Here is a 72,089-nt window from a genome sequence, read left to right as displayed (position 1 = left end):
CCTGAGATTCAATTTATTGCTCGAAAAGGTGGTCACAAAAGTAAGCTGTTCCTGGACTGTCCTGGTCTTAGGGACATTGAGTTCTATTAGCTGTTTGTCCAATACCCTCAATGGATAACCTCTTTGCTGGAATATTTTATGCATCTCATCCATTTGTTAGAGAGATTTGTCTTCATTTGTGTTGTTTCTCTGTACCCTTTTACATTGGGATTTGGGTAGGGACCTTTTAAGTGAAGGTGGATGGCCACTGGTGAAGGAGAGCAAGGAGTTTCTATCTGTAGCTTTTCGGAAAAGGGTAGTTTTCAAGCGGCCTTCTTCTTTGTATAGTTGGAGGTCAAGGAAATGAATCTTCCCTATATAATCTACCATATAAACCATTCATCCAGTGCCTCTTTACTGCCACTCCAGATAATCACCAGATCATTGATGTATCATTTAAAGAATTTGACGTGTTGATCTTCAAACAAGTCAGTGCCACTGGTTTTGAATTCTGCCATAAAAAGGTTGGCATACTACGGGGCCACATTGGACCCCATCACCATCCCATTTTTCTGCAGATATAAAGGGTGTTCAAACCTAAAATAGTTCATCATCACACAGAATTCCTACAGGTGAATCAAGACATCTGAGGGGGGTCCTACATATGGATACTTCCCAAGTTGTCTTGTGATGGCTTGCAGTCCCTCGTTATGGGAAATAACAGTATAGAGGCTTGTCACGTCTAACGTCTAACGTGACAAGCAAGTCCTCATCCCCCAGTGGGGGTAATTAATCAAGCATTCTCAATAGAGATTGAGAGTCCAATAGAAATGATTCCATATTTCTGACTGCTGGTTGGAGTATTCCGTCAAGGTAGGTCGCAATGGGCTGTAGCACTGAACCTATGGCCGACACAATAGGTCTACCAGGTGGTGATATCAGGCTCTTATGGACCTTTGGCAAGGTATAAAAAAACGGTGTTCTGGGAAACGGAAAAGTGATTAGTGAAAAACAAGTTTAGAGTGAGTGCACCTGGTGAGTGTTAATGTTGGGAAAAATGGGTTAATATAACCACGCTCTAAACCCTACAAGTGTGACAGTTGTTCCTTCAAACAACTGTCGAAAAATGAAGCGCAATAACCAAGGTGAGGGGAGCTAAAGGTATAATTGGTGGTGATTGTATGTTACTGTGTAACCTAAATAAAAGTTTATGCTTAAGCGTTATGGTTGAAAAAATAATATATTTATTTTAAAACACTTTAAAACATGTGCATAATAAAAGTATAGAGCTCTATTACTTTAAGACATATAAAACAATATACAATATACAATTTGTAATAACAATAATTGAAGATTGAAAATAGTTGCTAAAGTATTGTACACTTATTTGCTTGCTTAAATATTGTACACTTTTTGCTTGCTTCTGTGGTCTATACGGTCTCTTTTGAGGCTTTAAAAGTTTAGTATTAATGTTCTTCTAGTACTCACGATTTTGTCTTGGGTGTAAAAGGCTTTTTAGCTTTATGGGGTTATAAAAAACCGTTGTGGAGGCAATATACGTTTGGAGTAAATACAGCCTTGAAGTTGACAATCTTGCTTTTTGTAGCTTTGGAGATTATTATGAACAAGCTGTTGATTTGTTTCTATTTCCTTTGTTAGGCTGATACAATGTATATCTCCAATTTGTTGTGCTAGATAAATCTTAGCCGTTTTAACGCTGTTAAGGTGTTTTAATTTAAATTGAATTATCCGTTGGTCTCTGAGACTGTATACCCTATTTTGGCGGGTGCCTTTTGATAAAGGCACCCGCCGAAACGCGTAGATCTGCCCACCTGAGTGTGCACCCTCTTTGACAGTCTATGCCCACACTGTGGGACAAGAACTATCTTCCCTTCAACGGATTCAGCTCTATCTAGCGCTTGAAATAATAAGCGCAAAAGAATAAAACCACCGGACAACAGACAGAACTGCCTCTTAGAGACTCCTGCAAACCCTGAACAACCTCAAGCAAAATCTTAAGGGTAAACAGTCTCAGAGACCAACGGTAATTCGCAAACAAACTCCTGCTAAAGATTGAGGAATTTTCAAACGCTACAAGCCTCTTAGAGACTCCTGCAAACCCTGAATAGCATACTAGCACAAAATAGGGTATACAGTCTCAGAGACCAATGGATAATTCAATTTAAATTAAAACACCTTAACAGCGTTAAAACGGCTAAGATTTATCTAGCACAACAAATTGGAGATATACATTGTATCAGCCTAACAAAGGAAATAGAAACAAATCAACAGCTTGTTCATAATAATCTCCAAAGCTACAAAAAGCAAGATTGTCAACTTCAAGGCTGTATTTACTCCAAACGTATATTGCCTCCACAACGGTTTTTTATAACCCCATAAAGCTAAAAAGCCTTTTACACCCAAGACAAAATCGTGAGTACTCGAAGAACATTAATACTAAACTTTTAAAGCCTCAAAAGAGACCGTATAGACCACAGAAGCAAGCAAAAAGTGTACAATATTTAAGCAAGCAAATAAGTGTACAATACTTTAGCAACTATTTTCAATCTTCAATTATTGTTATTACAAATTGTATATTGTATATTGTTTTATATGTCTTAAAGTAATAGAGCTCTATACTTTTATTATGCACATGGGAAACGGAAAAGTCAAATACTCCCATGTCATCTTGTCCATATATCTATCTTTGAAAACATCCAAAAGGTATGCATCTTTCCGTGCTTTGAAGACCACAAGTATGTCTCAGTGTCGTTCAATTGCTTTATAATTTCACATCTGTAGTCCTTATAATTTTGTAGGATGATGGCATCTCCTTTGTCTGCCTGGCGGATCACAATGCTTGTTTGTTCAGACAGTTTCTTTAGTGCCATCCTTTCAATGTGGTTCAGGTTATTGTGAGAAGTAATATTGTTCTTGTTGATGGATGTTTCTATTTCTGACTGTACCAGCCTAGAAAAGGTTTTTATACTTGCATTATTGCTAGTGGGGTTGAATTTGGAGGGAGTTCTCAATTGTTTGTCCATTTCTTATTGTTTAGGGAAATATTCTCTGAGTCTTATGTTTTGTTACGTGGGGAAAACAACAGATGACCTGAGGATTAGAATGGCCAACCATAGGTCGGCAATATGGTTGGCCATCCAGAAGGGGACCTCAGACAAACCTCCGGCCAGGCACTTAGCCCAGAAGGGTCACACAGTGATCGATTTAAAATACACCATCATTGATCATGTCCCACCCCTGCCCCGAGGTTGTAACATGGGGAAAGTTCTGCTCCAGAAAGAAGCCAGGTGGACCTACAGATTGGGAACTCTGACCCCAAATGGGCTGAATGCACAATTTGATTTGCACTGTTTTTTTGTAAAAATCTGTTTTTGTAAAAACCTAGTTTTAGGTCCAGATTTTTTGATACCTAGATTTTTTTGAAACCGTTTTTTGACAAATGATGTATGATGCGCCTCTGTATTTAGCCATGTGTTCAGGCTTCAGTTGGTGTTGGGCGCTCTCCTGTGTTTCAATTGGTTGTTGGATGCCATACCTTCTCTCCCCAGACTGTATATGTATTTTGGTTGCCATGTCAACCACCTGACAGCCGTTGCGGATTATGACCAATCAACCACTCGCAATGTTTTGTTTTCTTCCGGTTCTGATGGCAGCTGGTACATGTTTCCTCTTCTCGTATGATGTTGGGTTTTAGAGGTGTTAAGGTTTATTTATTTTGCGCTGGGGAGTACAGTTTGCGGGTCACCACCAGATGACGTCAGCCAGTGGGAGTGGCGCTTCAGGTTGTGGCCTGCAACTGTAGCACTTGAGATAGCTTAAAAGGCACGGTGGTAAGTAGGTGTGTCATTGTTATTTTGTATGTTTGACGAAAGGGGCTAATAACCTAAAACTTTACATTAAGGATCCACTACAGCATTTCCAAAGTGGAATGATATAATGTAGCCACATCTTGGTGAAGGTGGTGCTGGGGCAGACCTTCCCTATATTGTTCCTCCCTCAACATCTAGCTAGCATCCACACTGTGATGGATGTGTCCAGAATCTTACGACACCGCTCAATAATGTTGGCTAGCCTGCCATGATCCTTGGTTGGGTGAGAGGATATCACAACAAGATATAGGATGTTGTAGCCCAGTTCCTGTTGCAGCTCCACTGCAAGCCCTCCTCTCTGAAGAACTGCCCCCAGTGCACTATGGAGGATAGGAAGGCATGCTGAGCTCTGTATGTATTCCATAGGTCTGAAGTGAAGTGCAAGCTCTGCACAGAAGTCTTTGACAGCTTTACTTTTAGTCGCATTTGGTGATGAATTGGTGGCATGAAATATACCAAAATGGTCCCAGATAAATACCTAGGGTCCTCTACTTAAATAAATATATAGTTTTGATTGGTAAATAAAAAAAAACAAGGCTCTTTTTCTGTTTAAATTGTGTGATAGCACAAATGCTAAAAATTCTCTGGTATTTTGAAGAGATTTCTCAGAAATTCCTGGTAGTGAAGGGGTTAAATTCACTGAAGTAAAAGCACTGAGTGTACTGTAACACTTTTTAGAAACAAAAAAATGGGCCTGTTAACTTAATAAAGTACTTTGTTAAAATAAAATTAACTACAACACATTTAATTCTTATACGTATTAAAGTATTATAAGCTTACTAACTTTACTTAATTAAATAAAAAGAGAGAAGCGCTCAACCTGGGAATGAACAATAGCATAATAGCTTGTTCTATGGCTAGTTACCACCCAAGAAGCAGCCTTTTTTTGCTCAACATGTGCCTTTCACAGAGAAGAAGTCTCCTGAAGCATATCAGTCTGATCCTGACTTCACAGTGCAGTCCAGCGCCGAAATACAAGGCAATCCCTCTCTGAACGAGAGAAACAGCAAAACCCCAGATGTACATTTGGGCCTATTGTGGGCCCAGTCAGTGAGATGCAGCCATATCCCTCTATGCACACTGAGCAACGGGTCCACGTCTGGATTCCCACATCAGACTTAGGGAGACTTCCCTAAGTGTCATAATTTGCATAAATAAAAAGAGAGAAGCGCTCAACCTGGGAACGAACAATAACAAAATAGCTTGTTCTATGGCTAGTTACCACCCAAGAAGCAACCTCTTTTTGCTCAACATGTGCCTTTCACAGAGAAGAACTTTCCTGAAGCATATCAGTTTGATGCTGACTTCACAGTACAGTCCAGCCCCAAAATACCAGGCAATCCCTCTCTGAACTAGAGAAACAGCAAAACCCCAGACGTACGTTTCGTAATTCTTTTATTAGAAAAATAATCATATATGCATATACAAAATAAAATCATAATAACAAATGCAAACAAAATATCTCTTGTTACAAAACTGAAATATTGACCCAAATTTTGTCATCAGAAAAAAATAAAAATGCAAACATTAAACTTAAATAATCACACAAAATAAAATTAAACATATTTCAAATACAGACAAAAACAAACTGGAGGAAAAAAAAAAAAAACACCTAAATAATCCAATCTTTCCACTTCTTTGTCTTCCAGATGCCTTCAGAATCTAATTCCCCATATCGCCTCCTATCAAAAGAAAAATACAAAAACAACTTCCCACGGATCATACCCACACAATTACCTACAGTAACTACCTCTTTCTTAAAAATCAAAATATTACGCACATCCCACAACACCTCCTTCACACAACATGCCAACAACCATATCAATCTTGCTTTCTCCTTTTCCACAACACTTCCACACAAACCATACATCATCATATTAAAAGTAAAAAACTGCACTCCAGTCAAACCCTTAATCATCCTTTTCAAACTTCTCCAAACATCCCTAGCATACTCACAATTCCAAAACAAATGAATAACACTCTCGCTTTGAAAACAACCATCTCTAGGACACACTTCTGAAGCCACTAAACGAAGCATTCTCTGAAAATCCCTTGTTGGCAAACACTTATGCACACTCATCCAACTAATGTTTTTCTGCCTATTCATCAAATACTTATTACACACATTTTTCCATACCAACACACATTCATTTTCATTCAAACCCCCAATCAACTCAAGACCTTCCTTCTTCTCCAACATTTTCAACACCATTCTGTTTGCACACCACATCTCCCTACTAACATTCTCCAAACCATATTTTTTAATCCAACATTCCACCCTTACATAAAACCATGGAACAGCAAAACATACCGGTTTCTTTCTATCAATCTCAAATAAACCATATCGTCTTAAAACATTTCCACAAGCATACTTTACCATACAACCAGCCATGCTATCCTTACCACTCAAAACCACACACCTACTAACATATTTCACAGCCAAAAATCTCTCCACATTTGGAAAACCCTTACCACCAACATTCTTACTCTTAACAACAACATCTCTTTTCAAACGCTCCATACCAGAACTCCAGAAAAAAGAAAACAACACTCTCAAAATTCTCCGAAAAATCCTCTCAGGTGGCGGAAAAACTAACGCCAAATATAACATAATAAGGATCAAAACCAATTTAATAACTAACATTTTTCCTTCCAAAGATAAAGTCCTTAAAGACCAAAACTGAAGTTTTCTACTCACTTTATCAAAAACATTCTCCCAACTTTCCAAGCCTTTCAAATCCACATCAAATTTCACACCCAACACCTCAATTGCACCTTCAGTCACAGGCCATCCACAGGAATCAATCTCCCTATCATTACCAAAAACTTTAACTTTACACTTATTCCAATTAACTCTGAAACCACTTGCCATACAAAAACATTCAACTAAAGTTTTCACCCTCCTCAAACCAGCCTGAGTCTCACATACCACACTCACATCATCCATATACCCAATCACTTTTAAACACCTTCCATTACTACCAGGAACACTCACACCTCTAACTAATTTATCCTTCCTCAAACTAGTTAATAATGGCTCAATGACACATACAAATAACACAGGAGACAAAGGACATCCTTGACGCACTCCAGATTTTACACAAAATTCCTCAGTCAAAAAACCATTAACCTGGACTTGACTCACAATATCACTATACAAACATTTAAACCATCCAATAATCTTACCAGAAAAACCTAAACGTTCTAAAACATGAAACATAAAATCATGCACTACCCTATCATACGCTTTTTCAAAATCCACAATAGCAACAGCAACAGACCTCATCCTCTCCCTCACATACCACAGTACATCACATAGTAACAACAAACTTTCAGAAATCTGACGCCCAGGAACAGCACACACTTGCTCTTCACCCACAACCTTACCAATCACTCCACGCATTCTATTTGCCAACACCTTTGCAATAACCTTATAGTCAACATTCAACAACGTAATCGGCCTCCAATTCCTCAAATCTCTCTTATCACCCTTTTTAAATAACAAAACGATCAAACCTTTCCTCATTGAAACAGGCAAAACATTAATTCTAAAAACAAACTTACAAACATCCAACATATCAACCCCAATCAAATTCCAAAAACAAGTATAAAATTCAACAGGCAAACCATCACAACCAGGTACCTTCCCATTCTTAAAACTCCTAACAACCTCTGCAATCTCATCCAAACTTAGATCCCTTTCTAACAAATCATTATCATATTTTTCCAACTTAACCTCAATATTTTCCAACAACTCATTTTCCAATAAAACATCTCTTGTTTTTTCTTTATACAGCTCACTGTAAAACTCATGAACTTCACGCAAAACACCATCCGTACCATTAACTTCACACTCAACCTTATCAAAAACACTAACAAAACCAGTCTTTCCTTCAAAAGCTTTCTTAAAAAAATATTTACTACAAGACTCATCCTTTTCCATTTTCTCCAATCTTGCCATAAAAACAATTTTCTTTCCTTTTTCATGCATACACTTTTTAATTATCTTTCTTGCTTCAGCAATTTCCTCATGCACATCAATACCACAATTTCTCAATTCATACAAATACAACAACCTCAGATACCATTTATCATAAACAAAAATCAATTCGAGATTTTATCCCACCACTATCACTAAAGAAAATAAAACCCTCCCCTGAAAAAGAAACAGACCCAAAGGCATCCTTCAAACCGAAAGATTTAAGCAAATCAAGTAAAAACTTCCCTGAGCTATCCACCCTACAATCACTCCCACCCTCTCTGTCCCCATTCTTAATAATACAATTAAAATCCCCAATCAAAAAAGTTGGCTCTCGACCTCGCAGAAAAAACTTTAAAGTTTCAAAATTAAGCAAACGTTCTACCCTATTTGGAGAAGCATATACATTAAACAAACGAAAAACAGTCCCACAAAAACTAAAACTAACCAAAAGTACCCGACCTGGGACAATATGAACTACATTAAGGATAGAAAAACTAGACCCCTTAAACAAAACTCCCACCCCCCCATTCCTATCAGAAGAACAAGACCATACTTTAGGACCATATTCCCAGTCAGCACATTTAGGATGTTCAGAGAGACCACATTCCTGCAAACAAAAAATATTAGCAGAACATACAGATAATAATTTAAAAATTGCAGCTCTCCTTGCTATAGTTGTCATACACTTGACATTAAGGGAAGAAATGGTCAGAAACATCACAAAAAAAAATTAAAGAAAAACAAAAAAAGAAATAACATCAGGACTTCTTCTTTCCTTTCTTTTTCTTAAGACTTAAAGGAGATCCTTTAAATCTGCCTCTGTGACGTTCCGACCTCCTAGGCTCCCCCTTGCCAGCCTCATAACCAGTAACTTCAGCAAGTTGGTTCACATCTCTTTTATCTAGATAACCAACAAAAGGGGCATCAGAAAAGTCACCTATACACTGGCTTGAGTCAGAAGGAACATCTTTAGTAGAGACAGAAGGAAACTCTGAAATTAAAGAGTCAGCATCACTTGTAGTATCTTGATCTGCACCCTTAACTACTGGAAGATTCAAATCAGGACTCTCCCATCCATCAGAATCTGCATCTATTTTTCGCTTGGAGGCAGATTTTTTCCCTTCAATGTCCATATCCTCCTCAGAACTAGAGGACACAACAGCAGACCAATCAATGTTCTCCCCTTCACCAAGAACAGCATCAGGAGCAGCATCACAAGATGACTCAGTGAAGGAAAAATTCTCTGTCCCAGGAACAGCAACAGTGTCATCCACAGAATTGGGCAACAGGGTTTCAAGAACATCTGAAGCAGCTATCATATTAGATGTAGCAAGATCCAACTCCTGAAGATGAGATTGGGCTTCCTCTACCTTCTCAGCTACAGGAACCACCACAGGAGCATCAGACACATCTCCGACAGGGACCCCAACTGCAGATTTCTTACGCAAAAGAGGTAATATAGAGTTCAATGCCTCCTCAGAGACCTCCTCCTCATTCACAGATGGCTCAACTGCAACTGAAGATGTTTTTTTTGCAACATCAGCATAGGAAGGCTTCACTCTATCAAGCCCCTGAAACATCATCAAAGGACACATCCTGCACAGATGACTTGAAGAACCACACAGGTCACAGGTCCGGCGTTTACTACAGTGGGCAACAAGATGATCCTCCTCACTGCAATTTCGACATCTGGCACCTGGGCAATTTTCAGCAATGTGACCAAACAGGTTGCAACTACGGCAAAAAAGAGGCATGTCATCATAGTATAGGAAACCTCTATTTCCACCAATGGCGAAAGTCTGTGGAGGGTGTTTCTTTCCACCAATACCTAATTCATCTGGCTCAAACCGCACCCAGAACCTGCGCTTTCCATTGAAAGTCCCAAACTGATTCTTCAGCTTACTACCTCCTTGAACATCATCAAAGTAGCGACAAAGAAACAGACGAATTTCCACATCAGTGACCCAAGGGTTGTACATATGTACTGTCACCGGGATTCTTCTCTCCCTCTGCATACAGGCAACAAATTTCATGCCAACCAACTCTGGAGCAGCAGCCATATCAATAGTCCGTTGATAGCAGGTCTGTAAATAATGCTCATCGGTGAAAGCCACATCAAAAATCCCTCTTGAAGGGAATGACTGAACACAATGCAAACTTGCTCTTGGCATCTTAAAAACACCCTCCAAAACCACCTGCTGGACATGAGCCAAACCAATCTTCTCTCGAAAGTCCACAGAAATCAACACCCAAAGTGTATGGGGAACATTTGGCACATTGGTAGCCATATTTGCCCTATTGCCTCTTTAGGCTGGATTTCAGAGCGCCCCCCCAAAAGCAGCATGTGGTTGAAGTCCAAAGACGATGCCACAAGGCCAAGGGGACGGCCCTACTACCCAGTTGCTCTACTCCTAAGGAGTACCCACCCCCCCCAATAGCAGCAGGAGCCCAAACCCCAAAGGGAAAGGACCCCAGGCCGAAGGAGCAGGTCTCCAGGCAGCAAACCAAGACCAAGCACAGAAAACTGCACTTGACCCAAGCCAAAGGCCCGAGAAGCAACCTCAGCTGATCATTTTGGCCTATTGTGGGCCTCGTCATTGAGGTGCAGCCATATCCCTCTAGGCACACTGAGCAACGGGTCCACGTCTGTATTCCCGCATCACATTTAGGGAGACTTCCCTAAATGTCATAATTTGCATAAATAAAAAGAGAGAAGCGTTCAACCTGGAAACGAACAATAGCATAATAGCTTGCTCTATGGCTAGTTACCAGCCAAGAAGCAGCCTCTTTTTGCTCAACATGTGCCCCAGGGAGAAGTGAGCACCAATTGGCTAAAATGCAAGTCTGTCAAAAGAACTGAAATAAGGGGACAGTCTGCAGAGGCTTTGATATAAGGTAATCACAGAGGTAAAATGTGTATTATTATAACTGTGTTAGTTATGCAAAACTGGGGAATGGGCAATTACGGGATAATCTATCTTTTAAAACAACAACAAATCTGGTGTTGACTGTCCCTTTAAATAAGTCTAGCTAGCTACAACCAGTTTTATAGATTCTGAGTCTGATATGTTTCACTGTCAGAGTGTCAGCATCAGTTCTCACTCAGTTTTCAATTGTCTTCTATTAAATTAATGTGTATCTAGACGTGAAAACTGACAGTAATGACATGGCAAAAGGGCTTCCTTCCTAGAAGGAATTGTTAAAGGGATATGAAACCCAATTTGTTTCTTTAATGAATCTGTAATAGCAGCAATTTTAAACAACTTTCTATATTTACTTGTATTATTAGTTTCATTCTTTTTGTATCTTTATCTGAAAAGCAAAAATGTAAGCTTCCTGAAGCTCAGGTGTATATATACGTCTTGCAGTACAATAGGCAAAGTACTGCAATAAATATATATATATATATATATATATATATATATATATATATATATATATATATATATATATATATATATATATATATATATATACGTCTTATTAGGTGAAAGGGTTAAACTAAAAAAAAACTAACATTACTTTAAAAAAAAAAAAAAAAAAACCTATATCACAAAAAAAATAACATGACAAAAAATAAAAAATAATAACATTACAAAAATAAAAAACCTACAATACAAAAAATCTACCATTACAAAAAAACAACTAAATTATTAAAAAAAAAAATATTCCTATTCTAATACCCCCCCAAAAAACACCCCAAAATAAAATAAAAAAATCTACAAATAAACTACCAATAATCCTTAAACAGGCCTTTTGCATTGCCCTAAAGCTAAGAGCTCTTTTAGATAAAAAATACAATTAACCCTTAAAATTACAACCCCACCCCCAAACCCCCCCAAAATAAAAATCCTAATCTACCCATTGCCTTGAAAAGGGCATATGGATGGGCATTGCCTTTAAAAGGGCATTCAGCTCTTTTTGTGTCCATTAAAAAAAAAATAACTCCAAAATTGGTACTCACCGTTGATGAAGGACGGCGCTCCATCTTCATCCTGGCGGGGCTCCATCTTAATCCATCACGGGACCATCTTCATCAATCTTGATCCAGTCCACGGTCCATTTTCTATCTTCAATCAGCCAATAGAATGCAAGCTCAATCCTATTGGCTGATTGGATCAGCCAATAGGATTGAACTTCAATCCTATTGGCTGATTGCATCAGCCAATAGGATTTTTTCTACCTTAATTCCGATTGGCTGATAGAATTCTATCAGCCAATCGGAATCTACGGGACGCCATCTTGGATGACGTCACTTAAAGGAACCGTCATTTAGTAAGAAGACTTCGTTTGAAGAGAAAGCTCCGCGTTGGATGTCTTGAAGATGGACCCGCTCTGCGTCGGATGGATGAAGATAGAAGATGCCGTCTGCATGAAGACTTCTGCCCGTCTGGAGGACCACGTCGCCCGGCTTGGATGAAGACTTCTCCGGCTTCGTTGAGGACTTCGGCCCGGTTGGATGAAGACCTGCTGCTTCCTTGAGGATGGATGTCCGGTCTTCAGAACAGTAAGTCGATCTTCAGGGATTTTTTTTAAGGGTGTATTGGGTGGGTTTTATTTTTTAGATTAGGGTTTGGGCCGCAAAAGAGCTAACTGCCCTTTTAGGGCAATGCCCATCTAAATGCCCTTTTCAGGGCAATGGGGAGCTTAGGTTTTTTTAGATAGTATTTTATTTTGGGGGTTGGTTGTGTGGGTGGTGGGTTTTACTGTTGGGGGTTTGTTTGTATTTTTTTTTACAGGTAAAAGAGCTGATTACTTTGGGGCAATGCCCCGCAAAAGGTCCTTTTAAGGGCTATTGATAGTTTAATTTAGGCTAGGGTTTTGTTTTATTTTGGGGGGGCTTTTTTTATTTTGATAGGGCTATTAGATTGGGTGTAATTAGTTTAAATATCTTGTAATTTGTTTCTAATTATTATTTTCTGTAATTTAGTGGTTTTTTTTGTAATTTAGCTAATTTAATTTATTTAATTGTTGTTAATTTAGTTAATTTATTTAATTATAGTGTAGTGATAGGTGTTATTGTAACTTAGGTTAGTTTTTTTTTACAGGTACTTTTGTATTTATTTTAGCTAGGTAGTTATTAAATAGTTAATAACTATTTAATAACTATTCTACCTTGTTAAAATAAATACAAATTTGCCTGTAAAATAAAAATAAACCCTAAGATAGCTACAATGTAACTATTAGTTATATTGTAGCTAGCTTAGGGTTTATTTTATAGGTAAGTATTTAGTTTTAAATAGGAATTATTTAGGTAATGATAGTAATTTTTATTTAGATTTATTTAAATTACATTTAAGTTAGAGGTGTTAGGTTTAGGGGTTAATACATTTAGTATAGTGGCGGTGCCGTTAGGAGTGGAAGATTAGGGGTTAATACATGTAGGTAGGTGGCGGAGATGTTAGGGACAGCAGATTAGAGGTTAATAATATTTAACTAATGTTTGCAAGGCAGCAGTGTGGCGGTTTAGGGGTTAATATGTTTTTTATAGTGGAGGCGACGTTGGGGGCGGCAGATTAGGGGTCAATAAGTGTAGGTAGGTTGCGGCGACACTGGGGGCGGCAGATTAGGGGTTAATAAATATAATGTAGGTGTCGGCTATGTTGGGGGCAGCAGATTAGGGGTTCATAAGTATAATGTAGGTGGCGGCGGTGTCCAGAGCGGCAGATTAGGGGTTAATAAATATAATGCAGGTGTCGTCGATGTCGGGTGCGGCAGATTAGGGGTTATTAAGTGTAAGATTAGGAGTGTTTAGAATCAGGGTTGATGTTAGGGTGTTAGGTGTAAACATAACTTTTATTTCCCCATAGGAATCAATGGGGCTGCATTACTGAGTTTTACCCTGCTTTTTTGCAGGTGTTAGACTCTCCCCGTTGATTCTTATGGGGAAATCCTGTGCGAGCACGTACGTCCAGCTCACCGCGGACTTAAGCAGCGCTGGTATTGGAGTGCGGTAAGGAGCAAAATTTTGCTCAACGCTCACTTTTGTCTTTTAACGCCGAGTTTGTAAAAACCCGTAATACCAGCGCTGCATGTAAGTGATCGTGAGAGAAAACTGCTCGTTAGCACCGCATAGCCTCTAACGCAAAACTCGTAATCTAGCCGTTTGTGTTTACGATGTGGGATGGCGGTTTAGGGGTTAATACGTTTATTTAGTGTTTTCGATGTGGGGGGATGGCGGTTTAGGGGTTAGTAGGTTTATTTAGTGGCTGTGATGCGGGGGGGTTGCGGTTTAGGGGTTAATACATTTATTTAGTGTTTGCGATGTGAGGATATGGCAGTTTAGGGGTTAATAGGTTTATTTTGTGGTTGCGATGCGGGGATGGCGGTTTAGGGGTTAATAGGTTCATTTAGTGGTTGCGATGTGGGGAGATGGTGGTTTCGGGGTTAATAGCTTTATTTAGTGTTTGCGATGTAGGAGTATGACGGTTTAGGGGTTTTTCGACTATTGGCTTATGGCAGGATGTTTTTTTTTTTGGCCACTTTTTTTCTCTATAGACTTCAATGGGGAATGTGAAAATGCAATGGCAATTTCGCAATCACAGCTGTTTTTTTTCTAAACATTTTTTTTCCATTAAGCTCTATGGGGGAATATGTTCACGTACACGGCAAGTTGGAACTTGGTTTGTGTGCAGTATGCGGGTTAACGCAACATAACGCGTGCAAAAAGTAAGTTATTTTTAAACTTGTAATGGCAGTGCAATGCTAACTGCGAAAAAGCCATAATGCGTGTGGTTTGTTCACAAAGGATTTGCTGCGTGACGTAATCTAGGTCTATGTTATCAGAAAAAGTCCTTTTTGGAAACTGCAAAACCTGGGTGTTACAGGTGTCTAGGGTGTACAACATGTAATGGTTTGCAAACTGGTCAATACTTTATTCACCCTACTAATTTTTTCACAAATATCGACTTACCTGTTCAACTACATATATAGTGAATTTATTACACTGTACGTGTGACCTATTCTGTGTAGGAAAAACTGATGACGATCTTCGGATAAGCATGGCGAACCATAGGTCGGCCATACGTATGGAGTTCATCTGAACAACCTGTTGCATGACACTTTGCACTTAAAGGACATACCGTAGTGGACTTAAAAGACACTATAATCTATTATGTACCCTTGCTTATATGAGTTGGCAACAGAGGCTAAATTCTTCTTCAGAAAGAAGCAAGATGGACCATTGTATTGGGGACTATGACCCCAAAGGAGTTAAATTCCCATTTAGATTGGCATTGCTTTCTTTGACCTCTCAAAGTCTATTCCATTGATATTTTAACATACATTTGTCTTCTAACATGTTTTCCATACAGGTTCATATAGGTTAACCTTACCTGTTTGAATGTTGGATAGTGTTAATGCACTTAGGGACCTTGGATAGCTTATTTTGTTACAAAGCAGAAGCCATAGTGTTATATTGTCTTTCTAAAAAAAGCAGAAGCCATTGTGCTCTCTCTCTCTCTCTCTCTCTCTCTCTCTCTCTCTCTATATATATATATATATATATATATATATATATATATATAAAATAAAGCAAGAAAGGCACTCTCCGTGTTCATCACCAAAACTTTTACTTAGGTGAACCGTTCACCTAAGTAAAAGTTTTGGTGATGAACACGGAGAGTGCCTTTCTTGCTTTATTTTCTACATTACATATTTAAAGTGCACCCCGGAGGTTGCATGTTAATAGTGAGTGTGGGATCCTCTCTGAGTATTATATATATATATATATATATATATATATATATATATATATATATATATATATATATATATATATATATATATATATATATATATATATATATAAAATGTAAAGTTGAAATAAGCACTCACTGGACTTCAGCCAACTGTGACGAAAATATTCTTTAATGTATGACATTTCGGGACAAAAAGACAGACTGTCTTTTTGTCCCGAAACGTCACACATTAAAGAATATTTTTGTTACAGTTGGCTGAAGTCCAGTGAGTGCTTATTTTAACTTAACATTACAACTTTCTATAGCACCCTGGCGGATGGTGAGAGTGCACACACCTGGACTACATATATATATATTTCTTAATCGTGAACTAAATCTGTTTTGTAGTATATAGATATTTTTATTGAGGTATTGATGGGGACCAGTATTAATTTGGTCGACTAAACTAGACTAAAATTAGTATAAAACTAAAGAAATTCTGATGACTAAAATACGACTAAAACTAAAATGGCATTTTAGTCAAAAGACTATGGCCTCTATTTATCAAAGGTCTTGTGGACCTGATCCGACCTCGCTAAATGTGGAGAGCAATACGCTCTCCACATTTAACATTGCACCAGCAGCTCACAAGAGCTGCTGGTGCAACTCCGCCCCCTGCTGACTCCCGGCCAATCGGCCGCCAGCAGGGAGGTGTCAATCAATCCGATCGTACTCGATTGGGTTGATTTCCGGTGATTCCTGTCCGCCTGCTCAGAGCAGGCGGACAGGGTTATGGAGCAGCGGTCTTTAGACCGCTGTTTCATAACTTGTGTTTCTGGCGAGTCTGAAGACTCGCCAGAAACACGGCCCTTCAAGCTCTGTATAGAGCTTGATAAATATGGGCCTATGACTAAAACTAAATCTAAATTTGCTGACAAAAAAATTTTATGCAAAGTGCTATAATCAATCTATATCTAATTACTGCTATTTTGTCAAATTTACGTAATTTTATTAAATTATAAGATAAATAAAGACATGTTATATACCACAACAGTTAAATCTGTATTGCATGTTTAAACCTTAATACCATGAATAAAAACAGGTTAATAAACCTTTTCTCCAGGAGTATATAATGAGTTTGGAAGGTTTAGAGCAGTGCTAATATCATTGCCGAATTTTTTTAGAATCTGTGAACAATCAATTGATTCTTCCTATAGAAATAAGCATAACCCACAAGTATGGGTTTAAGTTATGCTGTGCCTGTGCTGGCTGCAGAAATGTTGTTGTTGTGTTGAGTTACTTGATACTTGTTTTAATTATTAACAGAGAACTGTTAAAGATTTTATATTGGGTAATATGTGCAATACAGCCAATACAGTTTACAGTTTTGATTTTTTTTTATATTTTAAAGTTGCACTTCTGTTTGTTTATGAAACTTGGTTTTATTTTATTTTAAGTTTAATAAAGATGTTATATATCACAATGGCTTAATCTGTGTCTGTATTGCATATTTAAACCTTAATACCATATATAATAACAGATGTTATGTTTACTCCTGGAGTATGTAATCAGTTTGCAAATGATAGAGAAATGCTTAAATAATGCATTACACCTTAACTAAACCCCTTAGATTTTAGTCGACTAAAATCTACTAGAGATTCAGTCGACTAAAACTAGACTAAAACAATTCAGATGACTAAAATATGACTAAAACTAAAATGGCATTTTAGTCAAAAGACTAAAACTAAGACTAAATCGAAATTTGCAGTCAAAATTAACACTGATGGGGACACGAAGGCTCATAGATTGGATAGACTTTACTAATATATAATGTCTAGAGCAACTGCGGATTTGTTCTATGGTCCCTATGAATTATAGATATGTATAGGGATCCTTTAAATCATACCTACGCAGGGCATAGAAGTGCTTATGTATAGTCTTATTAATACCTTGTGTTAGTTGATTTAGAGACATACAGGGACCTGAAGGACAGAAGGGTGAGGAATACGTTCCCTAAATATCTGTCCTTGACTAACACTGAGCTAATAATTCATGATGAATAGCTGAGTTAACCTGACAGTTATTATTTTTATCTGGCAGCTGATGCCCCACATGACTGTTCTGTTGTGTTCTATATTAGATCACCAATTTCATTTGAAGATGATCGCTACTTTGTTTTGAGGTATGATCGCTACTTTGCATACATTCGCTGCTGGGTGTTTTTGTTTTGATTGGTTGCTATGGCAATGAATGTATACAAACCGGCGCTGAGCCCTTCACCACAAGTGATATTGTTCCAGAGGTGGTTATGTATATACGTGTTCATTTATGATGTATCCCTTTACTTAATCTGTATCACAAATTATTTGTGCATATGCAGTATTTTGTTATTGTTATGTTTTTGTTTAGATCACATAATTAGAAGACCGGCCGCCGGGTCGCTGGCTGATGACATCACTCTGGTGGGGAGTGGCCAATTGGAGTTGCAACTCAGCATCTTGCAAAAGATATATAAGATCATGGTGGGAGTGAGTATGTTTTCATTTTTTTGTATCTGAAGAACGGGTGAAACCCAAAACGTTACAATAAAGGTAGCGGCTATGGAAATCCTGGAGAGTGCATGCTTTTTTTGCATATATATAGAGATCACATGGGGGGGAGAAATAGGAGGACGCATGCAAATGAGACACAGCAAAAGGTAGAAGATAACTTAGTAATCAGCATTTCCTCAGTACCTTTGGATGAAGTTACAATTTCATTAATACAGAAAGGCTTATCATACATTCCCATGACCAGTCCAAATTTTTTAAGATTGAAAGTGACCTTCAAATGTTTTTCTGAAAAAAATGTTTCAAAGCCTTTTTTTGCGACTCATTCTTAAGCAGAAAAACAGGAGGAATATTTTGATGTTAGCAATGATTTTCATACACAGATACAGTCTCTCAAATTTAGGAGTACCACACATGCACCATTAACCAATAATAATAATACTGTAGAATCTTTTATCACATTGGTCAAGCGAGATTTTGAAAAAATTAAAAAGAAAGGGGTCAAATTGGGGAAACCAAATTTGAGAATGGCTGAAAGGAAGGCTCTTGATAATCTAAAAGCTCAAACAGACTTGATTATTAAGCCTGTCGACAAGGGTGGAGCCCTGGTGATCATGGACAAATCAAATATTTAATTGAAATATATAATCAACTAGGGGTAGCAGAAAATTTGTACAAAATGAAAATTCAATCCAACAGCAAAATTCCAAATACATATAAAAACTATTATTGACAGAGCTTTGAATAGTTGTATCATAACTAAAAAACAAGCTGATTTTTTAATACAAAACAACCCCAAAACACCAGTGATGTATTGTCTACCTAAGAAACACAAATGTCTACAAAATCCCCCTGGTAAGCCAATAGTACAAATTCAATTTTTCAACCAATTCCCCCCCCCCCCCCCCCCACTTATGCAACATTGTATGTACATGAATTTAAGCAAACTTTTTTGTATTCACATTTAGAATTTCAGTCACATCGTAAAAAAGGTACATCAACTATGTCTTTATGATATGGACAGGAGATCTTGTATCTCTATCTGAACTCAATGAGTTTGATGTTAACATCCAGTTTACAATGGAACATAACTTTCATTCAAAAACAATTCTAGACACAAAGGTGACAGTATGTCACAATATATTGATGACAAATGTTTACAGAAAAAGTGACATATTGAAACAATCTGTTAGAATTCACCAATTTCCATCCTCCACAGACACTTAGGTGTCTTCCTTTCAGCCAGTTACTAAGGGCTAAAAGGATCATTAATAAAGAGTCAAAATTGAATCAGCAGTTTGATGATTTCTTTAAAAGATTTAAGGGCCAAGAATATCCTATGAGATTGCTAGAAGAGCATAGAACAAAAATAGATCATATACCATGGGAACAACTAATTCACACTAAAAATAAAAAGCAAAACCTTGGGGGCAGAATTTCTTTTGTGGTTCCATATGGTTACCATATAGGCCCTTTAAAAAAGTATTCAAAAAATATTGGTCATTACTAGCAGAGGACAGAATATTAGCAGATACATTCAAAGATTTCCCTCTATTCTCATTTAAGAGAAATCTCAACCTTAGTGTGGGCAGATATTGGTTCCAAGATACAGGATAAGAGACAAGGGACAGATGATACACAATTTGGAACATTTCCATGTAACAATTGTGCCTAATGTAACTCCATTCAATCAGGAAACACAGTGACACACCATAGGTTAAGGAAATGTTTTCCTATCAGGGGACACTTTACATGCGACTCACAGTTTGTGGTCTATTTTACTAAGTGTCCACGTGGCCTAGCTTATGTAGGGGAAACCACAAAATGCATAAAAGATAGGATAAAGCAACATAAAATAGCAATTGGAAAATTAGTTCCCAATGCCCCTGTTGCACATCATTTCATGTTGTATGGACATAATAAAAGTCAGTTAAATGTTCAGGTGGTAGATAGTGTAGGCATCCCGAGGAAGGGAGGGAATAGGCAAAGGTTATTGTTCGAGAAAGAAGCACAGTGGATCCAAAAATTGAATACTATGATCTCCTATGGCTTAAATAGGGAGATCACTTGGGGTACATACCTGTAAATGTTTACAACATGATGACATGATCGTAGGTTGTAAAATACTATTAGGATTATCTGAGGTCATTGACCAATAGGGCATATAGGTAGGGACTGTAGATGTAATATATGGTTACGGAATAAACTGATATGAATAGCTGATGAGACCCTTGTGACAAATCAGATTATTGTTTATTTGATTGAAATTGCTAATTGTATTTTATGATAAGTATCAGTTGGTGTCAGTAAACATATAGTAAATGATTCTAATAAGTTACTTTGAATAATACTTAACTGTTATGTACATAGAATAACATGAACGTTTACTCATTAGTTCTGAATGCCCAGGCCGGCATGCCAAATGACCAATAGACAACATCTGCTATGAAGAAGGCTGAGAGAAGGCTGAGCATAAATTGTAGTAGGGCTATCATGGTAATCAGGCCGAGTTGAAGGGTGGAGACCTGAAACGTGCGTCACCTGTTGATGACGTCAGGCGCTGGATCAAGTTGGAAGCAGTGGAGACCCTGATGCACTTTCCCCTTGAGCTCTATGCACAGTGTATTAGCTGGTGTGGCAGTTGGGATCAGACAGAGTGAGGATGATCGTGCTTCTATTACAGCGCATCCCAGTGGAACTTGGCTGAGACCGCTCTAATAGCGGAGTCTGCTTACAACATACAGCTGTACATAGTAACCGGCGGATGTGTTTCTTGAGTGCCATATGCTATATGCTATATATATGTTGCTATATGCTGCACATTATACTGCTTTTTGCAAGTTGATTGCCATCATCACAAACTCTAACAGCCACTTTGAGTATTGCATTCTGCACTTAACTTGCTACTAATGATAAAGAAGTGCATATGAGCATGGGGAGCTTCATTTTGCTGTTTTAACAAAGGACTGCATCCACTTTACTTTTAAAGGCTTGCATACATTGAAGTTGCTTTCTTTGGGCATTATACTTGCTTATTCATTTACTAAGATAAGCCTATTGAACTAAGGACTGACGTCATGATTTTAATATGACAGGGGACACCCAATCTAGAAGTTTTTAACATACTGCATATTTTTTGTTAATGTTTTCACTATTATGTGCATTAAAATGTTGCACCACAGCATATCACTTGGTATGTGATTCATTGTTTTAACATCTTTATTATACCTTTTTGAGTGTGTGGATTATATTATATATATATATATATATATATATATATATATATATATATATATATATATATATATATATATATATATATATATATATATTTATTTATTTATATATGTTTATATATTTATATCTATACACATCACACAGAAAGTCTGGCACTCTCCTACACGCACACAGTAATATTTAAAAGTAAAAAAATTAGTTGGATTTGGCTCCAAACGGTCCTCCCATCAGGGTCCTTAACATACAGCCACACCATGCAGAAATGATAAGAATAGAAAGGGTGCCTCCTAGTGTAGCCAATATGCAATAGGACAAATGTGATCAAGAAAGAATAATACTCACAAATTTCAAAGGCAAAGATAATGCCAAGGTAAACGGTCTGGGATTTCAACAGTGTCCCAGTTAACTGTGCACCAAAGCTAGGGCAGCTCCTCCTGAAAAAAAAAATGTTGTATGTAATCTGGAAAGTGGAAAAAATACAGAGGGCTACTCCTAGTGCAGATGAGTTAGTAATATGCAACTCACTAACTGTTCCCAACAGATGGATACTCACAAAGTGTAAAGCACACTATAGTGCAATTGTAGCATGCTGGGTATATTATAGTGGCCCAGCACACATAATAACCAGGATTGCTTGCTGTTCCAAATTCTTGTAGTGATTAATGAAGGAGTGGAGACTTCAGTTTACAAAAAAAGGTTTTATATTAAAAATATAAAAACAATTTAACAAACAAATAGATAAAATCTATCAGTAAAACACGCTACGCGTTTCTCAGCGCTAACCATGCTGTTTCCTCAGGCAGGTAATACTGATATGTGACTGAAGTCTCCTATTTATGTAACGATTAGCCAGTAAAGTTGCAGGCTGCACCCAGGTAACACCCTTTCCAACAGGTGTTGCAGTAATTAATTCTACAATGCATCAATATAGCAACATGTTTTATCCTATCAAACACACAATAACATTGCACAAATGACATCATTGTTTGCATATAAATCTGTGACACAAGGTTCTTCACCCAAAAAATACATACATAGTAAAATAAAGCTTAAAATAATAAGCTGTAATAAAATTGAAAAACAATCTGTATATCAGTAACACACTTAATCAAATGTACCTTATAATGATTGTTCCCTTTGTAACTAGAGGTTCTTATTATACATATTCGAACTAGCCTTTTAATAGCCTATATACTATCTTCAAGATGCAGTTTGTTATGTTTGGTAATCCAACTCGTTATTTTAAAATACTGACCAATCAAATTGTGTGAGGTGTGAGACTGACAACCAGTAGCTGTGTATTATTTAGAGCATGTTCCGGTGTCAGCATAGTAACCAGTATGTTAACCCTTCAACCTACGTATATTGACAACTTTTGTAATTTATATGTGTATGTATTGGGCGCATTTGTCCTAACATTCTATAGGAAAAATTAATATAAACCCAGTGTATTATGTTCTGCAATTGATTCGTAATAATAGAATGCATATTTTTGTGTGGGGAAGTTTCACGAGTGATCAGCCAATCAGAGTGTGACCTAAAAGTAGGTGTGTGAATTCCAACCAATGGCTGTAAGTGATTGAACTTGAATACAACTCGCATAGCTGAATGTTCGTAACACTCCCAGCTCTCAACCCTCTCATTGCTTACGGCTCAGTTGCCTTTCAACAGCTGCAACTACAACTGTCACAGCACAAAGACACACCAACCTCCTACAATGGCGTATCAACAATGCATAAAATTTATAAGTCCAAACTCTCCACGGACCGAACAAGTATATGGTGTCTTATATATAACCCTAGTGATAAATTTACATATTCTATGCTATGATGCCGCTCCTCTAACTCCCAGCCCACAATGACCAAATCTGTATAGGGGTTTGTCCAATCCAGCCATTAGCTGTAAATGGTTCCAATGAGCGCAACAAATTTGCTTAAAATGTTCACCGCTGTCATAGCTCTTATCCTTGCTATGGTTGTACTGACGCTCAAAAATTACAATACTATGACTGTACCTAATGTCTATGAAATAAATAAATAGAAGCAAATTATGTGTAAAAAAAAATATATATATATATATATATATATATATATATATATATATATCCATATAGCTGATATCTATTTGGTGAGGAATAGGTGCGAGTATGTATCTAAATCTAACTAAATGTGGATATTAGTAATTATGAAAACCATATTATTAGTCTGATATATTATAAAATAATAAAAATTAATATATGAATGAAAAACTCATAATATAGTGTGAAATATATATGTGTTTTTTTTTTATATATGAATGTTGAAAATTAGTATATGAGTGAATTTACTCCTAGTATAGTATATGTACTTCTCTATGTGCTTTCTAGGGCATCTAAAACAAAATGTGAATGAGTTTGAAAAGTATACCTATATTTAAAAAGCTGCTGTGTCTATTACTTCATTGAGACCCTCTGGATACAAAGACGCAAATTTGTATATCCAGAAGGACTCTCTTTGACGAAGTTTTACCATTCTATTTTGTGAGTTACTTGTTGTAACAATTTCCAATGGAGTAATGTTCATAAAGCATTTGTTTGTGCCATGAAACAATAAGTGATGTCTGGAAGTGCTATATTTTTCAGATCCTCTTAGAATACATCTAAGATGTTCTGACCATCTTTGTCTAATTTTTCTACAAGTGCGGCCTATGTATTGTAGTCCACATATGCAGGTTAAACAATGTATGTAGAATTACAGGTTATTTTTATGTTAGTGTGAAGGATTCTCCTGTACTGTGTGATTTGATAGTTTTTAGCCCGTTGGTAATATATTTGCACATACTGCATCTACTCTTGTTACATCTATAAGCACCAATCTGAGATGTCTGGTTATGAGTTAATTGTTTTGAACCTCTATTATAGAGAACACTGGATACTTGTTTACACATCACTACTTTACTTGGTGCTAATTTTTCTTTTATTGTCGGTGCTCGTCTGAAGGTACACTGAGGTTTATCACCTAAGATAGATTTAAAGATCGGATCTCTTTTTAATAGAGTCCAATGTTTAGATAAAACATTTTTAATTTCCATATGGTTGTCATTATATCTTGTAATAAAAGTGGATTCATATCTTGAATCAAATGTAGGTTCTATTTTATTTTTGCTTGTTAGTAACACTTTCCTATTGAGGCAACGTGCCCTCTGATAGCTTTGTTCTATAAGTTCTTCAGGGTAATGTTTTTCCTTAAACCTATCTTTAAGAATTAGACTTTGTGTATCGTATGTGGTAGTGTCTGTACAGTTTCTTCGTATTCTTCTGAACTGACTATAAGGTATATTCAATTTCCAACTAGAATAATGGTTGCTATAATAATCTAACAGATTATTACTATCCACAGTTTTGAAGAAGGTGCAATATTTAACATGATTATCTACATCCCACATGAGGGAAACATCTAGAAAATCTATCTTATCTTCTTGTATGTTCCATGTGAACTGAATGCCCATGTTGTTCATATTTAATTCATTTTGGAAAGCAGTAAGTGAGTGTAGGGGACCTTTCCAAAGGAATAACACGTCATCTATGTAACGGCCATAGAAGAACAGATTTTGCTCACATCTTGTGTTATAAATGTAACTGGATTCAAAATAACCCATGAAAAGATTCGCAAAGCTGGGAGCAAATCTGGTCCCCATGGCCGTTCCCTTGATCTGAATAAAGAAGTTGTCTAAAAACTAAAAATAGTGCATGCTTTCAAACAAACACATTGAGAATCAACAGAGGTGGCACAGAACTTTGTAGCATAAACCCGACAGGAGTACATTAGTTCTTCACGTGAGCGGAAACATTCAGAAAATTCTACAAAAAACTTTACAATTTAAAAAACGACAGCAAACAGGCAGACATAGACAACTTTTTATCCGACATTTATCTCCCCACACTTGTTGCAGATGACTCTGAACACCTAGACTCTCCCATTAAAATGGAGAAACCCAAACTAGCCATAAAAAGTATGCCCAACGGGAAAAGCCCAGGTCCAGACAGGTTAAGCATAAGATATTATAAAACCTACATGCATCATATCCTAAAACCACTGACATCTCTGTTCAATGCACTGTTGAAAGAAGGCGGTTTTATAGATCAGAAGTTAGAAGCACACATCACGGTACTTCCCAAACAGGGGAAGAACCCTGACAAACCAGAAAACTTTTGTCTCATCTCTCTGTTAAATTGAGACATCAAAATTTACAATAAGATCCTGGCCATCAGAATTAACAAATACCTTCCCAAACTGATTCACTCTAATCAAGTGGACTTTGTCCCAGGCAGGGAGGCCCACGATAATACACTAAAGACACTACAATTTATATCACATGCCCAGATAAACAACATACTCATGGTCATCGGCTCCACGGACACGGAAAAGGTCTTTGACAGGGTCCATTGGCAATTGTTAAAAGCTATCCCACATAAGATGAATTTCGGGAACAAAATCATAGACCTAATCTTCAACCTATACCGTAAACCCACAGCTTGAGTAAAAGTAAATGGCCTCCTATATAATAGACTCCTTATCCAAAATGGAACCCGACAGGGCTGCCCACTTTTGTCTATCCTATTTGCCATATCTATCAAGATATTTGCACAAAAGATTCGGGAAGACGATCTAATAGCAGGGATCACACTAAGACCCGCGAACATAAATTAGCTCTATATGCGGATGACATATTACTTACATTTACTGAAATAGGCACCTCCCTACCCAAAGCATTGACAACCTTCAGGGAATATGGCAGGATCTCAAATTTTTACCTCAACCTAACTAAATCGGAAATTCTAAACATAACCTATGACACTGCTTTATTACCACAGCTGCTCCAGAAATGCCCTCTAAAATGTCAACTTATTCAAATGAAGTATCTGGGAATATACCTCTCCCCAGATCCCCAAGTAATCTTCCAAGCAAATTACAAAGCATTGGAATGCAGTTTGATTGCAGATTTATCTAGCTGGAGAAATAAATCGATCTCCTGGCTAGGCCTCATCAATATCGTAAAAATGAACATCCTGCCTAGGATGTTAAACCTACTTCAGACCACTCCCATACTGCTACCAACTGACTATCTAAACAGAATCCAGCCAAATATAGAGTAATACATATGGGGGGATGTCAAGCCTAGAGTAGCCAAACAGACATTATACTTCCCAAGGGATAGAGGCGGATTGGGAGTACCAAATATCAATGTGTACAAACAAGCAATCACACTACACTGACTCCTAGACTGGTGCCAAAATGACTCCAACAAAGACTGGGTCCAGCTGGACTGCGATATACTAGACACTAACAATGCCGGTCTGGCTGCCTGGCTCATTGTGAAACACAGACTAAATGTAGTCACACAATACCCACTGTTCCTAGATTTCTACTATACCTGGGATAAGATACTCAACACCTCGACAAATATATCCACGGTATTCTCCCCACTAACACCCATTTGTAATAATCCCATACTACCGTGGGACTTTAAAGAGAACAGACAAGACAGACAGGTACCTCTCAGAGAAAAAATGCTTTCCACCCTAACGGAAGAAAACAAACTCAAAACCACGTCATCCGAGAGAATATGCCAAATATTGATATGACTTGGTTTTCACACACACAACTTAATCACTTTCTTTCTACACACCAACACAAACATCACTTCATGAGACAAACAGCGCCCTTTGAAATTATCTGCCTTCAAGAATCACCTACAAAACATGCTATATCAAAGTTGTATAAACTTCTCCTCTTAGACAACTCACATTTTCTTCTTTCATAGGTTAAAGTTTGGGAACAAGAATTAAAAACAGAAATCACACCTCAAGACTGGCAGGTAGCCTTTCAGATCATAAAAAAGGCAACTATATCTGCTAGAGTACAAGAATCAAGCTCACAACCAGTAGGTTACAACACATATACAAAACAGGTGCAGGAGGGATTGTGGGGGAGATGGGACACCCACAAACATACTGTATGGTGGGAATGCCCCAGACTTGTCGAATATTGGACTGGGATCTTGACACAGGTGAGGAGAATAATAGGGAAAACACTATCTAACGATCCCAAAACCCTCTTTTATCTGTCTTTACCCAAAATTTAGAATAAGGCACGCAAAGCTTTGCTATTGGTTATGCTAAATAGTTCTAAGCTGTTAATAACCAAACACTAGAAAACACAAACCACACTAACAATAGAGGAATGGAAATAACACGTAGACATGCTTATCCATCTGGAAAGGTATCACCACATGCAACATGGAACCTTAGATACTCACAAACTCATGTTAGCTGCATGGGATAACAGTAACACACAACCAGATGGATAATTGGTGTGCATAGTTAACAACTATTATAGAGAGAGGGCCATGGAGGCAGGAAGCTTGAGAACCCTTAGACATTATAGCAATAGAAGACACTTTAAAGAGCAGTTTAATACAGAACAGAGGCATTCACCTGACACGCAGCATTACAAATTCTACATTTCATGCTAAAACATGTTAGTAAGACCATGTTCAAGTAAAGAGTGCAAGCACACACAGATTACCACAAAGATGTTGAACAGTCTACAGTGTGAACTCATGGACTGTGAAGTGTCCCCTGACACCAGGAATCTCTCCTAGTAACAAGCAGGATATGTCGGATGAGTGTTACTGTACACTGCATTGATATGCCCATGCTTTCCTTCATCTTCATATCACTTTACTTAACTAACTCTTGATTACTTACAACCCACAACACTAGTTGTGGAAGTGGACTATCTTTAATAGCATTTTCGAAAGTATATATTAATGGACTTCCTACACTCACCCACATCCTGTTATGAGGCAACTATTGAATGTATCATATGCATTTTTCCTTTTTTTTGTTTTGTTTTCTTTTTGTTCTGTTGTTCTTTGCACTTGTAACATCATGAATTGCAATGTTTGACATGCCTTTTGAACTCAATAAAGCTTTAAAAATTAAAATAAATAAATAATAATAATAAAAAAAGTAATAAGGGCTAAAAGATATTAGGGGGTTGATTTAAACAAGGTCGAGCTGACATGATTAGCAGTAGCAAATCATGCCCACTCGACCTTGCTAAAAGCCGACAGCATACACTGTCGGCATTTAACATTGCACAAGCATTTCTAGTGAAATGCTTGAGCAATGCCCCCTGCCCTGCTCAGTGGCGGCCAATCGGCCACTAGCAGGGGCCGTCAATCATCCTGATTGTGGGTGACAGAGAAGTTAAGAAGCAGTGGTCTTACGACCGCTGCTTCTTAAAGGGACACTGAACCCAATTTTTTTCTTTTATGATTCAGATAGAGCATGACATTTTAAGCAACTTTCTAATTTGCCTATTATAAATTTTTCTTTGTTCTCTTGCTATCTTTATTTTAAAAGCAGGAATGTAAATCTTAGCAGCCAGTCCATTTTAGGTTCAGCACCATGAATAGCTCTTGCTTACTGGAGGCTTACATTTACCCACCAATAAGCAAGCATAACCCAGGTTCTCAAACAAAAATGGGCCGGCTCCGATGCATTACATTCCTGCTTTTTAAATAAAGATAGCAAGAGAATGACGAAAAATTAATAATAGGAGTAAATTAGAAAGATGCTAAACATTGCATGCTTTATCTGAATCATGACAGAAAGAAATTGGGTTCAGTGTCCCTTTAACTTCCGTCTCAGGCAGACCTGAAACGATGGGGCTCTGAAGTAGCATCCGCTGCTTAATAAATGGACCCGATGTCTCAGGTGTTAGAAAAAGGACTGCAAAGGGCTTTAACATAGAGATGCATAGATACATGTCTAAATAAGTATGTCTATATATGTATATATATTTATATGTATTTATATGTTATATATGTATTTACAGACTTATGTACACATATATATTTTATTTTATATATACACATATATATTTTATTTTATATATATATATATATATATATATATATATATATATTTATATTTTATATATGTGTATGTGTATGCATTAGAGCCCTTTGCAGTCAAGCAGAGGAAAAAATGAAAAAATGTATGCAATATTCATACACTGTGTATTTACTGTAAATATTTCACGTTCCAATTTTCTGCATATTGCAGAATATGCTCTATGTATTTATGAATAGATATTCCTATCTCTCTCTCCTTGGGTGCGATCCGATATACGGTGCAGGTTTTGGCGCAAGCGTGGAAACCTGCGCCGCTCGTAGTTTCAGCTTGCAACTCGAGCTATCCCATATACGGCGCCGTCAGATGCTAAAGTGCCGTAAGTCTGACAAACTAGCGATGTCCAGAAATCTGCGTAAGTACAAATTTCTGGAGTCGCCAGTGACTTACGGCACTTTAGAAACTGCCGCCGCATAAAAAAACTGACTAAGTTATAAAATCACCCGTAACTGTCTAACACGCCTCCCAAACATAGCCCGACACGTATACCCTTCTATCCACAATCCCCCCTCTCACTCCTAACAATAAATATGTTAACCCCTAAACCGCCGCTCCCGGACCCCGCCGCCAGCTACATTAACTATATTACCCCCTAATATGATCCCCTACACCGCCGCCACCTATTTTAACTATATTACCCCCTAATATGATCCCCCTACACCGCCGCCACCTATTTTAACTATATTACCCCCTAATATGGTCCCCCTACACCGCCGCCACCTATATTATATGTATTAACCCCTAATCTAATCCCCCTACACCGCCGCCACCTATATTATATGTATTAACCCCTAATCTAATCCCCCTACACCACTGCTACCTATATTAACTATATTAACCCCTAATATAATCCCCCTACACCCCCACCTATAATAAATGTATTCCCCCTAAAATGTCCCTACCCTAAACTAAATTACAAATAGCCCTGAAAAGGGCTTTTTTGCATGGCATTGCCCCAAAGTAACCAGCTCAATTACCAGCCCTTAAAAGGGCCTTTTGCGGGGCATTGCCCCAAAGTAACCAGCTCTATTACCAGCCCTTAAAAGGGCCTTTTGCGGGGCATTGTCACAAAGTAATCAGCTCTTTTACATGTAATCTAATACCCCTACACCGCCGCCACCTATAATAAATGTATTACCCCCTAATCTAATCCCCCTACACCGCCGCCACCTATATTAAATATATTAACCCCTAATCTAATCCCCGTACACCACCGCCACCTATAATAAATGTATTACCCCCTAATCTAATCCCCCTACACCGCCGCCACCTATATTAAATATATTAACCCCTAATCTAATCCCCCTATACCGTCGCCACCTATAATAAATGTATTACCCCCTAAAATGTCCCTACCCTAAACTAAATTACAAATAGCCCTGAAAAGGGCTTTTTTGCGTGGCATTGCCCCAAAGTAACCAGCTCTATTACCAGCCCTTAAAAGGGCCTTTTGCGGGGCATTGCACCAAAGTAACTAGCTCTATTACCAGCCATTAAAAGGGCCTTTTGCGGGGCATTGCCCCAAAGTAACCAGCTCTATTACCAGCCCTTAAAAGGGCCTTTTGCGGGGCATTGTCACAAAGTGATCAGCTCTTTTACATGTAATCTAATCCCCCTACACCACCGCCACCTATAATAAATGTATTACCCCCTAATCTAATCCACCTACACCGCCGCCACATATATTAACTATATTAACCCTAATTATATTAGGGTTAATATAGTTAAAATAGTTATTATATTATATATATTATTAATATAGTTAATAATTAATATAGTTATTATATTATATATATTAACTATATTAACCCTATCTAACCCTAACACCCCTAACTTAATTATTATTGCAATAAATCTATTAATCTTATTAACTAAAATATTCCTATTTAAAACTAAATACTTACCTATAAAATAAACCTTAAGATAGCTACAATATAATTAATAATTACATTGTAGCTATTTTAGGGTTTATATTTATTTTACAGGTAACTTGGTATTTATTTTAACTAGGTACAATAGCTATTATATAGTTAATAACTATTTAATAGCTACCTAGTTAAAATAATGACCAATTTACCTCTAAAATAAATCCTAACCTAAATTACAAATACACCTACACTATCAATAAATTAATTAAATAAACTACAATGATCTAAACTAAAATATAATTAAATACACTAAACTAAATTACAAAAAAAAAAAAAAACACTAAATTACAAAAAATAAAAAAAATTACAAGAATTTTAAGCTAATTACACCTAATCTAAGCCCCCTAATAAAATAACAAAGCCCTCCAAAATAAAAAAATGTCCCTACTCTAAACTAAACTATAAAAAGTAATCAGCTCTATTACCAGCCCTTAAAAGGGCCTTTTGTGGGGCATTGCCCCAAAGTAATCAGCACTTTTACCTGTAAAAAAAAAGAACAACCACCCCCCCATTACAACCCACCACCCACACACCCCTACTCTAAAACCCACCCTATCCCCCCTTAAAAAAAACTAAGTCTAACCCCCAAGTCTCCTTACCTGTCCTGAAGAGCGGCAGAGAAGGTCTTGTTCCAGGCGGAGAAGTCTTCTTCCAGGCGGCGACCTCTTCTTCTTCCAGGAACCAGCCGGCCCGGAGCAGAAGAGTTGAAGACCAATGACCACGGAGCGAAAACTGTCCTCCCTGGAACTGAAGACTGGCAATGCAGGAACTGAAGATCGGCGACGCTGGAACTGAAGACCGGAGCCATGGAGCGTGGAGGATCCTCTTCATACGATCGCCACAGTACACTGAATCGGAATTCAAGGTACACAATTAAAAATGGCGTCCCTTGAATTCCTATTGGCTGATTTGAGCCTTCAAATTCAAATCAGCCAATTGGATGAAAGCTACTTTAATTCTATTGGCTGATTTGATTAGCCAATAGAATAAGAGCTGCTGTAATTCTATTGGCTGATTAGTATAGCCAATAGAATTACAGTAGCTCTTATTCTATTGGCTAATCAAATCAGCCAATAGAATTAAAGTAGCTCTCATCCAATTGGCTGATTTGAATTTGAAGGCTCAAATCAGCCAATATTAATTCAAGGGACGCCATTTTTAATCGTGTACCTTGAATTCCGATTCAGTGACCGGCGGCGATCGTATGAAGAGGATCCTCCACGCTCCATGGCTCTGGTCTTCAGTTCCAGCATCGCCGATCTTCAGTTCCTGCATCGCCGGTCTTCCGTTCCTGAGAGGACGGTCTTCAGCTCCCCGGTCATTGGTCTTCAACTCCTCCGCTCCGCGCTGGCTGGTTCCTGGAAGAAGAAGAGGTTGCTGCCTGGAAGAAGACTTCTCCGCCTGGAACAGGACCTTCTCCGCCGGTCTTCAGGACAGGTAAGGAGCACTTGGGGGTTAGACTTAGGTTTTTTTAAGAGGGATAGGGTGGGTTTTAGAGTAGGGGTGTGTGGGTGGTGAGTTGTAATGGGGGGGTTGTTCTTTTTTTTTTTACAGGTAAAAGAGCTGATTACTTTGGGGCAATGCCCCACAAAGGCCCTTTTAAGGGCTGGTAATAGAGCTGATTACTTTTTGTAATTTAGTTTAGGGTAGGGACATTTTTTTATTTTGGGGGGCATTGTTATTTTATTAGGGGGCTTAGATTAGGTGTAATTAGCTTAAAATTCTTGTAATCTTTTTTTATTTTTTGTAATTTAGTGTTTGTATTTGTAATTTAGTTTAGTGTATTTAATTATATTTTAGTTTAGATAATTGTAGTTTATTTAATTTATTGATAGTGTAGGTGCATTTGTAACTTAGGTTAGGATTTATTTTACAGGTAAATTGGTCATTATTTTAACTAGGTAGCTATTAAATAGTTATTAACTATTTAATAGCTATTGTACCTAAAATAAATACCAAGTTACCTGTAAAATAAATATAAACCCTAAAATAGCTACAATGTTTTTATATATTATATTGTAGCTATCTTAAGGTTTATTTTATAGGTAAGTATTTAGTTTTAAATAGGAATATTTTAGTTAATAAGATTAATATTATTTAGATTTATTGCAATAATAATAAAGTTAGGGGTGTTAGACTTAGATAGGGTTAATGTAGTTAATATATATAATATAATAACTATATTAATTATTAACTATATTAATAATATATATAATATAATAACTAAATTAACTATATTAACCCTAATATAATTAGGGTTAATATAGTTAATATAGGTGGCAGCGGTGTAGGGGGGTCAGATTAGGGGTTAATATATTTAATATAGGTGGCAGCGGTGTAGGGGGGTCAGATTAGGGGTTAATATATTTAATATTGGTGGCGGCGGTGTAGGGGGGGTCAGATTAGGGGTTAATATATTTATTATAGGTGGCGGCGGTGGCGGGGGATTAGATTACAGGCAAAAGAGCTGATTACTTTGTGACAATGCCCCGCAAAAGGCCCTTTTAAGGGCTGGTAATAGAGCTGGTTACTTTGGGGCAATGCCCCACAAAAGGCCCTTTTAAGGGCTGGAAATAGAGCTGGTTACTTTGGGGCAATGCCACTCAAAAGGCCCTTTTCAGGGCTATTTGTAATTTAGTTTAGGGTAGGGACAGTTTAGTATTTTAAGGGGTAAAACGTTTATTGTAGGTGGCGGCGGTGTAGGGGGATTAGAATAGGGGGTAATACATTTATTATAGGTGGCAGCGGTGTAGGGGGATTAGATTACAGGTAAAAGAGCTGATTACTTTGTGACAATGCCCCGCAAAAGGCCCTTTTAAGGGCTGGTAATAGAGCTGGTTACTTTGGGGCAATGCCCCGCATAAGGCCCTATTAAGGGCTGGTAATAGAGCTGGTTACTTTGGGGCAATGCCACGCAAAAAGCCCTTTTCAGGGCTATTTGTTATTTAGTTTAGGATACGGACAGTTTAGTATTTTAGGGGGTAATACATTTAATATAGGTGGCGGCGGTGTAGGGGGATTAGATTAGGGGTTAATAGATTTAATATAGGTGGCGGCGGTGTAGGGGGATTAGATTAGGGGGTAATATAGTTAAAATAGGTGGTGGTGGGGTAGGGGGCTCACATTAGGGGGTAATAATTTTAATATAGATGGCGGCGGTGTAGGGGGATTACATTAGGGGTTAATAATTTTAATGTAGGTGGCAGTGGTGTAGGGGGATCACATTAGGGAGTTAGACATTTAATGCAGGTGGCGGCGGGGTCCGGGAGTGGCGGTTTAGGTTAAACACTTTATTAGGGATTGCAGCGGGGGATCGCGGTTGACAGGTAGATAGACATTGCGCATGCGTTAGGTGTTAGGTTTTATTTTGCAGGTAGTTTAGGGAGCTACGGGGCTCCAATACTCCGCGTAAGGCTTACTACGCCTGCATTTTGTGGCGAGGTGAAAATGGAGTAAGATTTCTCAATTTTCGCCACGTAATGGGCCAAAAAACTACGGCCGAAGGCAGAAATATACGAGCGTAACTAGGTTACGCCGTATATAGGATACCAAACCAGCGCAAAATTTGGCGTTGCCAGCTTTTGCTGGCGACGCTGCATAACGGATCGGGCCCCTTATATATATATATATATATATATAAAAGAATATATATAGGAATAAATATATATTTGCGAAAAAATCCATCAGATATGTATTTAAATATATCTTTAAAAATAAATACAGAACATATGATGCTATGTGCAGAACATTGGATTATGAAATATTCAATATTATCTTCTTATAATGTGCTTTTAAATAACATTCAGATTTATTTTATAAAGCATTTAAAATGACACTTTATACATGATTTGTAAAAAAACAAAACTTTAAAACCCTGTTTTTGTGTTTATTATATGCCTTTCAATTGTGACAAATTAGTGCTAGCTGAAATCAAGTTAGTCTATTGAAATTATAGCTGGTTTAGGTAATTTGCAGCATTTTAAAATACTTATCTTATACAATTTGCATTTTAGCTCTCTGGGGACTGCTGGTGAATCACTTAAAAAATATAAATGGTGTTTAATGGCCCTATAAGGTGTGTATTGTGCTGCTGTTGTTGTTTTTTTTTGTTTTTGTTGGGGGGGGGGGGGGGGCATTCGTGTATCTATCCCTGAAAGGTTTAAAGCATGTTTGCTTTGTATACTCAGAAATAACAGCTCCACCAGGGCTTAGAATTAGAGTTGTAATTGGGGCTTTTTAACAATATATACAACACATTTGAGATGGAATCTCATTCAATAAATCAAGTTAACCTTTTCAATGTTGCTGGTTGAAATTAATTACTCGAATCTGCTCACAAGACCTTTTCAGGCTGCACAGAATTAGTGGCATCAACAGACCCTGGGTGTCACGTTAAATGCTGTGCCTGAATTCTCACCATTAACTCTTTCACCTCTGAAGCAGCATTTCTTGAACATGGTCTGACTGATCAACTCTAAGGAAATGTATTGCCATTGTCTATGTTAGTTCTTTGTTTTTGTTTTTATTTGTTTTTTTAATACTCCTGGATATAAGCTAATAAAAGAAGAAGTCATAGCATATTGTAGCATGATAAACCAAACTTTCCCAAACCAGAATCTAAACAGAGGCCTAGATTTAGAGTTGGGCGGTAGCCATCAAAACCAGCGTTAGAGGGTCCTAACGCTGGTTTTTACTGCCCGCTGGTATTTGGAGTCAGTCAGGAAAGGGTCTAACGCTCACTTTGCAGCTGCAACTTTTCCATACCGCAGATCCCCCTATGCCATTTGCGTATCCTATCTTTTCAATGGGATCTTTCTAACGCCGGTATTTAGAGTCGTGGCTGAAGTGAGCGTTAGAAATCTAATGACAAAACTCCAGCCGCAGAAAAAAGTCAGTAGTTAAGAGATTTCTGGGCTAACGCCGGTTTATAAAGCTCTTAACTACTGTGCTCTAAAGTACACTAACACCCATAAACTACCTATACACCCCTAAACCGAGGTCCCCCACATCGCCGCCACTCTATTAAAATTTTTTAACCCCTAATCTGCCGCTCCGTACACCGCCGCCAGCTACGTTATCCCTATGTACCCCTAATCTGCTGCCCCTAACATCGCCGACCACTATGTTATATTTATTAACCCCTAATCTGCCGCCCCCGCTATCGCTGACACCTGCATATTATTATTAACCCCTAATCTGCCGCTCCGTACAATGACGCAACATACATTATCCCTATGTACCCCTAATATGCTGCCCCTAACACCGCCGACCCCTATATTATATTTATTAACCCCTAATCTGCCGCCCCCAATGTCGCCTCCACCTACCTACAATTATTAACCCCTAATCTGCCGACTGGATCTCACCGCTACTCTAATAAATGTATTAACCCCTAAAGCTAAGTCTAACCCTAACCCTAACACCCCCCTAAGTTAAATATAATTTAAATCTAACGAAATAAATTAACTCTTATTAAATAACTTATTCCTGTTTAAAGCTAAATACTTACCTGTAAAATAAACCCTAATATAGCTACAATATAAATTATAATTATATTGTAGCTATTTTAGGATTAATATTTATTTTACAGGCAACTTTGTAATTATTTTAACCAGGTACAATAGCTATTAAATAGTTAATAACTATTTAATAGCTACCTAGATAAAATAATTACAAAATTACCTGTAAAATAAATCCTAACCTAAGTTACAATTAAACCTAACACTACACTATCAATAAATTAATTAAATACAATACCTACTTATCTACAATTAAACCTAACACTACACTATCAATAAATTAATTAAATACAATACCTACAAATAAATACAATGAAATAAACTAACTAAAGTACAAAAAATAAAAAAGAACTAAGTTACAAAAAATAAAAAAATATTTACTAACATTAGAAAAATATTACAACAATTTTAAACTAATTACTTATACTCTAAGCCCCCTAATAAAATAACAAAGCCCCCCAAAATAAAAAAATGCCCTACCCTATTCTAAATTAAAAAAGTTCAAAGCTCTTTTACCTTACCAGCCCTGAAAAGGGCCCTTTGCGGGGCATGCCCCAAAGAATTCTGCTCTTTTGCCTGTAAAAAAAACACATACAATACCCCCCCCCAACATTACAACCCACCACCCACATACCCCTAATCTAACCCAAACCCCCCTTAAATAAACCTAACACTAAGCCCCTGAAGATCTTCCTACCTTATCTTCACCTCGCCGGGTATCACACCGATCCGTCCTGGCTCCGATGTCTTGATCCAAGCCCAAGCGGGGGGGCTGAAGATGTACATGATCCGGCTGAAGTCTTCATCCAAGCGGGAGCTGAAGAGGTCCATGATCCGACTGAAGTCTTCTATCAACGGCATCTTCAATCTTCTTTCTTCCGGATTCATGTTCATCCCGCCGACGCGGAACATCCATCTTCACCGACGACTTCCCGACGAATGACGGTTCCTTTAAGGGACGTCATCCAAGATGGCGTCCCTCGAATTCCGATTGGCTGATAGGATTCTATCAGCCAATCAGAATTAAGGTAGGAAAATTCTGATTGGCTGATGGAATCAGACGTTGTGGGGGGCAGATTAGGGGTTAATAAATATAATATAGGGGTCGGCGGTGTTAGGGGCAGCAGATTAGGGGTACATAACTATAATGTATGTTGCGGCGGTGTACGGAGCGGCAGATTAGGGGTTAATAATAATATGCAGGTGTCAGCGATAGCGGGGGCGTCAGATTAGGGGTTAATAAGTGTAAGGTTAGGAGTGTTTAGACTCGGGGTTCATGTTAGGGTGTTAGGTGCAGACTTAGGAAGTGTTTCCCCATAGGAAACAATGTAGCTGCGTTAGGAGCTGAACGCTGCTTTTTTGCAGATGTTAGTTTTTTTTTCAGCTCAAACAGCCCCATTGTTTCCTATGGGGGAATCGTGCACAAGCACGTTTTTTAAGCTGGCCGCGTCCGTAAGCACTGCTGGTATCGAGAGTTGCAGTGGCGGTAAATATGCTCTACGCTCCCTTTTTGGAGCCTAACGCAGCCCTTCTGTGAACTCTAAATACCAGCGGTATTTAAAAGGTGCGGGAGAAAAAAAGCACGCGTAGCTAACGCACCCCTTTGGCCGCAGAACTCTAAATCTAGCCGAGAATGAATAATTGATTAATAAAGGGACACTGAGTTTGATTAAATATTTATCAATCAACAGTGCCAATGAGCATACCTTTATTTAATCCCTTTCTCTATACATTTTACAGTAGTGTTCTCCCTAACTACTTAAAGGAACATGAAACTCATTTTTTTCTTGTATGATTCAGATAGAGCATGCCATTTTAAACAGCTTTCTAATTGAATTCTATTATCAAATTGTATTTGTTCCTTTTGTATCGTTTGTTGAAAAGCAGAGACATAACCTCACCTCAGGAGCGTGCATGTGTCCAGTGCACTATATGGCAGCAGTTTTGTAAGAATATTATCCATTTGCAAGAACACTAGATGGCAGCACTATTTCCTGCCATGCAGTTCTCTAGACACCTACCTAGGTATCATTTTTTTAAAAAAAAGCATGCTCTGTCTACATCACAAAAGAAAATATTTGTGTTTTATATCCATTTAACTGGGAAGGAAATCCCTACAACCAAACCAACTGTAGAATATCTGCAAACAGTTTCTAGCACTTAAAAACATGTGATCCTACAATATCTCATCTTATAAATATATTGTCCATATCAGTATAAAATACACTCTGCCAAAAAAAAAATAATACTTTAAAGTTATCTTTAATACTAATAAAACAATCCCACTACCTGCAGTAGTCTCTGTCTTTGGGAACAACACAATTCCTATTAATAACCATGGAAAGTGTTTATGCATGGTGTACTGGAAGGTGCAGGTATCCAGAAACAAAAGATCATGAAGGGTTAATGGTCAGCTTCAACAATAATCCAACAAAGAACATCTTTGAGTGACAGCAGCTTCCAGACACGAGATTTAAAAAGTTGTTACTAAAGATATCCCCAAGTGAAGTACAGTTATAAGCATCACATTTTTTGAGAAAATGGGGCATATAATCCAAGTCTTATTTTTCTAAAGATGCTGAATTAAGGTTCCTTATCCATGTTCAGGAGGCAATAAATGAAGAGAACACAACACATTGTTATAATGTGCTAAAAATCAAAATATATAAAAATATTAAGGACCGGATTATGAGTGCAGTGCTATTTAGTGCTTTCGCTAGAGTGCTAATTGGGCTTAAAGCAAACTTTTTGTGTGCGTCGAGTTACGCTCGTATTACGAGTTGAAAGTAAAAAGTTATTGCTCTTGCACTAACCCGAGGTGCGGAAATAGCTAAACTTACAATATTGCGAGCAAGATAACCTATTCCCCCATTGAAGTCAGAGGAAGTCAGAGGAGAAAAAAAAGTAGAAAAAAACCCCCTAACACCCTACTCGCTCGATAACCCGATTGCATTTTCTCATGTGCAGTAGCCAGACATGAAAATATGAATATTTCACATTCCAATGTTCTGCACATTACAGAATATATTCTATTATTATTATTATTCTTTATTTATAAAGCGCCAACAGATTCCACAGTGCTGTCCATGGCTACAAAGATATAAGTACAATGGTGAGACAACATTTTATAGACAAATACAGGGGGAATTGAGGGCCCTATTCCCGTACGAATTTACAATCTAAGGGTGAGATTACATATGCGGCACAGGTTTTAGCGTAACTGCTGAAACCCGCGCCCACCATAATAAACTGATGATGTCCAGAATGTGCGTAAATACAGATACAGCACTTTAGAAACTGTCGGCGCCTAAGAAAATAAAAATAAATATCAAATCTCCCGTAAAAGTATAACCCGTCTCCCAAAAATAAAGCCAAAATGTCAAAACCCCTATATCCGCCATTATCCCCATATCAGAACTAATAATAAATTTATTAACCCCTAAACAGACAACCTCACAATGTAATATGCCTAATTAAATTATTAACCCCTATTCCACCATTCACCCACATCCCAATCTACCTAATAAAAGTATTAACCCCAAAACCACCAAACCCCCACATCGCAATAAACCTAATTAATGTATTAACCCCTAAACCGCCAAACCCCCACATCGCAGTAAACCTAATTAATCAAGTAACCCCTAAACGGTCAACCCCCACATTGCAATAAACTTAATTTAATTACTAGGCCCCCTAACCTAACATCCCCTAAATTAACCCCAAATTACATAAAATAATAAAATACTACATTTAAATTAAAATAAAAAATCCTTAAAAAAAAAACTAAGATTAAATTAAAATATTCTAAAATTACAAAAAATAAAAATATTTAACATTACAGAAAATAATAAACCAAATTATCAAAAATAAAAAAATTAAACCTAATCCCTATGAAAATAAAAAAGCCCACCCCCCAAATAAAACACCCCCTAATCTACAGGGAGTGCAGAATTATTAGGCAAGTTGTATTTTTGAGGATTAATTGTATTATTGAACAACAACCATGTTCTCAATGAACCCAAAAAACTCATTAAATCAAAGCTGAATAGTTTTGGAAGTAGTTTTTAGTTTGTTTTTAGTTATAGCTATTTTAGGGGGATAACTGTGTGTGCAGGTGACTATTACTGTGCATAATTATTAGGCAACTTAACAAAAAACAAATATATACCCATTTCAATTATTTATTTTTACCAGTGAAACCAATATAACATCTCAACATTCACAAATATATATTTCTGACATTCAAAAACAAAACAAAACAGTGACCAATATAGCCACCTTTCTATGCAAGGACACTCAAAAGCCTGCCATCCATGGATTCTGTCAGTGTTTTGATCTGTTCACCATCAACATTGCGTGCAGCAGCAACCACAGCCTCCCAGACACTGTTCAGAGAGGTGTACTGTTTTCCCTCCTTGTAAATCTCACATTTGATGATGGACTACAGCTTCTCAATGGGGTTCAGATCAGGTGAACAAGGAGGCCATGTCATTAGATTTTCTTCTTTTATACCCTTTCTTGCCAGCCACGCTGTGGAGTACTTGGACGCGTGTGATGGAGCATTGTCCTGCATGAAAATCATGTTTTTCTTGAAGGATGCAGACTTCTTCCTGTACCACTGCTTGAAGAAGGTGTCTTCCAGAAACTGGCAGTAGGACTGGGAGTTGAGCTTGACTCCATCCTCAACCCGAAAAGGCCCCGCAAGCTCATCTTTGATGATACCAGCCCAAACCAGTACTCCACCTCCACCTTGCTGGCGTCTGAGTCAGACTGGAGCTCTCTGCCCTTTACCAATCCAGCCACGGGCCCATCCATCTGGCCCATCAAGACTCACTCTCATTTCATCAGTCCATAAAACCTTAGAAAAATCAGTCTTGAGATATTTCTTGGCCCAGTCTTGACATTTCAGCTTGTGTGTCTTGTTCAGTGGTGGTCGTCTTTCAGTCTTTCTTACCTTGGCCATGTCTCTGAGTATTGCACACCTTGTGCTTTTGGGCACTCCAGTGATGTTGCAGCTCTGAAATATGGCCAAACTGGTGGCAAGTGGCATCTTGGCAGCTGCACGCTTGACTTTTCTCAGTTCATGGGCAGTTATTTTGCGCCTTGGTTTTTCCACACGCTTCTTGCGACCCTGTTGACTATTTTGAATGTAACGCTTGATTGTTCGATGATCACGCTTCAGAAGCTTTGCAATTTTAAGAGTGCTGCATCCCTCTGCAAGATATCTCACTATTTTTGACTTTTCTGAGCCTGTCAAGTCCTTCTTTTGACCCATTTTGCCAAAGGAAAGGAAGTTGCCTAATAATTATGCACACCTGATATAGGGTGTTGATGTCATTAGACCACACCCCTTCTCATTACAGAGATGCACATCACCTAATATGCTTAATTGGTAGTAGGCTTTCGAGCCTATACAGCTTGGAGTAAGACATGCATAAAGAGGATGATGAAGTCAAAATACTCATTTGCCTAATAATTCTGCCTAATAATTGGCTGATCGGAACAGCCAATAGAAAGCGAGCTCAATCTGATTGGCTGATTGGATCAGCCAATCGGATTGAACTTGATTCTGATTGGCTGATTCCATCAGCCAATCAGAATATTCCTACCTTAATTCCGATTGGCTGATAGAATCCTATCAGCCAATCGGAATTCGAGGGACGCCATCTTGGATGACGTCCCTTAAAGGAACCGTCATTCGTCGGGAGACGCCGGAAGAAGAGGATGGATCCGCGTCGGCTGCTTCAAAATGGACCCGCTCCGCACCGGATGGAAGAAGATCGAAGATGCCGCTTGGATGAAGATGTTTGCCGGTCCGGATGTCCTCTTCTTGCCGGATAGGAGGAAGACTTTGGACCCTCTTCTGGACTTCTTCAGTGGATGTCTAGCCCCCGCTTGGGTTGGATGAAGATATCGGAGCCAGGACCGATCGGTGATACCCGGTGAGGTGAAGACAAGGTAGGAAGATCTTCAGGGGCTTAGTGTTAGGTTTATTTAAGGGGGGTTTGGGTTAGATTAGGGGTATGTGGGTGGTGGGTTGTAATGTTGGGGGGGGGGTATTGTATGTTTTTTTTTACAGGCAAAAGAGCTGAATTTCTTGGGGCATGCCCCGCAAAGGGCCCTGTTCAGGGCTGGTAAGGTAAAAGAGCTTTTAAATTTATTAATTTAGAATAGGGTAGGGCATTTTTTTATTTTGGGGGGCTTTGTTATTTTATTAGGGGGCTTAGAGTAGGTGTAATTAGTTTAAAATTGTTGTAATATTTGTCTTATGTTTGTAAATATTTTTTTATTTTTTGTAACTTAGTTCTTTTTTATTTTTTGTACTTTAGTTAGTTTATGTAATTGTAGTTATTTGTAGAAATTGTATATAATTTATTTATTGATAGTGTAGTGTTAGGTTTTATTGTAGGTAATTGTAGGTATTTTATTTAATTAATTTATTGATAGGGTAGTGTTAGGTTTAATTATAACTTAGGTTAGGACTTATTTTACAGGTAATTTTGTTATTATTTTAACTAGGTAACTATTAAATAGTTCTTAACTATTTAATAGCTATTGTACCTGGTTAAAATAATTACAAAGTTGCCTGTAAAATAAATATTAATCCTAAAATAGCTACAATGTAATTATAATTTATATTGTAGCTATATTAGGATTTATTTTACAGGTAAGTATTTAGCTTTAAATAGGAATAAGTTATTTAATAAGAGTTAATTAATTTCGTTAGATTTAAATTATATTTAACTTAGGGGGGTGTTAGTGTTAGGGTTAGACTTAGCTTTAGGGGTTAATCCATTTATTATAGTAGCAGTGAGCTCCGGTCGTCAGATTAGGGGTTAATAATTGAAGTTAGGTGTCGGCGATGTTAGGGAGGGCAGATTAGGGGTTAATACTATTTATGATAGGGTTAGTGAGGCGGATTAGGGGTTAATAACTTTATTATAGTAGCACTCAGGTCCGCTCGGCAGATTAGGGGTTAATAAGTGTAGGCAGGTGGAGGCGACGTTGAGGGGGCAGATTAGGGGTTAATAAATATAATATAGGGGTCGGCGGTGTTAGGGGCAGCAGATTAGGGGTACATAAGGATAACGTAGGTGGCGGCGCTTTGCGGTCGGCAGATTAGGGGTTAATTATTGTAGGTAGCTGGCGGCGACGTTGAGGGGGGCAGGTTAGGGGTTGATAAATATAATACAGGGGTTGGCAGTGTTAGGGGCAGCAGATTAGGGGTACATAAGTATAACGTAGGTGGCGGTCGGCAGATTAGGGGTTAAAAAAAATTAATCGAGTTGCGGTGATGTGGGGGGACCTCAGTTTAGGGGTACATAGGTAGTTTATGGGTGTTAGTGTACTTTAGGGTACAGTAGTTAAGAGCTTTATGAACCGGCGTTAGCCCAGAAAGCTCTTAACTCCTGCTTTTTTCCTGCGGCTGGAGTTTTGTCGTTAGAATTCTAACGCTCACTTCAGACACGACTCTAAATACTGGCGTTAGGAAGATCCCATTGAAAAGATAGGATACGCAATTGACGTAAGGGGATCTGCGGTATGGAAAAGTCGCGGCTGAAAAGTGAGCGTTAGACCCTTTAATCACTGACTCCAAATACCGGCGGTAGCCTAAAACCAGCGTTAGGAGCCTCTAACGCTGGTTTTCACGGCTAACGCCAAACTCCAAATCTAGGCCTATATATCTATATATGTGTACAATATATAATTATCTGTTTATATGTGTATATATGTCTCTATGATTACGGCAATCTGCCGAAATGCGTAAGCCCGTGTGCTGCGCTCTCTCCCCACATTCATGGCAGTTGTCATTGTTCTTTGCTAACAGCATTTTAAGCATTTCGAATAAAGATTATATTTTTTATATTGGAGTGTGGTAATGTACCTTTTTTTCTGTAAATACATATATACACAAATAAATACATAAATACAAATGTACACACACAAACACAAATATATAAATATATAATTTTATATATATATATATATATATATATATATACACAAGACTATTGCACTCGCTGGAAAATAACAAAACACTGTTTGCTGTGTCATCTTTAGAGATGTATGTATCTCAATGTTAAAGCCTTTTGCCTGAGACCTCACATCTTTGAGCCCTTATAACATTTGTGTGCAATATTTTTTTTTAAAAATAATTTTTATTAGATGGTGTTATTATGGGTGTAAATGTGTACTTTATAATGTATTTTTGATGTGTTTTGTGAAACTTTTATGTTTCACAAAACAGTTAACCAGAGCTCGCAAGTCACGGTAATCATTCAACTTGTAATACTAGTGCAATTTAACCTGCGTGTAAACTATAGCAAAAACCCAATATTGCTTGCTCGCAAACGTTTGCGCTCCACTCATAATCTGGCCCTAAATATATGAATTAAACTTATTTCAGTTGAATCTTTGTATTCCCTCTTTAGCCTGTAAAAGTAAAAAGTAAAATAAAAAAAAGTGCAATCCTGTTCAGGTAATTTTCACTTTCAACTTTCATTACTCACACAGGTCTGAGCCCAAATTCAGCTTAGTACCTCAGATAAATTACAATATACTGAAACTTCAGTATATAAATAAAATATTTATGTAAACAATTAAAAAAATAAATACAATTCAAACCACAACATCAAGATAAAGGTACAGGAACATTGCATCTTAGAAAGTATATCATGTATAACTTCACAATACGTAGGATGGCAATGAATTGAACGTTCAGTCTTTTGGGAAACTGATACGACAGTAAAATGTATTTGGCATGTTGGCCTAGATTCAATTAAACCCATTCATGAAACTTTTATTTCATGGGAAAAAAAAAATTGTCACCACATCATAGCTTGAAAGTTAATTCAAAAATGAATTTAAAGAGATTTATACCTGTCCCTTCATCACATATGCACATAGCACAAGTTCAATTTTAAGGGAAACCGGCATTATAAAAATGCCTTCACAATGTTAAAAAACTAAATAATTAAAATGAGGGGGAAACATTCCACTCTTACGTAGTCAAAAAAGAAAACAAACAAAAAAAGGAAAAAAATTATTGGGACAACCTCATTAACTATGAAATAACAAGACACATCTGCTATTCTTTACAGAGGCAATAGAGTCTTTATGAATCACCCATGTTTGGTGTAGATGAAAAATCTCAAGCACCTGGAATATCCTGGAACGCTCATGGTTAACCCCCTAATTGTGTCTTTGAAGTCTCTGGAATACCTCTTATTCTATTTCCATTTCTATAACGAAATGGTCATGCAAAGTGTGTTTCTGAAGTTGCCACAGTCATTAATTTAACCACTTAGCAAAAGGTTCTCGCTTCATGTGTGAGATTTCCTGTACTGAGCATTTAACACCTTTGCTGCTAAGTAATTTCGCCCCACTGTGCAATAGCTTTTTTTTAATTGAAAATGTGTTTGGAATGAAACCACTGTGTATTATTTTAATAGATTTCACATTAATATATTTATTGTAACTCTATTAGGGTTTGGTCAGGAGGTGGCTAACCATGGGTCCAAACTGTAGAATTATACAAAAGGTCTGAAGATGCACTGGTGTTTTTACCAACCAGCCCCAATAGAGAGATTCAGTCCCAGTGGGCCTATAATTCAAGTTGACTTTTTAAGAACAAGTCAATTAGTGGATTAATGAATGTTAATAGCATTTTCAGTTAGGCTAGTATTTTATTTTATGTCCCAGTCTTCAAACAATAACTTTGTGTTCTCTTTCCTTTATGCTTGTCTTTTCCCTGGAACTTAGAAAAGAATTATAGGTCAGTTGTGGAGAAAAGTCCTCTAACAAGTGTAGTAATATATGATATGAAATAATCAAAATAATTTGGACTACAAGCAAGTTATTTCTCACACTTATGTGCCACAACATAACTCAACACAAACACAAAAAAGATTTACTTAAAAAGTGATTAATATATGTATATATATATATATATATATATATATATATATATATATATATATATATATATATATATGTGTGTGTGTGTGTGTGTGTAGTACAAAAATATGTGTATTATAAACTAATAAGGATATGTGTAACAGTTGATCCACATTTTCACATTTTCACTTGTAAGTCAACCCTCAATGGGTACAAATAGATTATTCTTGCCTCAAGAAACAAAAATACATATAATAGTGAAGTACAATTAAAACTCAATAAGCACACCCGACAATCTGCCAAGGGGTTACTCACGTGTTGCAGAGCCTGAAACCGGCTCTGGAGATGACACACACCCAATTTATAATGTTGGGCAACCAGTATACATTCAATCCAACTCTTGGATTGGTTTATAAAATGTATTAAAAACAATGCATAAAAAGTCAAAATATAATACCCAACTTGTAGTCACTATGGTATATTACCACTGTATGTAATTAGTGGGCGATATTGTTTGGTATCCAGGTAGGATGGAAGCAGATTAGATAGGATTTCTATTCAGCACTTCGCCGTTGGAAAACCACAACACTTGCAATACCTTTCCTGGTGACATACACATTTGCGTGTGGGTGTGACATATTCTGACGTACTGTACGTTTTGCCGTGTGTGTACGGCTTTTTCAAGGAACCACAACAAAGAGTATATAAAATGCATTTAGAGCTGCACATGTTGACAGAAATATTGAAACAGGCTGATAGGCTTTCCCTGATTATGAGTAAAGTCTGTTAAGACATTGTTAAATAACACCCACAGAGTCTTCTACAACAGCACCATACATGGTTTTCTTAACACAAGTTACAATAATCTTATTATTTCTGGAATATATAGCAGTGTGATCTTTATATATTAAATATTTGTGTTAAAAACTAATTGTCATATATGAAAAAATGTTTTCCATCCATGCATGTGTGGAGCATCTGCACCATCATCTGTCGTTTGAGGTTTGATATAGACTGGGTGCTGAGGGATACTGAAATGTATTATTATAGCACTCAGTAGCCTTCAATAAAGCAAATATACCTTAATTTACTATACAGCCCTTTCTACATGGCCTGTATTCTGCCTAGAATATTGACAAGTTAAAGGGACAGTCTAGGCCAAAATAAACTTTCATGATTCACATAGAGCATGCAATTTTAAACAATTTTCCAATTTACTTTTATCACCAATTTTGCTTTGGTATTCTTAGTTGAAAGCTTAACCTAGGAGGGTCATATGCTAATTTCTCAGACCTTGAAGGCCACCTCTTTTCAGAATGCAGTTTAACAGTTTTTCACCACTAGAGGGTGTTAGTTCACGTATTTCATATAGATAACACTGTGCTCGTGCACATGAAGTTATCTGGGAGCAGGCACTGATTGGCTAAACTGCAAGTCTGTTAAAAGAACTGAAATAAAGGGGCAGTTTTCAGAGGCTTAGATACAAGATAATCACAGAGGTTAAACGTATATTATAACTGTGTTGGTTATGCAAAACTGCGGAATGGGTGATAAAGGGATTATCTATCTTTTAAAACAATAAGAATTCTGGTGTAGACTGTCCTTTTAAACCTAAGACTGCTAAGTACCACCCACAGACCATGTGACCAGAAATAGAAGCAATCTGGACTCATAGAATACCAGGAAGGTACAAAGGCAGATAGAGGAATTAAAGGGACATGAAACCCAACATTTTTCTTTCATGATACAGATAGATGATACAATTTCAAACAGCTTGGCAATTTACTTTGTTTAAAACTGCATGCTCTTTTTAAAGCGTGAATCTTTAAATCTTTAAATCTTTTTAAATCATGAAAGAAAAAAAAGTTGAAATCTAGTTGATAACGTTGTTATCCTCTTCTGGCCAGCAGCACCATGTCATTTTCTTCTTCCTTCTTGATATCTTCTGCATGTACTTTAAGTCATTCTCCTTAAAAAAAAAAAAAAAAAAAAATCTACTCCTGATTGGTTAATCATGCTAAACAATCAGGACTGTGAATGGAAAGATTGAAAGTCAAAGTTGGCAGTCCAGAATTTTCACCAGGATATAATAATAAGCTTTTCCATGAATGGAAAGCACAGGGACTGATATATATATTTCACAATTGAAAGATCCACATTCGGCCATAATAAAATCCTATGCAAGTTTGACGAGGGAATACAACTTGTCTCCCAAACATTTCTATGCATATTTGCAAGTCCGTCACCTAATAAGTGACTATATAAAAAGGTTTGGAGAGGATTGGGCTCAGTTAAGTACTGATCCAGGCATAGTATTATATAAGGCCGGAATTAGAACTATATCAACCTGGTATCCCTATATTATGAAATGTGAGGGAGAGGAACATATAAACCTGATAAAAAGGAAATACTCAAGCTATTTTCCATTCATACAAGATAAGGATATTTCAGACAGTTTGATGAGGACAATAGAGGCAACAGATAGAGTTAACTTAAGGGAGACACAATTTAAGATAATTAATAATTTTTATCTAACCCCAGCCAGAATTGCTAAATGGTCTCAACAACAGAGTATATGTCCAAAATGTCACAATCTAAATGCTGATCTGATGCATTGTTTTTGGAGTTGTCCAAAGATAGCACAATATTGGAGGAAGATACAGTACTGGACAAATCAATACGTAATGAACAAGATAGAATTAAACGCAAAACACATTTTTTTCTTATACCCAGCGCAGAATCCAAGTAATAGACAGTTTATCAACTTAACGATTTTGCTTGCAAGAAATTTAATATGTAAAGGGTGGAAACAGAAAAAGGACCCATCTATAAAGGAATTTCAAAATAACATGAGAAATCAGATTATTTTAGAGCAAATGGGGTTGAATAAGGATGTAGAGAAACAGATAGGAATATTTTTTAAGAAATGGACACAACAGCAGATTATATCTCCATTTCAAGACTCCTTATCCTTTTTGAATTTAATTTTATCTGGTACACTACCTCTGAACTGGATTTCCTCCAGATAGCAACCCTTCAGGTTACTATAAAGGAAAGATGTAGAATAATCCCCCCCCCTTTTTTTTTTCTTCTCTCCTTTTATCCTCTCTTTTTCCCCTCTTGCTTTCTCCTTCCCCTCTCTCTCTTTCTCTCCTGTCCTTTCCCTCCCTCCGTAGGTTAGAAGGTCTAATTTTGTGATTCAGAAATAGCAATTCAAATTGGTCCGAAAATAGTTTATAGAGCATTTTTCTCGCAAATAGGTTATATGATTTGAAAGAAGAGATAAGAGCCAGCAGGGTATATGAAGCAATAGGTATCAGGGAAGAAACATGGTATCAGAAACTATTTTGATGGATTTTTCTTTATGGATGTCTTTCCTTGGATTTGTACAGATGACTTTAAGCTTAATAACTGACGAAAAGTATAACTTATGTGACATTTCTCTATGAATTTGCTTTATAAGAAAAAAATTGAGGATGATTTAAGGTTATTGTGCTAAATATGTCATGTTATAGTTTGAATATCATTTATTGATATGCTTTACAATGATTCTGTGGATAGTTATTTATTTCTATGCTGATTGTATAGGCGGCAAATTAGTACTGTTTATATTTTTGTTTCCTTTTCCTCATCCTCAATAAAAAAAAAAAAAAGAAAAAAAAAAAAAGAAAGTCAAAGTTGAGGCACTCACTTTAAGTATAATGACTAGTTACATCATTGTTCTCTGTCCATTGTTTTCACTCATCCTCCAAGTAATATTAACATGCTAAATAAGCTATTTAAAACTCTTGCTTCCTTATCCCTTCAGTGATCTTGATTCCACACTATTTGTAACAGAAAGTAATTGCAATTGTATGACTGAGATTTAGTCAGTGCTTTTTCAAAATGGTGTGCAATTTCTTTGGTTACTAAATATCTGTATCATGACTGACTAAATTTTTATATGACAAAACCCAATTTAATATTTATCTGAGGATATTCAATTATATTTACCTGAGAGTAAGTTCTATAAATGTATGTGAATGTCAAATTGCTGTATAGTAAAATAATCTGCCAAGGGGTTACTCACGTGTTGCAGAGCCTGAAACCGGCTCTGGAGATGACACACACCCAATTTATAATGTTGGGCAACCAGTATACATTCAATCCAACTCTTGGATTGGTTTATAAAATGTATTAAAAACAATGCATAAAAAGTCAAAATATAATACCCAACTTGTAGTCACTATGGTATATTACCACTGTATGTAATTAGTGGGCGATATTGTTTGGTATCCAGGTAGGATGGAAGCAGATTAGATAGGATTTCTATTCAGCACTTCGCCGTTGGAAAACCACAACACTTGCAATACCTTTCCTGGTGACATACACATTTGCGTGTGGGTGTGACATATTCTGACGTACTGTACGTTTTGCCGTGTGTGTACGGCTTTTTCAAGGAACCACAACAAAGAGTATATAAAATGCATTTAGAGCTGCACATGTTGACAGAAATATTGAAACAGGCTGATAGGCTTTCCCTGATTATGAGTAAAGTCTGTTAAGACATTGTTAAATAACACCCACAGAGTCTTCTACAACAGCACCATACATGGTTTTCTTAACACAAGTTACAATAATCTTATTATTGCTGGAATATATAGCAGTGTGATCTTTATATATTAAATATTTGTGTTAAAAACTAATTGTCATATATGAAAATATGTTTTCCATCCATGCATGTGTGGAGCATCTGCACCATCATCTGTCGTTTGAGGTTTGATATAGACTGGGTGCTGAGGGATACTGAAATGTATTATTATAGCACTCAGTAGCCTTCAATAAAGCAAATATACCTTAATTTACTATACAGCCCTTTCTACATGGCCTGTATTCTGCCTAGAATATTGACAAGTTAAAGGGACAGTCTAGGCCAAAATAAACTTTCATGATTCACATAGAGAATGCAATTTTAAACAATTTTCCAATTTACTTTTATCACCAATTTTGCTTTGGTATTCTTAGTTGAAAGCTTAACCTAGGAGGGTCATATGCTAATTTCTCAGACCTTGAAGGCCACCTCTTTTCAGAATGCAGTTTAACAGTTTTTCACCACTAGAGGGTGTTAGTTCACGTATTTCATATAGATAACACTGTGCTCGTGCACATGAAGTTATCTGGGAGCAGGCACTGATTGGCTAAACTGCAAGTCTGTTAAAAGAACTGAAATAAAGGGGCAGTTTTCAGAGGCTTAGATACAAGATAATCACAGAGGTTAAAAGTATATTATAACTGTGTTGGTTATGCAAAACTGCGGAATGGGTGATAAAGGGATTATCTATCTTTTAAAACAATAAGAATTCTGGTGTAGACTGTCCTTTTAAACCTAAGACTGCTAAGTACCACCCACAGACCATGTGACCAGAAATAGAAGCAATCTGGACTCATAGAATACCAGGAAGGTACAAAGGCAGATAGAGGAATTAAAGGGACATGAAACCCAACATTTTTCTTTCATGATACAGATAGATGATACAATTTCAAACAGCTTGGCAATTTACTTTGTTTAAAACTGCATGCTCTTTTTAAAGCGTGAATCTTTAAATCTTTTTAAATCATGAAAGAAAAAAAAGGTGAAATCTAGTTGATAACGTTGTTATCCTCTTCTGGCCAGCAGCACCATGTCATTTTCTTCTTCCTTCTTGATATCTTCTGCATGTACTTTAAGTCATTCTCCTTAAAAAAAAAAAAAAAAAAAAAATCTACTCCTGATTGGTTAATCATGCTAAACAATCAGCACTGTGAATGGAAAGATTGAAAGTCAAAGTTGGCAGTCCAGAATTTTCACCAGGATATAATAATAAGCTTTTCCATGAATGGAAAGCACAGGGACTGATATATATATTTCACAATTGAAAGATCCACATTCGGCCATAATAAAATCCTATGCAAGTTTGACGAGGGAATACAACTTGTCTCCCAAACATTTCTATGCATATTTGCAAGTCCGTCACCTAATAAGTGACTATATAAAAAGGTTTGGAGAGGATTGGGCTCAGTTAAGTACTGATCCAGGCATAGTATTATATAAGGCCGGAATTAGAACTATATCAACCTGGTATCCCTATATTATGAAATGTGAGGGAGAGGAACATATAAACCTGATAAAAAGGAAATACTCAAGCTATTTTCCATTCATACAAGATAAGGATATTTCAGACAGTTTGATGAGGACAATAGAGGCAACAGATAGAGTTAACTTAAGGGAGACACAATTTAAGATAATTAATATTTTTTATCTAACCCCAGCCAGAATTGCTAAATGGTCTCAACAACAGAGTATATGTCCAAAATGTCACAATCTAAATGCTGATCTGATGCATTGTTTTTGGAGTTGTCCAAAGATAGCACAATATTGGAGGAAGATACAGTACTGGACAAATCAATACGTAATGAACAAGATAGAATTAAACGCAAAACACATTTTTTTCTTATACCCAGCGCAGAATCCAAGTAATAGACAGTTTATCAACTTAACGATTTTGCTTGCAAGAAATTTAATATGTAAAGGGTGGAAACAGAAAAAGGACCCATCTATAAAGGAATTTCAAAATAACATGAGAAATCAGATTATTTTAGAGCAAATGGGGTTGAATAAGGATGTAGAGAAACAGATAGGAATATTTTTTAAGAAATGGACACAACAGCAGATTATATCTCCATTTCAAGACTCCTTATCCTTTTTGAATTTAATTTTATCTGGTACACTACCTCTGAACTGGATTTCCTCCAGATAGCAACCCTTCAGGTTACTATAAAGGAAAGATGTAGAATAATTCCCCCCCCCCTTTTTTTTTCTTCTCTCCTTTTATCCTCTCTTTTTCCCCTCTTGCTTTCTCCTTCCCCTCTCTCTCTTTCTCTCCTGTCCTTTCCCTCCCTTCATAGGTTAGAAGGTCTAATTTTGTGATTCAGAAATAGCAATTCAAATTGGTCCGAAAATAGTTTATAGAGCATTTTTCTTGCAAATAGGTTATATGATTTGAAAGAAGAGATAAGAGCCAGCCGGGTATATGAAGCAATAGGTATCAGGGAGGAAACATGGTATCAGAAACTCTTTTGATTATATATGGATATTTTGATGGATTTTTCTTTATGGATGTCTTTCCTTGGATTTGTACAGATGACTTTAAGCTTAATAACTGACTAAAAGTATAACTTATGTGACATTTCTCTATGAATTTGCTTTATAAGAAAAAAATTGAGGATGATTTAGTTATTGTGCTAAATATGTCATGTTATAGTTTGAATATCATGTATTGATATGCTTTACAATGATTCTGTGGATAGTTATTTATTTCTATGCTGATTGTATAGGCGGCAAATTAGTACTGTTTATATATTTGTTTCCTTTTCCTCATCCTCAATAAAAAAAAAATTATAAAAAAAAAGAAAGAAAGTCAAAGTTGAGGCACTCACTTTAAGTATAATGACTAGTTACATCATTGTTCTCTGTCCATTGTTTTCACTCATCCTCCAAGTAATATTAACATGCTAAATAAGCTATTTAAAACTCTTGCTTCCTTATCCCTTCAGTGATCTTGATTCCACACTATTTGTAACAGAAAGTAATTGCAATTGTATGACTGAGATTTAGTCAGTGCTTATTCAAAATGGTGTGCAATTTCTTTGGTTACTAAATATCTGTATCATGACTGACTAAATTTTTATATGAAAAAACCCAATTTAATATTTATCTGAGGATTTTCAATTATATTTACCTGAGAGTAAGTTCTATAAATGTATGTGACTGTCAAATTGCTGTATAGTATTTTCCCATGAAGTGTGTGAAAATATTTAATTATGAAGAAATAAAACATACAAAAGCTTTTTAGCCTCACGTTCTACCCTCATATAACATGTTTTATGCACACAACATCTTCCAAATCTCATACATCTTTTAAACTTGATCAAAGTTCTCCAAGTCTCATGAGTGTCTACTTATCATTTATATGGTGCTGTTAAACTTGTCTTGCAACCCTCATAGGTCTCATCTGCCTCAAAACCGAGCTTTCCAAGTCATACTTGTTTGCTTTCCATGGGCACTGCTTGCCAGTCCTTCATTTAGTAGCCTCTAATTTGCCACATATAACGATGGAATGTAATTCCACTGGGTTGTTTTGCAACAAGAACTGAAACGGACTCAATCCAATTAACTTTCATTGTGCTGAACCAGTGAAACAGACAGATCAAATTTATGATTGGGAATGGGAATGAAATCCATTAATCAACTTGGAGTACCCATTAAGAGAGATAACCTGCGGAGACAGAGCGGGGTGTCTTATAATCACTTAATATGTTTGCACTGACTGTTACAAAATATTCCGTCAGCTAAAGACACTCAAGAGACAACAAGTGAATGTTTTCTGACCCCATTAGATTGTTTGCATGAACACATTGTATATTAGAATGCTGAAAATATAGCCATTCAATTACTGCTGTATGTTTACCACCTACTGACTACTTAACAGAGACAGAAATTATGTGCTATATAAACTTTTCAATTTATGATTAATATTGTAGATTGTAACTATCCTTCTGCTTCCAACACAGATTTTATGTAAAAGTTATTATAAATGGTATCACGTCTCGAGTTATTGCAAGCTAAAAATTGCTTCTTTAGCAGCATTTATGCCTGAAAAAGCTTCTTTATGTAGTGTGGCAAATGGAGCGGATAAATAAAGCATTAATATAACCATAAATGTAGACACACAAAATGATTATCTGGTGGAAAATCTAGGACAAAGAAGAAAAAAAACACACAATTGCAAATAGCTCTTACAATCGTGGGGCTATATAATTTATGATATTCCATAAAGATTTTCATGACTTATCCTTCAAAAAGAAATGGCTCGTACCTATATATTTTCATGTATTCTAAATTTTCTATCTTTCTTTAATAGGATTTGTTCTATATGCTTTGTGACTACCTAGATCAAAGGTGGCAATGCTTTTTTAGAGTGTTTACCTAAATAGAAATAATCGTCTAAAACTAAATTGCACTAAATTAGAACAAATGTATTTATATTTATTAAAATACTTATATGTAAAACAATCCCCAGTTAAAGCTACTTCTTCACAAAGTTGCTCTAGCTGTGGAGAAGTATCTGTCTCTGGGGGAGCTGGAGTTAAGTAAACCCGTATTGCTAAAATTCTTCATCATCGTTCTAAAGTAGCCATTGCGAGTGTACATGACATTCTTTCTTTAAACAGTATCTCAGAGCTTCAATATATATGTAAGAGATAATTTCTACCTCTTGTGCAGTAGGTGAAAGCAATATAGATAAAAAAAATACCTTTATCATAATGTTGGTACTTTGGAAAGTTTTACAAAGACTATCCTAAAAGGCATTATATATTTAGGTGGTGAGAATTCATGATCCATTACTCCTGAGAATTACTCTTACTGGCCACTAGGAGGATGCAAAGATTCCCAAACCCCAAGAGCTCAATAACACCCCATCCCACATTACTGGTAACTAGTCTTGTCTTTGCCTTTGCTGAGGGTAGGAGAAGAATGAAGGTGCTCCAGTGGTTCTTCAGTTAAAAGGGTTCTCAGAGTGAGTTGAGGCCCATTTCCCCCTCAAATTGATGTTGATTGATGCAGGAATGTATTGGGAGTATTGGGTAATGGCACAATTACACCTTATGGGAGTTAGTCACAAGCCTGTCACAGGTGGGGACCTGTCCTTTCTCTAATCATATTGGTTCATTGGTAAACTCCTATTCCATATCATCTGCTGTAATATTTCAACACTGGTTTGGATTTCTACTGTATTCTACTGTATCTTCCAGTAGTTGGGTGCCTATGGGTAAGTACATTTTATTTATAATTGTGGCACTCATCTAACCCTGTTGGGCTATTTAGTTTGCATATTTTTGTACTCTGTAGCCAAGGGACATTATTTACTTTATATATTTTTATTTTGGCTCATTTATAAATTATAAGGCTCTATTCCCCATTTATTTTTTGCGTGTGTGTTGTTAGTGTGCATCAGTTTTTTGAGCTTGCGCACATCGGTTCATCGGGTTTGTGCATGTTAGTTCACCATAATGTACTTTCAGAATCCCAAAACCACTAGAGGGCGTTTCCTTGCAGGAATTTGCACAAGAATATTATCATTAGCAGGTGTTTCTCCCAGCTCCACCCTCTCTGGATGCCAGTAAATCAAGGAAGTGCTCTCTGACAATATATTGATCAGCTTATGCCTTTATTCCTTGCTCTGGCATTGCAGTATTTCCTGTGTTTGTTGTCTTGGTTCCTTGTTTGTTGTTGGATGTCCTGCTTGTGACCTTGGCTAAGTTTGGTCACTTGCAGCTGGCAAATCAGCACAGAATTACCTGGTATCCCACAACGGTGGCTGTAATGCATTGGTAGAGTGCTTACTTGCTCCCTTACTTTTCCCGCCCACGGTTGGATCACCATATTCTCATATTCTTCTCAGATGTGTTAAGCCGGTCTTCACTGCCTGAGGCTTTAGGGAGAGCCGACTGGTAGTAGGCCATTTCCGGAAAACAGAAATCCTGCTTGCCACCTGTGCTAATGTTACTGGAGTGATCCAGATCCCTGGCATAGGCTGCAGGACAGCAGAAGAACTCCTAGCCTACCAGTATCCGGTTTTCCTCTCCAGAGCTAACGTCCTTCTTGTTTGCATTGAACTCAGTAGGCCTGCTTCTACAGACCACAAGTATACTTCCTTGTTTTTTCTACTCCCTGGAACTCTTGTTTCCTGATTATAAAGGAAAAGAAAAAGAGAAAGAGAAAGGAAGGGGGGGGGGGAGGGAGGATCAGTGGTAAAGCTTAAGGGGAAAGAGGAAGAATAGGATCCTTGTATCCATTTGTTATGCAAGTCTTGTCCCTTTAACCATTTTTTCTATATCTAAAATTCCCTTATGTGCACTCAGCTGTGACCACACTGAAGTTTGGGTTGCCTTGTTTCACTTAAGCATCAAGCTGAGGAAGCAGTCTTTATGTTTATTTCAAACTGGACTCTTAGTGGTAGATTTATCATAGTGCGAGAGGACATGATACGATGTAGCGTATCATGTCTGCTGCACATCAATAAATGCAGACAGCATACGCTGTCGGCACTTATCATTGCACAAGCAGTTCTTGTGAACTGCTGGTGCAATGCCGCCCCAGCAGATCTGGTTAATTTCTGCCTGCAGCCTCAGAACAGGCAGACAAGTTATTCATAGCTTCTGTTTCCGGCAACCCTGAAGGCTCGCACGGAAACAGGGGCATCAAGCTACATGCGGAGCTTGATAAATCGGCCCCTTAGTGTATATTAAAGGGAGCTCATCTATAAGAATTGGCTGTGTCAGACAAGGTGTCTATGTTATTATCCACAAACATTATAGGTTAAGTACATTTATTATCCACAAACATTATAGGTTAAGTAAATCTTTAAGCTCCTATTTTTTGGTCTGGATTGTCCTTTCTTTTTTTCTGCATTTAAGAAGAGATCAGCTACTTAAAATCCTTACTTATTACATCACGTCTGTTTTTTCCAGCTTCAACTATGGGACAGTGTTCAACTTGACTTTCTTAAATTGCCTTTGGAACTTTTTAGTTATCTAGTTTCTTTTTTCAAGGGCATATCGCTATAAAGCCTGCTGTGAATATTTAGTTTCTGGGCCGGTCTGATATATTAACTCAAATTATATCTTTTAATTGCTTCTTGTTACTATCCTTGCTTGAAATGTTCTTTTTTTTTTGCTTTTTTTTGTTGTGTTGTATTTTTTTTTTATAATCTCGGGTTCTAAAGGATTTCTAGGAAGATAACTGATTAGTTCTCTTTGCATCAATTAACTCCATAGAGCACAATTTAAGATATACTGGCTCTAAAAATAAAAATCACTTTATCACTATTTCTTTAAAGTTGAAGGGAAGGGAAGAAACGATAAAAAAAAAGATAAGAAGAAAGGGAGAGAAAAACAAAACAAAAACACATTCACTTTTGTATTTAGTTGGTATCACTTTTTATTTTTTATTTTTTTTTTATTGCACTATTGACTTAAATTGTTACCAAATAATTAGAGCATCTACACTTTGCTCATAAACACGTAATATTTTAAGTTTTGGAACTTTGTTCACTTGTGTTGTATAGAAAAATTTGTCACTCAGGTGAAAACAAATTCACCCATAAAGCCAGTAAAATTTAAAGATAAGAAAACAAAGGTTAATGATGTAAGCTTAGAATCTATTCCTGAAATGTTATCCCCTATTAAAGATCCTAAGACTTTTATGTCTCAGTTGTCCGATTTTTTTCTCCTCAGTTTGAGCTGATTTAAAAAGAGTTGGTTGGCATAAATTCAGAATTGGTTACTATCTCTGCTGAGATGAAACAATTTGCCACTAGAATTACTGAATCAGAAAATAGGATCTCAGACCTTGAGGACTTAGTAAATACACAAGAAATCTGTATACAAAAAAAAGAATAAAAAATTAATATGATGCAAGCTAAGCTAGAAGTTTAGAAGATCGCGCCAGCCGCAATAATATTAGAGCAGTTGGACTGCCAGAAAACCTGGAGAACGATGACTTACTTAAATTTGCTTCTATTTTTCTCCCCCCAGGTTCTAGGTTTCCCTAGTCAGAAGCTTCTTTTAGCCATCGAAAGAACACATATGATTGGTCCTAAAAAAAAACCTAATTTCGATGGTTCTTCTAGAAACCGTATGATAATTCTTAAAGTGCTTAACTTTCAAGATAAAATTGAACTGATGAACTTATTTAGAAAAATTAACCCTTTTACCATCTTAAATAATAAAATTTTACTGTTCCCTGACTTTTCTACTGAAACCTCAGCAAAGAGAAAGGAAATGTATCCCTTTTGTGCTAAACTACTTGATAAGGGATTAAAAGTTTGCCGGATATGTACGGCTAAAATAATTGTTGAAGATAATGGTAAAAAGAAAACTCTCAATAATGTGAAAGAAGTTGAAGATTATATGTTGAATATTTAAGAGCATTAAAGGTATACATTTTGTAAGATGCATAGTTTTTGAATTTTCAGAATGTTTTGCATATGTATTTATAACCTTGAGAAAATATGGTTATATATGTTTTTGGTAATTCTTTTTAATTTTTGGCAATTTTTGCTTTTATCCTATGTTAGGGGTTGTTTTGTTTTTTTCTTCCCTTCACCTCCCCTCTAGCCATTCTAGTTTTAGCAGATTTTATTAATGGGTTTTAATGATGTCAGATAGCTTAAATATTCTCTCATGGAACAATGGAGGCATTACTTCCCCTATTAAACATAAACTAATAATCAATCAGCTAGCTAAACATAGGCCATACATTGTTCTTTTACAAGAAACTCAACTTAAGGAATCAGAAATTGTCAAACTTAAGTCCAGATGGATTGGAAAGGTCATTGCGGCACCTAGTATAAGAAGGAAATGCGGTGTTGCCTTCCTATTTCATAAGAATTTGTAATACAATATTTTAACAGTAGATATTGACCAAGATGCCAGATTTATTATCCTTCAACTAGAAATTAAAGGGATTAATTATACGCTATGCACTGTTTATGACCCTAATACATTCTGTCTGGCTTTCTGGGAAAAAATGGAAATAAAAATATTCCCTCACATGAGTGGTAAACTAATACTAGGCGAAGACTTCAATATGTCCCTTCACCCAGATTTGGAGAGGCTCTCAAGTAAGAATATAATAAAAAAAATGTAAGAAATGTTGCTACTCCTTAAAACTACGAGACATCTGGAAAATTAAAAATCCGGGTAGTCAATGTTTTACTTGTGAATCTAAGTCTCACAAGACATTTTTTAGAGTCTACTTCCTGTTAGTCTCTGAAACCCTCTCAATTCTGGAGATAGATCCTAAAATACATGATATATTGATTTCAGATCTTGTAATACTGTCCCTGTCTCTCCATTCACTCCCAAAATATAATTCTAACAGTCTTAGCTTTGCATTTCCGGGATATCTCTACAATAACCCAAGATTTGGTAATTGGCTTAATCAGAAATGGAAGGATTTCTGCATGTTCAATATCTCTTATTACAATAGAATTGAAACATTCTGGGAAGCCTCTAAAGCAGCGCTTAGAGGTAAAATCAAATCATTTCTGTCCACTTGGAATAGGAAATCCAAAGCTAGAGAAATACAGTTGTCCAATCAAGTTAGGAACTGCTATAGTCAATACTGCTTAAGCGCCTCTTCAACTAATTGGGGAAACTACTGTCAGGCTAAGAAACAGGTAGATTACGAGTTTTGCGTTACGACTTTTAATGCTGAAAAAATGGCAATTTCAACATAATGGCAGTAACGCACTATTACGAGCCGTGTCAGTATAGCTATACCGCAAGCATTTTAGCCTGTAACACAACGTCCATTCTGCACTCAAAACATTTTTTGTTTTTGTGGGGGATTTTCATAGCGCCGGTATTACAGGTTGTGCGGTGAGGCTAAAATGCTTGTGGTACAGCCTATATCGACACAATCCATACCGCCATCTGAGAGCAGTAAATATGAGTTTTGTGTAACAAAAATGTTTCAGAAAACTCATTACTAAAATGTTACAAAGTACACTATTACCCATAAACTACCTATTAACCCCTAAACCACCGCCCTCCTGCACCGCAAACACTATATTAAAATTATTAACGCCTAATCCGCTGCCCACCCACCCACATTGCAACTATTAAATAAATGTATTAACCCTAATCTGCCTCCCCCGACATCGACAACACTATAATAAAGCTATTAACCCCTAATCCACTGCTCCCTGACATCGCCAACACTATAATAAAGTTATTAACCCCTAAACCTCCGGCCTCCCACATCACAGTTACTAAATAAACCTATTAACCCCTAAACCTCTGGCCTCCCACATCTCCGCAACTAAATAAACCTATTAACCCCCTAAAATGCCAGCCCTCACATCGCAAAACAATAAATTAAACTATTAACCCCTAAACATAACAAACCCTACCTTTAAATTAAAATTACAATATAAATATATTTAAATAAATAAAAACTTACCTGTGAAATAAAAATAAACCTAACATTAAACTATAAATTAACCTAACCTTACTATTCTAATAAAATTAAAAAAAAAATACCAATTAAAAAATCTAAATTACAAATTAAAAAAAACAACACTATGAGAAAAAATAAAAAATCTAAAATTAAAAAAAAATAATAAAAAACACTAAGCTTACAAAAATACTAAACGCAATTATCAAAAATAAAACAATTACACCTAATCTAATAGCCCTATAAAAATAAAAAAGCCCACCCAAAAAAACACCCCCTAGCATGCTATAAACTATCAATAGCCCTTAAAAGGGCCATTTGTAGGGCATTTCCCTAAGTTAAACAGCTCTTTTACCTGTAAAAAAATACAAAGTCCCCCCAACAGTAAAACCCACCACCCAAACAACCCCCCAAAATAAAAACCCTAACTAAAAAAAAATCTAAGCTACCCATTGCCCCTAAAGGGGCATTTGTATGGGCATTGCCTTTAAAAGGGCATTCAGCTATTTTTCATTGCCCTTAAAAGAGCATTTTGCTCTTTTTTCAAATTGCCCAAACTCTAACCTGAAAAAAACACCCCAAAAAATAAAAAAACACCTAACACTAACCCCAGAATAGCAAAACCATTCAAGAGAGGCAGAGAAGCCCACAGTTGAGGAAAGACTACATATGTAGCACTCTAGGGGTTAATATGGTTATTCAAATGAAAATAACTTACTTAACAGTGTAAGACACCAAAAGAGAAATGACTAGAGTCTTAGATGAACAGTTTCAGCTCATGGAAAATTAAAATATAACTTTTATTTATGTAAGGACCTTGCCCTTACCCAAGATGGCTGCTGTAATAGTTGTATTGAGGAAGAGAAATGCCATCTGGGAAGGGGGAGGAGTTGTTAGTGCTGAGGAGATTTTTTAGGTGTTAAGGGGTGTCCAAACTTTGCTCTCCAGAGGTTTTGGAACTACATTTCCCATGATGCTCAGCCAGCATTTTATCTAGCTGAGCATCATGGAAAATGTAGTTCCAAAACCTCTGGAGAGCAAAGTTTGGACACTACGTGAAGTGTGGAGTTTTGCACAGACTTGGAGATGGGGGAAGAAAGTTGCTGTTTCCAAGCTGAAAGAAGTTATTCAGTCTAATGCATGGATTCCAGAGACAGTTCAGACATTGCTACATGTGGCTGCTGGAAGACAGAAGTTAGAACCTTTTATTTGTACTGTGAGTGTCAGCCATTATCTGCTGTTTTAAGATCTCCATAACTTCATGCTAACTAAATGCAAGAGAAAAGATATACTAGTCATATCTGATGTGCTGCAGAGTTGTTGTATATTAAAGAGATAACCCAGAGAATATTCTAGTAGTTATTCTGCTTAAACAGTTGCATAAATACACTAAATGGATTGCACAGCTCCATTACATAAGGAAGTAACTGAGTGTGATGTGCTGCAGAGTTGTTGTATATTAAAGAGATAACCCAGAGAATATCCTATAAGTTATTCTGCCTAAACAGTTTGCATAAATACACTAAATGGATTGCACAGCTGCTTTACATAAGGAAGTAACTGAGTGTGATGTATATTAAAGAGATAACCCAGAGAATATCCTATAAGTTATTCTGCCTGAACAGTTTGCACAAATACACTGACTGGATTTATAAAGCTACATTACATAAGGGCATAACTGTGAGATTTCTGCAGCTGTTTGTAGTAAAAGAGTGACTGACTTTGCAGTATAAGGCAAGTGGATTGCTGAAATTCAGTAATAAGGTAGAGACTTATGTTATTCAGTATTTCTGAGGAGAAGTTTTCTTGAGCACTGCATCGATCACAAGCAGCGCTCTCTAGCTTCGTTCACAAGCAGCAAGGGATAATTACCTCAACTAAATTCTATTAAGTATATGAAATTGCATTGTACAGCACCACCTCAAAGTATTTTACAACAACAGTTATGTTATTATTTCATGAGCTCATGAAGGACTTCTGAGTTAAAAAAAAGGTATACTGATGTCATAAGAAGATATTGTGATTAATATTATTATTTGTATTTGTTGCACTGTATGTTATGTTAAACACTTTATAATAATCAAAGCAACATTTTATTTGAAGATTCCTTGTGTGGTTATTACTTGTTTTCTTTTTGTACTAAAATCTTATAGGACCCCACACCCTATTATTCTAGGGTGTCCCCTATAGGTGGAGGTACTGCGTCATACAGGCATCACTTATATACCTGATTTCAACCCCCCTCCTACTCCCACTCTGCGGAGGCTTAGTTCTCATACACGAAACAGGTAGACAGCATTACACTATCACCCACCTCAGGGAAGGTCAGGAAAGGGTGTTACATTAATAAAAATAAAACACACAATAAAATAGGAAAGTGCAAAGTTAAAAACACACTCAGGAGCCTATCATCGGTCTAAATGACCAGTATTACTAATTATGACTGTATGAGGCTACTATGGTATATAGATTGGATATGAGAGAGTGACTGCGGATATACAAGTCTATAACATTATAGCAAAAGAGCGGAGTGATAAGGGCTTATTTGGGAATTGATTCCTATCAGTGATGACCCTGTAATGCTTATTCCGTATAGTGGTTAGATATGTTATATGGTACCGCAGTTTACCAAGCACTCTCTATTATCCAGAGAGAGTACCTAAAGGTAGGAGTATACAGGCTTAAGATTGATTACAACATTGTGTGATATACTTATGTACTGTGGTTAATCAGAGTTGGTACTGGTTATTACCTTTAAATTTAAATGGTATTTTATCAGCAGTAACTGTTTGCTTAATAAAAGATAGTAAAGATAGGATAACCCAGTAACAATTACTTTAATCGATTATGGATGTGTTGGCGTTATTTATAAAGTATGAGTTGCATACACGTCACAATCTACTAACAGTTTAATCCAAAATTGTGTATAAGCCTAAGCTTACTATGCAGTCCTTACTATGACATCCTAGTTCTAATATTGGAGACTAGTACTAAAGCCCGTGTACACGGGCCATTTTTTTCAGAACAGCGGTCCCACCCCTTGCTCTCTCCCCCCTTTCTTTTGCTCTCTCTTCCCCCCTCTCTTTTGCTTTCTTTCTCCCCTCTCTTTTGCTTTCTCTCCCCCCTCTCCTTTGTTCTCTCTCTCCCCTCTTTTTCTCTCTCTCTCCCCTCTTTTGCTCTCTCTCTCCCCTCTTTGGCTCTCTCCATCCTTTCTTTTGCTCTCTCTCCCCCCTCTTTGGCTCCCCCCCCCTTTGGCTCTCCCCCCCCCTCTTTGGCTCCCCCCCCTCTTTGGCTCCCCCCCCTCTTTGGCTCTCTCCCCTCTTTTGCTCTCTCTCCTCTTTGGCTCTCTCTCTCCCCTCTTTGGCTCCCCCCCCTTTGGCTCTCTCTCCCCCCTCTTTGGCTCTCTCTCCCCCCTCTTTGGCTCTCTCTCCCCCCTCTTTGGCTCTCTCTCCTCTTTGGCTCTCTCTCTCCCCCCTCTTTGGCTCTCCCCTCCCCTTTGGCTCCCCCCTCCCCTTTGGCTCCCCCCCTCTTTGGCTCTCCCCCCCCCTCTTTTGCTCTCCCCTCCCCTCTTTGGCTCTCTCCCCCCTCTTTTGTTCTCTCCCCCCTCTTTGGCGCTCTCCCCCCCCTCTTTGGCTCTCTCCCCCCCCTCTTTGGCTCTCCCCCCCCCTCTTTGGCTCTGCCCCCCCCTTTGGCTCTCTCTCCCCCCTCTTTGTCTCTCTCCCCTCTTTTGCTCTCCTCTTTGGCTCTCTTTCCTCTTTGGCTCTCTCTCTCCCCCCTCTTTGGCTCTCCCCCCCTTTAGCTCTCTCCCCCCCCCCTTTGGCTCTCCCCCCCCCCTCTTTGGCTCTCTCTCCCCCCTCTTTGGCTCTCTCTCCCCCCTCTTTGGCTCTCTCTCCCCCCTCTTTGGCTCTCTCTCCTCTTTGGCTCTCTCTCTCTCTCCCCCCTCTTTGGCTCTCCCCCCCTTCTCTTTGGCTCTCCCCCCCCTTCTCTTTGGCTCTCTTCCCCCCCTTCTCTTTGGCTCTCTCCACCCCCCTTCTCTTTGGCTCTCTGCCCCCCCCTTCTCTTTGGCTCTCTGCCCCCCCCTTCTCTTTGGCTCTCTGCCCCCCCCCTTCTCTTTGGCTCTCTGCCCCCCCCTTCTCTTTGGCTCTCTGCCCCCCCTTCTCTTTGGCTCTCTGCCCCCCCCTTCTCTTTGGCTCTCTGCCCCCCCCTTCTCTTTGGCTCTCTGCCCCCCCTTCTCTTTGGCTCTCTGCCCCCCCCCCCTTCTCTTTGGCTCTCTGCCCCCCCCCTTCTCTTTGGCTCTCTGCCCCCCCCTTCTCTTTGGCTCTCTGCCCCCCCCTTCTCTTTGGCTCTCTGCCCCCCCCTTCTCTTTGGCTCTCTGCCCCCCCCCCCCTTCTCTTTGGCTCTCTGCCCCCCCTTCTCTTTGGCTCTCTGCCCCCCCCTTCTCTTTGGCTCTCTGCCCCCCCTTCTCTTTGGCTCTCTGCCTCCCCCCTTCTCTTTGTGCCCCCCCCCTTCTCTTTGGCTCTCTGCCCCCCCCTCCTGCTCCCTCTCTGGCTCTGTCCTCGCAGGACCCCGCCCGGCCACGCCCCATCGCGGCAACACCCGCCCGGCCACGCCCCTCGCGACGCCCAGCCACGCCCCTCGCGACGCTCCCGTCGGCCACAAACAGCTGTGAGGTCTGGGGAGCGCTGTTGAGTAGCTCGCGCTCCCTATCTCACAGCTGCTTGTATGCTGTGTACCTCGCGCTCCCAATCTGTCAGCTGTCAGCTATGCCGAGGTGCGCGAGAATAGAATCTAAGGCCAAGTGTTTGTCTGTACTGCGCATGACGGCTTCAGACAAACACTTGTCTTTTATAATATAGGATAGTAAACTGATACTCTTGGATGTCTGTAGATATATATTTATATGGTAATGTTTAGCTATCACATTGTTTGAATAAATTCTTCTGACCCAGCATGTGATGTAACAGTATATTTGTCCACTTGCTTAGTCATAAGATGTTAACGATTTCAATCTTTCGTATAGGATATAGTGTTATAACACTAGGGCATATTATACCTAGGGATGGGCGAATGTTTCTAAAAATTTGAAATTTAAAACGAATTTTGAAACATTCGTTCGTTCGAATCGAATTTCGAATGTTTATATAACATTCTAACATTTTCGAATTTTCGTTCGAATAATAGAATGTTTAGCTATGTATTCATTCAATTTCAAAATTTAATATTCAAATTCGAATGTGACATTCGAATTTGAAATAGTATTTCTAGTCTACAACTGTGTTTAATAAATGTAATATTTGAATTTGAATGCTAGATTCGAATTCGAATGTCACATTCGAATTTGAAATAGTATTTCTAGTCTAATACTGTGTTTTAAATGTGATATTCGATTCGAATGTGATATTCGATTCAAATGTGACATTCGAATTCAAAATAGTATTTCTAGTCTAATACTGTGTTATATAAATGTAATATTCGATTCGAATGTGATATTCAATTCGAATGTGACAATTGAAATAGTGTTTCTAGTCTACAATTGTGTTTTATTAATGTAATATTCGAATTCTAATGTGATATTCGAATGTAACATTCGGATTCGAATAACAACTGTAAATAACATTCAAAAATTGAATTTTTAAGAATATTCGTTCTTATCAACATTCTATAATGTAAATCGAATTTCTACAATAACATTCGTTCTAACATTCAAATTCGGATATAAACACATTCGCCCATCCCTAATTATACCAGTGAATACTTATGATCAGTTGCTTGACTATAAATTAACTGCACATGGAAGTTGGCTTGAATTGTAGTAGTGGTAAGCTATACGGTAATGTGTTGCAATATCTGGTGTGGTACCACTCCAGAGACCCACTCCAATCTCTGAATCATAAATCAAAAGAAATCCAGAGTAGCAGCAAAAGTTAGTGTTTATTAGGCACAACACAACACTGTCAGCAACGTTTCGGTATTGCTACCTTATTCATGCTCATGAATAAGGTAGCAATACCGAAACGTTGCTGACAGTGTTGTGTTGTGCCTAATAAACACTAACTTTTGCTGCTACTCTCTTTGGATTTCCTTTCACAGATACTAATAGCAGTCTATCAAATAGATTGAAAAGTTATAACACATAAATATACCAGTAAATGTCCCAATACCCCCACTGTTAATATGATGAAAAATGCACCATTCGAGTCAGCTAGTAAGACTTAATAAACTTCATTGTATACTGCATTCAAATAGTATGACAACTGAAGATTAATATTTTATCTATAAAATTGTATCATGTATAATATGCGATATTGCCGGCTGGTCTTGTCTAAGGTGCAAGCAGATAATGATTAAATGAAATAACCATGGTTCAATGCATTGCACTGCAGCCATCTGACAAACGGACAGTCACTTATTTTAAAGTGTAGCCACAGTTACAGTAATGAGCGTAACTTAGCTAGAGTATTTTAAATAAATTCATCCCCCAATGGTACTCAATTCTCAAAATCACAACATAGAGTCTCAGATCTACATAAGTAAATAAATGGAAGGCAAAATAGAGAGTGCTTGGTAAACTGCGGTACAATATAACATATCTAACCACTATACGGAATAAGCAACTGATAGAAATCAATTCCCAAATAAGCCCTTACTTATCACTCCGCTATTTTGCTATAAGGTTATAGACTTGTATATCCACAGTCACTCTCTTATATCCAATCTACATACTATAGTAGCCTCATACAGTCATAATTAGTAATACTGGTCATTTAGACCAATGATAGGCTATTTTATTGTGTGTTTTATTTTTATTAATAAAAGTTATATTTTAATTTTCCAGGAGCTGAAACTGTTAATCTAAGACTCTAGTCATTTCTCTTTTGATGTCTTACACTGTTAAGTAAAATATTTTCATTAGAAAAACCATATTAACCCCTAGAGTGCTACATATGTAGTCTTTCCTCAACTGTGGGCTTCTCTGCCTCTCTTGAATGTTTTTGCTAATCCAATTACTACATAGCACCCCCTAATCCGGTTACTAATTATAGGGACATAGTCCACTTATATTATCGGGCAACGAAGGGGTAATATACTCTTATCAGTAGTGCCATTGGTCTCCTTTTTGTTCTTATGAACTAACCCCAGAATATCTACTCATGGTTCCTGAACTCCGAACATCCATCTCCATCCAGGTGGCGAGAAGGCTTCATCTAGACGGCTACATCTTCATCCATCGTGGGGGTGTCTTCTATCTTCATCTAAGCAGCACGGAGCAGAGACATCCAGCGTGGAGCGTCCTCTTCATATGGTCCCCGCTGTACACTGAAGCTTCAATTCAAGGTAGCCGTTTCAAAATGGCGTACCTTGCATTCCTATTGGCTGATTTGATTCTTCAAATTCAAATCAGCCAATATGATGAGAGCTTCTGAAATCCTATTGGATATTCAAAACAGCAAATAGGATGATAATTATTGGTAGTTTATTGTAGGCTAGGTTTTTTTTTATTTTGGGGGGCTTTTTATTTTTATAGGGTTATTAGATTAGGTGTAATTGTTTTTATTTTTGATAATTTAGTTTATTATGTTTTGTAAGCTTAGTGTTTTTTATTTTTCGTAATTTAGTGTTTATTATTTTTTGTAATTTTAGATTTTTTAATTTTTCTCATAGTGTTAGGTTTATTTAAATTGAAATTTACATTTTGTAATTTGTAGTATTTTTTTTTATTTTATTAGAATAGTAAGGTTAGCTTAATTTATAGTTTAATGTTAGGTTTATTTTTATTTCACAGGTAAGTTTTTATTTAATTCAAAATAGTTATATTGTAATTTTAATTTAAAGTTAGGGATGCCGACGGTTTAAGGGTTAATAGGTTTATTTAGTTGCGGAGATGTGGGAGGCTGGAGGTTTAGGGGTTAATAGCTTTATTTAGTGGTTGCGATGCCGGGGAGCGGCAGAATAGGGGTTAATAACTTTTATTAGTATCAGTGATGTCGGGAGCGGCAGATTAGGGGTTAATAACTTTATTTAGGTGTCAGCAATGTCAGGGGCAGCAGATTAGGGGTGTTTAGATTTGGGGTTTATGTTAGGGTGTTAGGTTTAAAAGTAACTTTTTTTTCCCCATAGACATCAATGGGGCTGCTTTACGGAGATTTTTCATTACGCGATCTTAGGTGTTAGGGTTTTTTTTCTAACACTTTCTCCCCATTGATGTCTATAGGGGAAAGCATGCACAAGCACGTCAAAGTAGCCCTTGGCTTTTGTGCGGTATGGAGCTTAATGCCACCATATCGCACGCACAAGGAGGCTTTTCAGTAACTCGTAATGGCAGCGCTATGGAGAGTGAAATAAAGCAACTTTTTTAGCGTTAGTTTCGCACCCTGTTTAGCGCAAAGCTCATAATCTAGGTGAGACATTTATTTCTTAATTAAAAATAATAGAATCCAAACTGTCTACCCATTACAAAAATTACTATGGGGCCTATATATCAAGCTCCGAATGGAGCTTGAGGCCCCGTGTTTCTGCAGGCTCGCCAGAAACAGCAGTTATGAAGCAGCGGTCACAAAGACCGCTGCTCCATAACCTGTCCGCCTGCTCTGAGCAGGCGGACAGACATTGCCACAATTCAACCCGATCGAGTACGATCGGGTTGATTGACATCCACCTGCTGGCGGCCGATTGGCCGCGAGTCTGCAGGAGGCGGCGTAGCACCAGCAGCTCTTGTGAGCTGCTGGTGCAATGCTGAATATGGAGAGCGTATTCAGCAAGGTCTGGTGGACCTGATCCACACTGTCGGATCAGGTCCGCCAGACCTTGGTAAATAGAGGCCTATGGGTGCTATGCTAAATATTTAGCTAAAATAACCAAGAACAGAAAAAGTAAAAACTATATTGCAGCTATTAAATAAGATAATAAATGTTATACTGACGCCGATAAAATAAGAAAAATAGTCGCTGATTTCTATCAACAATTATATTTAAAGGGTTAATATTAATCTTGCAAATCAAGATAGTTTCTGGGACAAAATTGTTATCCCAAAGATTTTCCGATTGTGATCTTCAAGCACTTAATGCTCTCCTCGGATGAAATTTTTTACAGGCTATAAAACATGCTAAACTTAATAAAGCTGCCGGTCCAGACTGGTTTCCAGTGGAATATTACAAAATTCTGTTCCGATCAGCCAATAGAATGTGAGCTCAATCTGATTGGCTGATTGGATCAGCCAATTGGATTGAACTTGAATCTGATTGGCTGATTAAATCAGCCAATCAGATTTTTCCTACCTTAATTCCGATTGGCTGATAGAATCCTATCAGCCAATCGGAATTCGAGGGACGCCATCTTGAATGATGTCACTTAAAAGAACCGTTATTCGTCGGGAAGTCGTCGGTGGAAAAAGATGGCTCTGCGTCCGCTCGTCTGAAGATGGCACCACTCCGCTCCGGATGGATGAAGATTGAAGACGCCGCCTGGATGATGACTTCAATCGGATGGAAGACTTCTTCAGTGCCCCTTAGATGATGACTTAAATCGGATGGAAGACTTCTTCAGCGCCCCTTGGATGATGACTTCAATCGGATGGAAGACTTCTTCAGCGCCCCTTGGATGATGACTTCAATTGGATGGAAGACTTCTTCAGCGCCCCTTGGATGATGACTTCAGCCGCTGCGGATGTCCTCTTCTGTTCCATCGGTGGTCGGCTGGCTGAAGACAGCTAAAGGTAGGATGATCTTCAGGGGGGTAATGTTAGGTTTATTTAAGGGGGGTTTGGGTTAGAGTAGGGGTATGTGGGTGGTGGGTTTTAATGTTGGGGGGGTTGTATTTTTATTTTACAGACAAAAGAGCTGATTTCTTTGGGGCATGCCAAAAACAAGTATTTATTTGCTACGCGTTTCTCAGTCCGTAAAGGACCGTTTCCTCAGGCATAATGCCATTATTAGACACTATAGGAATTTTCATTACACATCACTGTTTTTTCGTAACAACGCGTCCCCTTAGTTTTTCCTTTAAGGAATTACTTGAATTATTATTTATATTGTAGCTATATTAGGGTTTATTATAAAGGTAAGTATTTAGTTTTAAATAGGATTAATTTAGTTAATAAGAGTTATAATATTTAGATGTATTTAATTAATATTTAAGTTAGGGGCGTGTTAGGGTTAGACTTAGGTTTAGGGGTTAATAATTTTATTATAGTCGCGGCGGTGTAGGGGGGGCAGGATAGGGGTTAAAGGGATAGTACACCCAAAAAAATGTTTGGCATTGTTTAAAACATCATATTCAGATATTAAATTACACAAATAACACCTATTAGCCATTATTTAGCATTTACATACAATTTGCAAGACAAAATATAAATGCTGGCAAACCCTTCTTTTGGATTATTATGCAGTCAAATTGCTGATTTCTACCTAGGTAGAACTAAAATGGCGTTGCG

The sequence above is a fragment of the Bombina bombina genome, chromosome 3 (genome assembly GCF_027579735.1).
Source record: "Bombina bombina isolate aBomBom1 chromosome 3, aBomBom1.pri, whole genome shotgun sequence".
NCBI lineage: Eukaryota > Metazoa > Chordata > Amphibia > Anura > Bombinatoridae > Bombina > Bombina bombina.
The sequence above is the reverse complement of the archived record's forward strand: the minus strand, read 5'-3'. Positions refer to the sequence as shown.